Source organism: Cetorhinus maximus, chromosome 7, assembly GCF_964194155.1.
Source record: "Cetorhinus maximus chromosome 7, sCetMax3.hap1.1, whole genome shotgun sequence".
Taxonomy (NCBI): domain Eukaryota; kingdom Metazoa; phylum Chordata; class Chondrichthyes; order Lamniformes; family Cetorhinidae; genus Cetorhinus; species Cetorhinus maximus.
The window spans coordinates 14,560,543-14,632,631 of NC_135885.1; the positions used below are offsets into that span (position 1 = coordinate 14,560,543).

The 72,089-nt window shown below is 45.2% G+C and overlaps 1 protein-coding gene across 1 annotated transcript; it reads left to right on the forward strand.

Annotated features, from left to right (window-relative positions):
• Nucleotides 1-3,102: 3,102 nt before the first annotated feature.
• Nucleotides 3,103-33,107, forward strand: LOC144682603 (P2Y purinoceptor 8-like). The gene is made up of 2 exons (XM_078545091.1): nucleotides 3,103-3,185; nucleotides 30,889-33,107. The coding sequence occupies exon 2, from the start codon at nucleotides 30,940-30,942 to the stop codon at nucleotides 31,924-31,926; it is 987 nt and encodes a 328-aa protein (XP_078401217.1). The 5' UTR covers nucleotides 3,103-3,185; nucleotides 30,889-30,939; the 3' UTR covers nucleotides 31,927-33,107.
• Nucleotides 33,108-72,089: the final 38,982 nt, after the last annotated feature.

The window sequence follows — 72,089 nt, forward strand, 5'->3', positions numbered from 1 at the left end:
CAACATCTACCCTGTCAAGCCCCCTCAGAGTCTTGTACGTTTCAACAAGATCACCCCTCATTCTTCTAAACTCTAATGAATAAAGGCCTAACCTGTTTAGCCATTCTTGATAAGTCAACCCCATCATCCCAGGAATCAGCCTAATGAATCTATTTTGAATAGTGTCCAATGCCAGTATATCCTTTCCTAAATATGAGGACCAAAACTGTACACAGTACTCCAGACGTGTCCTCACCAACACCCTGTACAGTTGTAACAAGACTTCCCTATTTTTAAACTCCAACCCCCTAGCAATACAGGCCAAAGTTCCATTTGCCTTCTTAATTACTTGCTGCACCTGCATGCTAATTTTTTGTGTTTCATGCACAAGAACACCCAGATCCCTCTGTGCTGCACTTTTTTGGAATCTCTCCATTTAAATAAGTCTGCCTTTTGATTTTTCCTGCCAAAGTGCCCTTTCCTACATTAAGCTCCATCTGCCAAGTTTTCGCCCACTCACTCAACCTATCTATATCCCCTTGCAGATTCCTTATGTCCTCATCATAACATGCCATTCCACCTATTTTTGTATCATCAGCAAATTTGGATACATTACACTCTGCCCCCTCCTCCAGGTCATTAATATGGATAGTAAATAATTGAGGCCCTAGGTCTTTGATCCTTGTGGCACTCCACTAGATAGATCTTTCGAACCTGAAAAAGACCCATTAATTCCGACACTGTCTTCTGTGTGTTAACCATTCCTCAACCCATGCTAATACATTACCCCCAATACCGTGAGCTCCTATCTTTTACAATAATCTTTTATGTGGCACTTTATCGAATGCCTTCTGGAAATCCAAATACACTGCATCTAATGATTCCCCTTTATCAACACTGCTTGTTATATCCTCAAAGAACTCTAGCAAGTTTTTCAAACATGGTTTCCCTTTCACAACACCACGTTGGCTCTGTTTGTGTTAAGTTTTTCTAAATGTCCTGCTAATTCTTCTTTAATATTGGATTCTAGCATTTTCCCAACAACAGATGTTAGGCTGACTGGCCTATAGTTTTCTGCTTTTTGTCTCCCTCCCTTCTTGAACAGGGGCATCACGTTAACGGTTTTCCAATCTGCTGTGACCCTCCCAGAATCCAGTGAGTTCTGGAATATTTCGACCAACATCTCCAGTATCTCTGCAGCCACTTCCTTTAAAACCCTTGAATGCAGGCCATCAGGTCCTGGCAACTTGCCTGCCTTTAGTCCCATTAGTTTCTCAAATACTTTGTCCCTCGTGATAGAGGCTGTTGCAAGATCTTTCTTCACATTAGCTCCTTTGTTTGGGATGTTTATAGTGTCCTCCACTGTGAAGACCGATGCAAAATGTTGGTTTAAATTATCTGCTATTTCCTCCTTTCCCTTTATCAATTCTCCATTTGCATCATCCAAGGGACCCACACTCACTTTAGCTACTCTCTTTCTTTTTATATATCTGCAGAAGCTCTTGCTGTTTGTTTTCATATTTCTTGCCAATTTACTTTCGTAATCAATTTTCCCCCTCTTTATTAGCTTTTTAGTCATCTGCTGCTGGTTCCTAAAAAAATTCCCAATCCTCTGGCCTGCCACTAGTTTTCGATGCTTTGTATTCCTTAGTTTTTGATTGGATACTCTCCTTGACCATCTTTGTTAACCACGGTGGTTTATCCTTCTCATCAAGTCCTTCTTTTTGACCAGGATAAGTTTTTGCTGAACGTTATGAAATATCTGCTTAAATGTCTGTCATTGCTCATCCACTCAAACCAGGGGACATAGTTACAGAATAAGGGGACACTCATTTAAAACTGAGATGTGAAGGAATTTCTTCTCTCAGAGGGTAGTGAATGCCTGGAATTCTCTACCTTAGAGAGTTGTGGAGGCGAGATCACTGAGAGTATTTAAAGAGGGGGTAGGCAGATTTTTGAAATATCGGGGAGTTGAGGACTACGTGGAGCTGCGCGAAAGAGGAGTTGAGGCCTGGGGCAGATCAACCATGATCTTATTGAATAGTGGGGCAGGCTTGAGGGGTTGAATGGCCTACTCCTGCTCCTATTTCTTATGCCCTTATGTTCCACTGAGGTTCCCTTAGTCTATTTCCCCAGCCCACTTTAGACAACGCTTTCTTCATACCTCTGTAATTGCCCTTATATAAGTTGAGGACGCTGGTTTGAGACCCGAGTTGCTCACCCTCGAACTGAATTTGAAATTCTACCATGTCGTGATCTCTACCCCTTAGAGGGTTCTTAATGACGTGGTCTCTTATTAATCCTACCTCATTACACATGACTAAACCCAAAATAGCCTGTTCCCGGGTAGGTTCTGCAACCTATTGCTCTAAGAAACAATCCCTGGAAGCGTCCTGAAAATTCCTGGAAAGTTGGCAACCCCGGGAGTGCTGCAGCGTCAAACGTGCTGACTTTTGGGTTTGCTGCGGAGAGTGGCACTGAGGGAGGGGGTTGCCTGTGTCTATGGGGGTTCATACCGACACAACAGCCAACATCTGCAGAGGAGAGCAGGGGGAAGTTACTGGCAAATAGAAAGAGGATCCAAAACCCAGTGAGTCAGCTGAAGTGCAAGTTCAATCCTGAACATGGTGATGCAAAATGTCCCTGAATCACTGCAGTGTTGAATTGGTTTTGGGTAAGACGTGGCGAGGGCGGGTCTCAGTCAGGCTGTGGGCACTGTCGGAGCATGCAGCACTAAACGTCTTTTAAGCTTTTCCCTGTAGCCTCACTTTGAGTGGATAAAGAACAAGGAGAGTTTTCTTTTATTAATCAACCATAGCCTGAACCATGGTGTGAATGTATTGGACGATGCACACAACGCCGTAACTCAGAGGATTTCGGCATCGCCCGTGCTAATAGCGATCATTATGCATCTATTGCGATCCACTCACACTGAAACCTACAACCTAAATTGACAGGTCAGCGCTGCGGGTCGAAGACTCCTCCCTGGGCACTGAGTTTTGTCTCATACGCTGACGTATAAACTAGCGGAACCCAACATGTGGATGGAAGCACATTTAACAAGTGTACGGGCAGATCGGTAGATGTCTCTGAGGCAAAGAGGAACTTCAAAGGCTTCCCCCACTTTTAACTGTAAGCAGGTTGTAAAAAAAAAAATTCTCCAATACTGGAAGTTGAAAAGGAGTGGTATTGGAATTCACAAGCGGGTAAGTCATTTTACTTCATCAAGGCAAATCCCTTGTCCTCAGCGTTTCTTTCAGTCGCTCATTTTCATGTGCCAGTTGTGAAGACTCTCGCCACCGATCTGACCATTGCATTGTCAACTATATGTGTGTGCACATGCATGTCTGTGTGTGTGAACATGTGTGTGTGTGTGTGTGTGTAAATATATGTGTGAAAATGTGTTGTGTGCCTGTGTGTAACTGTGTGTAAATATGCGTGTGTGGAAATATGTTAAGGTGTAATTGTGTGTGTGTGTGTGTGTAAATATGTGTGTGAAAATATGTTAAGGTGTAATTGTGTGTGTGTGTGTGTGTAAATATGTGTGTGAAAATATGTTAAGGTGTAATTGTGTGTGTGTGTAAATATGTGTGTTTAAATATGTGCATGTGTTGTGTCTGTCCATGTATGGCCAGGATTTTGCCCTCGTCGGGTGGGAGCTGTTGGGAAGCCGACCGTAATTTCACACTGGCGGGCCAATTAAGTCCCACCCAGCGTCAAACGCACGCTGCAGCGCTGCCTGTGTGCGGGGGTGGAGGCGGGGGAGGGGGGGGTGGGGAGAGGGCGAGTGTGGAACTTTGCGCATGCACACGGGTGCACGCAGGGAAATCTCCCTGAGTCACTGAGCTGTCTCAGGGAGATGAAGATTTTGAAAATTAAAAATAAAGAATTTTGAAATGTAAGAAAAAACATGTCCCTTCATGTGACTCTATCGCATGAGCAGGGACATGTTACGAATGAAACTAAAACATTTTTTAATTTAACTTTTATTTGCTGTTGGAAACCCCTCCCCGCCCGTGGATGAGGTTTCCTAAAAAAATTCCAAAGGCCGCTTGGTCTTTTCGCCAGCCCGCCAACCGTAAGGTTGGACGGGCAGCGAGAAATTGAACTTAAAACAAAAACAAAAATACCTGGAAAAACTCAGCAGGTCTGGCAGCATCTGTGGAGTGAACTTAATTATTACTTTAGTGGCCTTAATAGGCCTTTTAATTGTCGGCAGGTGCGCTGCCGATTCATGCGCATGCCCACTGACCGAAATATCGCACCAGTGCGCGATGATGTTGGGACACTCGCCCGACGTCATTGCGCGTCATTTTATGCTCATTCGGGTCGGGTGCGCACCTGCCTGACGAGTGAAAAATACTGGTCTGTGTATGTGTGTGTGCGCCTGTCTGTATGTGTAAATATGTGTGTGTGAAAATGTGTGTGCATGTAAATATGCCTATATGTTGTGTGTCTGCGTATGTATATGCATGTGTCTGTGTGTGTAATTTTGTGTACTTGTGTGTATGTGTGGGTGTAAATATGTGCTATGCGTCTGTGTGTGTAAATATGTGTGTTTTAAATGTCTGTGTGTGTTGTGTTTTGTATGTATACCCATGTGTTTGTGTGTATGTGTGTTCGTAAATATGTGTTGTCTGCCTGTGTATGTATATGCGTGCGTGTGTAAATATGTGTGCCTCTATATGTATATGCGTGCGTGTGTAAATATGTGTGCCTCTGTATGTATATGCGTGCGTGTGTAAATATGTGTGCCTCTATATGTATATGCGTGCGTGTGTAAATATGTGTGCCTCTATATGTATATGCGTGCGTGTGTAAATATGTGTGCCTCTGTATGTATATGCGTGCATGTGTAAATATGTGTGCCTCTATATGTATATGCGTGCGTGTGTAAATATGTGTGCCTCTGTATGTATATGTGTGCGTGTGTAAATATGTGTGCCTCTATATGTATATGCGTGCGTGTGTAAATATGTGTGCCTCTGTATGTATATGCGTGCATGTGTAAATATGTGTGCCTCTATATGTATATGCGTGCGTGTGTAAATATGTGTGCCTCTGTATGTATATGTGTGCGTGTGTAAATATGTGTGCCTCTATATGTATATGCGTGCGTGTGTAAATATGTGTGCCTGTATGTGTGTGTGTGTAAATATGTGTGCCTGTATGTGTGTGTAAATATATGTGCCTGTATGTGTGTGTGTGTAAATACATGTGCCTGTATGTGTGTGTGTGTAAATATGTGTGCCTGTATGTGTGTGTGTAAATATATGTGCCTGCATGTGTGTGTGTGTGTAAATATGTGTGCCTGTATGTGTGTGTAAATATGTGTGCCTGTATGTGTGTGTGTGTAAATATGTGTGCCTGTATGTGTGTGTGTAAATATGTGTGCCTGTATGTATGTGTGTGTAAATATTTGTGCCTGTATGTGTGTGTGTGTGTAGATATGTGTGTGTGTAAATGTGTGTGTCTGTATGTGTGTGTGTAAATATGTGTGCCTGTGTTTGTGTGTATGTGTAAATATATGTGTCTGTATGTGTGTGTGTGTAAATATGTGTGCCTGTGTTTGTGTATGTGTGTGTGTATGTGTGCCTGTGTGTGTGTGCATGTGTAAGTATGTGTGCCTGTGTGTGTGTAAATATGTGTGCCTGTGTGTGTAAATATGTGTGTATGTGTGTGTAAATATATGTGCCTGTGTGTGTGTGTGTAAATATGTGTGCCTGTATGTGTGTGTGTAAATATGTGTGCCTGTACGTGTGTGTGTGTGTAAATATGTGCGCCTGTATGTAAGTATGTGTGCCTGTGTGTGTGTAAGTATGTGTGCCTGTGTGTGTGTAAATATGTGTACCTGTGTGTGTGTGTAAATATGTGTGCCTGTGTGTGTGTAAATATGTGTACCTGTGTGTGTGTAAATATGTGTGCCTGTGTATGTGTGTGCGTGTAAATGTGTGTGCATGCATGTGTGTGTAAATGTGTGTGCGTGTGTAAATATGTGTGCCTGTGTGTGTGTGTGTGTAAATATGTGTGCCTGTGTGTGTGTGTAAATATGTGTGCCTGTATGTGTGTGTGTGTAAATATGTGTGCCTGTATGTGTGTGTGTGTAAATATGTGTGCCTGTGTGTGTAAATATGTGTGCTTGTGTATGTGTGTGTGTGTGTAAATATGTGTGCCTGTGTTTATGTATGTATATGTGTATATTTGTGTATGTTGTGTGTGTCTGTTTGTGTATATCTGTGCTGTGTGTGTGTTGTGTCTGTGTGCATGTATATGTGTATATGTGTGTATCTGTGTGCATCTCTGTGTGCATATGTGTGTGTATTATGTGCCTGTAGGTGTATATACATTAATTAATATGCATGTGTGTTGTGTGTATATTGTGTACGTCTCTGTGTGAATTTACAGTTGCTTAGTGATATCAGGATTAATTGAAACTGATCACTTAATTGCAGACTTCAGATTCTACCTCACCCCAGTTTGCCTGACTCTGACTGCCTTAATGTTTCTGTAAAGGCATATTTCCCATAGGGAATCCTTATAAATCATCCTTGTGAATCTTTTTTGCATTGGCTGCTGAGTTAACAAGGCTGTGAGGTTATTAATAATGGATGGTTAAGGCAAGAATCAGTTCTTAGATTTGAACTTGTGTCCCCTTTGCTTTTATGCTAAGAGTCCTCTTGCGGAATTTTGCTGGGTAGATTCTAAAGAATGAGAAGAAATAATAATCCGAATAAAAATAAAATAATAAAGATTGATGTAAATAGCAGCTAAGAGAGAGAGGAATAGGTTGAGGTTTTGGGGAGGTGTAGCCCTTGGTCAGAACATTAACTTGTATTTCCAACACTTTTTAGGTTTAGTTCCCATTTTCAGCATTCTGACCCAGAGTGATGCCCAGAAAGGTTAACTTACTTATTCCACGTTGCAGATGTTGAATTACAGTGCCATTGGTTTAAAGTGACTGAATAGCTTCTCCTTCAGTACAACTATCCCGTTTATCTTAAACTGTCATTGGGAATAGTAGGATCGTGGTTATGATCATCCGGAGACCAGGACTGCTTTCTAGGCGTAAGTTCAAATCCCACCCTATCAGCTGGCGAAATTTAAATTCAATCAACTTAATTAAAAACCTGGAATAATGCAGTCTTGGTACCAGACTCCTACATCACCATCCCTGGGTATGTCCTGTCCTAGGGCCTAGTACCATTTGCAACTCCCCAGATGTTAAAGCAGTCCAGGCGTGCAAGCTAAAGGGAAGTTATGCAAGGACTATGGCGAAAGGACAAGGGAGCGGGGCTAATTGGATTAATGTTTCAAACAGCCAGCACAGAAACAATGGGCAGAATGGCCTCCTGTTCTGTATTATTCAACGATTCCTCCCTATCCCACTTTATTTATTTTTGAACTTGACCTAATATTAAAAATTCATGCTGACTGACATCAGTTCAACCTTTTGGTGGTGGAAGAGTTCTCACCTGGCACTTCGGAATGTCTGTAGTGCCCTTCATAACCTCAAGAAGTTCCAAAGCACTCTACAGCCAGTGGGATATAGTCACTGTTGTAATGCAAAGTTCCACAGAAAACAATATGACAATGAGCAGGCTATCTGTTTTGAGTGACATTGTTTGAAGGATAAATATTGGCCTGGACTCCGGGGAAAGCGGCGCAGTTTTCTCTGAATCGTGCCACAGGATCTTTTATATCCACACGAGAGGATAGATGGTGTCGCAGTTTAACGTTTCAACTGAAAGGCGGCACCTGTGACACTGCAGCACTCCTACTGCAATATACTGGAGTGTCAGCCTAGATTTGGTGCTCAAGTCTCGGAAGTGGGACTTGGACTCGCAAACTTTGGATTTAGGCCGTGATTTTCCAGTCCCAAGACCAGAAATTCTCACTCGAAGTCAACAGACCCTTTGCTGGTCGATCAAATTTTCTGTTCCGCCCATGGCGATTACTGTGGTGGGCGGGACCGGAAAATCCCAGCTTTAGAGTGGAGCCACAGATGACACCAGTAAATTACAGAAGGTTAGTCACTATAAGAATATGAATATACCAGAGTGAGCTAAGAAAATAATTGCATCAAATCATATACGGAGGTTGACAGAAAGCGCTAATAAATTATGTAAACACTGTGGGTGGGTATGCATGGAGCAGAAAAAGGTGTAGGTGGATCTAATCTTTGCACGAACTAATTGATAACAGATATGGGTGCCTGCATTATCAAACTGAGATCTAAAACAGGTTTCGACATTTTTCTCTGAACAATTCTTGAATTTTCTTTCATGTTTTATTGAAGGAAGTTATCTCCTTTCCTGGGAATATTAGAAAGGTTGCAGGTTGCCCTCGAGTTTATTGTCGAAATGTCAGCAGACATGACAAATGAGGGGAATTAGAGTCAAACACAGCAACAACACTGTGCATTTGTAAAGCACCTTTAACATAGTAAAATGTTCCAAGATATTTCACAGGAGTATAATTAAACAGAATTTGACACCTAGATACATAAGGAAATATTAGGACAGGTGGTCAAAAGCTTGGCCAAAATGGTAGGCATTCAGGATCATCCTAAAGGGAAGAGAGGCAAAGGAATTTCAAGAAGCAATTCCAGCACTTGGGGCCCAGACAGCTGAAGGTACTGTTGCCAATGATGGAACATTTAAAACCCAGGATGTGCAAAACGGCATAATTAGAGGAGTGCAGGTTAGAGAGTTAGAAGAGGTTACAGAAATAAAAGTGAGGCATTGGCGGATGAGGACCCTATGTAGGCCAACGGGCAGAAAGATGATGGGTGAACAGTGCTTGGTTTGAGAAAGGGTATGGGCTGCAGAAGTTTGGATGATCTCAAGTTTCCAGAGGATGTCAGATAGAAGGTTGACCAGGAGAGCATTGTAATAGTTGAGTCTAGAGATGACAATGGTCATGTGAATGTGCAGCTGCCATCAAACAGATCCAATTTTCATAACTGGGATGTCCAAGAAAAAGACTTGTGGGCTTTACACTTTTTAGGAGGATGTCTAAAGTTGCCAGAGTTCTTTGGAGAAGTGGACTCCCCTTTTGGATAGGTCCAGAACACCTTTGGGAGAAGTCAGGCATCCTTTGCGATTGTTAAAAGTAGACATGAGTGCACCTAAAAAGTGGATAAACTTATTGGAACTGTCAAGGTGAAGGGAAACTGTCAAGCTGTCAAGGCATCTGTCAAGCAGTCAAGGCATTGAAATCTCATTGGAACTGTCAAATTCATTGGAACTGTCTAACTGTCAAGGAACTGTCAAATTCATTGGAATTGCCTAACTGTGAAGGGAACCATCAAATTCATTGGAACTGTCTGTCAAGGGAGATATAAAATTCATTGGAACTGTCTAACCATCAAGGAACTGTCAAATTCATTGGAATTGCCTAGCTGTGAAGGGAACTGTCAAATTCAATGGAACTGACTAACTGTCAAGGCATTTAAATCTCCTGGCCTTTAAATGTTTTTAAAAACCTGGAGATTATAAAAATCAGTGCTTGCTAATTCAGTCTTTCTGTTGACATAAACCTGAGGCTGTCATTATAGGATATGTGTTGCATGACTGATTTCACAACCTATCATTTTCACAGTAGGATGCCTGTCAGTTCACAGTTTGATTGACAGTTCCAAGTGGTTATAAAGTCTTTGTGGGGCTATGAATAAAAATGCTTGTTTTTATAAGGGGTTAACCACTTGAATTAAATGTTCATTTTTATAAGGGATTAAATAGTAAAATAGGTTTTTAATGAATGAGTGAGTGTTTTTTTCACAAAAATTAAGACTGCTATTTCATTTCATCTCAGCATAGGGTCCTGAGGTCTGTCCATAGTAGATACTGAGTGAGTTGGTATGGAAGGTGTAAGGGCAAATGATGGTGACTGGTGGGCTTGAGTTGGCACTAAGTTGGCATAGGGGCTAAAAAGGCCCAAGGTGTGTAGAGGGGCATAGGTTGGCATGGAGGGTATGAGAGGCCATGGAGGTGGGTAGGGGGCATGAGGCAGCATGAGTTGACTTGGATCGGGCAGGGAGTGTGTGTGGATGGGTGAAGGGGCGGGTGGGGTATGAGCGGTGAGGGCTGGAGGAGTGTTTCTCATTTTGTTACAGTTGGGACGAAGTCCCAGATCACTGAGGTGGGCCTTTCACACAGCCTGCCTCCACACCTGGCAGCTCCTGTGGCTGCCTCTGAACTCTTTGAAGGGGCAGTGGGCTCGACTCCCGTTAACATCTACCTGGGACACTTTCTCCTGAGCCGGGTTTACGGAGCTTGGAATTTTCCCAGCTCTGTGCTCCCAACTCGGAAGCAAAAATTCGGACCTGAGTCTCCCAAAAAGATGTTGAAGGTATCGTGTTGTAAATAGTTGTGCTGTAAACTGTCCATTTACTTCTAAGATGAAACAGAGTTGGGGTTAAGGCTAGTGAGTTAGCAGTTATACCTGAACGTAAGGCTAACGTGTTTCACATGCAGTGGAGAAGAGAGCAGAGGCAGCCATTTTTGAGTCAGGTTACAGCCTTCTCTACAAATTAACGAATCTCAAACCGACAGCAGTTCTGTGTGGTCCACAGATGAGAGGCTGTTTGGCTTTGCAAGCTAACACAGGCGCCTGCAGGAAAGGGGTGGCCCCTAGTCAAAGAAATGGATCCAGCAGCCGTCTAAAGATTCCCGGAGGTTCATCCTGGCATGGTAAGGGGGGAAGTAGAATCACCAGAGCAGGTTTTACTGCTGGTGGTGGATTTAAGGAACTCTCCGAAAACTGATAAAAATGCTTGGAGACAGTCACTTAAAGTTAATATGCAGCGTAACAGGGATACAGGAATCCATTGGGTGCTAAGAGCAACTGGTGACTGCTAAAAGGTCTGTATTTCCATGGAAAGTATGAAAGGGGAGCATCACTTTCTGTAGTTTAAAGTATAAGTTGCCTACAAAAAAAAAGTGTTTAGCCAAGAGTGTTTTCTTAGTCATTTATTACAGTAAAAGTTTTAAAATGTGAAATCTTGTCATATCATTTTTTTCAGCAAGTAACTGGAAGTTTGAATTTCTTTTTAAAAGTTACTCTAAGGGGATCATAACTCTGTGGTCATTGAACAACATCAGGAAAGGGGACCCAGGCTGTTTCGATTTCTCCTTTCCAACCCATAGCACTGGGGCCAGTTGTACAGCAGATAACTCAACAGAAGCCAGAGATCAAAGCTGAGATCAAAGCAGTTACCTATTGCCGCGACCTGGTGTGTTGACTCCAGTTGCACTTAGCCCTGAAAGTTCCATCCCATGACCTCGTGCCTCTAACTGACCCCTCGCCCACTCAACTGTCTCTTTCTGCCATCTCCAACATTTTTTTGATATAACACAAACAAAGGTGTTTAAAAATTAAATCCTTTTTTAACGCCCCTATGATTTTTCTCCTAGCTCGCTCACATCAGTGCCCAGGAAACTAGTCTTCCATTCTTGGAAACTTCGGTACAATCCTGAAGGGTTGACAATAATACTCTCATGTATATCCTCATGTATATCTCATGTATATCCTTAGTATATCCTTTTTGCATCTGACATTAAAAATGAATCTGATCCTTAGGGAGGTTGACATAATGGGGCATCATATTGCGATTCAGTTCCAGTGCAGTTGGGCCTGTTGAGTTGTCTGTTATACGACATAAGTTTAGAAAGCTTAAAACGGAAACGTTTTCTCGAAATGATTTGTAGCTCTCTTCCGCACCAATTTTCTCCTCTCTCCTGATGACTTTGATTCATGTTTTCCAATGGTACCAGTCTGGTAAATGCTGTTCATGCATCAATCCACACAGCTGTAGCAGGGGAGTGGTGGGGGTTATCCCAACCTAAACAGAAAATAATAACACAAAAAGTAAGACCTGCACTACAGAATGTCTCACATTGCTTTACAAGTTAATTATCTGCTTTTGAAGTGTCATTACTTTTGGGAAACCCAGCATCCAATTTGCGCAGAAGCAGCAATGGGATAGCGACCAGGTGATCTGTTTTAGTGAGGTTGGTTGAGGGATAAATATTGGGCAGCCTGAATCGCCCTGCTCGTCTTTGAATAGTCCCATGGGATCTTTCATGTTCCCCCAAGAGGGAAGGCGTGGCCTTGGTTTAATGTCTCTTCTGAAAGGCTCAGTGCAGTCCTCCCTCTGTACTGCCTTGGAGTATCAGCCTAGACTTTGTGCTCAGGTTTCATGCGGGTGACACTTGAATGCACAACCTTCTGAGAGTGCTATCCATTGAGCACAGCTGACACCTCAGAAGGAAAGTAACCTTCACTCCTCAATGCAATTTCTTGTATTAAGTGCCTCAGGCTGATGGCGCAACTTAAAATTATTTAGGCTCACAAAAATAAGAGTTGAGTTTTAAAAACTGGGCTGTCCCAGGAGGCAGTAAATTCCCTATTGATGCCAATAGTCCATTTTAATGATACCTTGCCTGCTGACCTGATTGCTTCTCGTGTTGAATACATATAAGAATTCGATGGTGTCAACCAGTTAATCTATTGAAATGGAATAAATATCACAAGAGTGAGCCTTTCATAATCTGAACAAGGATGCTGTACATTTACTATTCCCAATTGTAGAAGTTAAATTTGCAGAAATATTTTTGTTCCTGTGTATTTCGTTGCACAACAGGGTGCCAGGGACAGCTGTGAATTTGAGTCAGCTACTTGCCAGAAGTACAGAAATGTCTGCAAACATTGTACAGCGGGATCAGATGCAATTCTAGAGGTTAAGTAGTCCTGAGGGGAATTAGTTAGTGTAGAATGGACAATCCAGAGAAGACCCTGTAGTCATGGAGTGATTGAAACAGAGAAGGAGGTCATTCGGCCCATCAGGTCTATGCCAGCTCTCTGTAGAGCAATCCAGTCAGTCCCATTTCTCCTCTCTCTTCCCGTGACTCTGTAGATTTAATTTCCTCAAGTGCCCATTCTATTTCCTTTTGAAACCATTGATCGCCTAACGGTCGGACAAGTTCAAGCCAATTAGTTCCTTAACGGACTTAACAGGGCGCTTAATTGTCATTGGGCGCACTGCCGATTCCCACGCACTCCCGCCGACCAAAATATCGTGTGAGTGTGCCATGATGTCGGGATGCTCGCCTGACGTCATCGCGCGTCATTTTACGCTTGTTCATTATACACCTGCCCAACGAGCGCAATATTCTGCCCCATATTTACTGCTGCTCATTTCTTTTTGCCTAAAAAAAACATTTGGTATCAAATAAAATTCTCAAGATTGAGCGATTTCACAATGTGATAAAGGATATCATGTATTTGTTCTTTCCAAACGTAAAAGTGAATTTCAATTTTTTGATCACTTGTGCATTGTATTGCATGGCAGGAGATTAGGGAAATGTATATTTGATTCTTAAATAAACTATTTTTCACTGATTTTTAAAAAAAAAAAAATTGCTCCATTGAAGAGTCAAGGCGAATTAAGGCAAAGGCCCACAGTGTAGAACACCACCAAGATTAAAAAGAGTAGGACACCAAAAAAGGCCAATCTAGAATTAGTGACCAGGTCACATCCAGCTTGGATTTTAAAAGGTCGGTAAACAGTGGAAGGAAGTTAAGGCTTAGTGAGGTATGGAGATGTGCAGTTTTGAAAGGCTGGGAAACATCAGAGTAGGAGGTGTTGTAATAGGTCTTGCACTCAGCATCGGAGATGCAAGGGGCAGGACCAAGCTTAAGCTTCCTCAGCTGCTTCAAGTAGACATTCCCCCTGGCATAAGGTTGGGAATGGATCTGCTTGCCAGCAATTACAGTGTGTTCAGCTCCATTCACAACTCCTACAATGACAAAGTCACTGGGCTCACTAACATTTTTATGCTGCTTATTGTTAAAAGTGCAGAGATTAATGCTAGTATATAGTGGACTCTTATAGGCAGGAAACCTATGTGCCGCATAATGCTAAAACTTGGCCACCTCCAATTTAAACAAAAATGGACAACCACTTTCCGCTGACCTTCAGCAAACTCCTCCATCACTGTCAAAATCTTGCAGAGTCACCGTTAGCCAGAAGCATAACTGGACCAGTCAAATCATCATGGCTACAAGAGCAGAGCCCTCTGTGATAACTGTCTTCATTTGAATCCTGAAAACATCTTTACAAGGATCAAGTCAGGAGTGTGATGAAGTATTCACCATTCATATGGATATGGGGCAGTCGTAAAATCAGTCAAAAGAGCTTAGCGCTATGCAGGATACAGCAGGTCGCTTGTGCTGGGCCTCAGCCTCCATCACTACTGCTTTGCGGTTGAAACACTTACTCCCTATCATAAGCACTGCAACAACTCACCATGGTTACCTGCCAACTCTGCGACCTCTACCACCAAGAAGGACAAAAGCAGCAACATTCCCCTCCAAGTCCGATACCATTCTCAATTGGACATGTCACCACTGACTCAAAATTTTAGGAGTGTCTCAACCTAACACTGTTGTGGGAGCACTATTAGGACAAGGACAGCAGCAGTTGAAGGGGAAAGCCCACTGTCACCTTCTCAGGGCAATTAGAGACTGAATGTAGCCTTACCAATGTTACCCATGTTCTGGGAACAAACTATATAAAAGGTAGAGCAGCATATTTGGACCTTAGGGAGAACAAAAAGTGGATGTTCAGAGCAGCATAAATCGTATTAGTGTTTTTTTTTATTTATTCACAGGATGTGGGCTTCGTTGGCTGGGCCAGCATTTATTGCCCATCCTTAGTTGCCCTTGAGAAGGTGGTGGTGAGCTGCCCTCTTGAACCACTGCAGTCCACGTGGTGTAGGTACACTCACAGTGCTGTTAGGGAGGGAGTTCCAGGATTTTGACCCAGCGATTGATCAGGGAAAAACAACAAGTACCTTCAGAAAGAGTTGGGAGTCTGGATTTGGAAGAATGATTGACTATTAAAGTGACAAGCTTTTCTAGTAATCGCTAACAGCCCAACCAAAGTATTGAGTTGTTGGCTGCAATACGACAGAAGAACCAATAAATCATAGCCTGAAAACTGGGGACGTTATGCTCCTGAGATAGAGATACTTCAACAGTTAAATGGTTTTGAAGGTAGAGTGAGGGCAGACCATACAGAAGAGTCCCTAGAGTACAAATTTGTACATGAAATGGATAAATGGATAAAATACTTTCTCTTTTATAAATGTGGTGTTGAATTTATTCTGCAGAGGCAAGATGAGATGATGAATAAGATTACTTTTTATTTGAGGGTGGAGTGGAATTTTCCAGGGTATTTTTCCCCTTATTGGCCCTGGGTTTTTCTTCTCTATCATTTGCCTCTTTAAGAAGTTTATTACATACTGGTGGGTGGGGGAGTGACAGGGGTGTGGTTGTATGGTTGGTGGCGAAGATGTCAGGCTTGATGGACCAACTGGTCTTTCCCTAGCTGTCAATTTTGCATATTCAGGTACTTGTGTTATTTCAAGGAATCATTGAATGCTCATTGAAGCAGGCCATTCAGCCCATCGTCATTGTGCCAGTCCCTGTAAAAGCAATTCAGCTATTTCCACTCCCCTGCTTTTTCCCCCGTAGCCCTGCACATTTTTTTTCTCTAGCCTCCACCAGACTCTCAGACACGTGATCCTGACCACCCGCTGTGCAAAAAGCTTTGTCTCTTGGTCTTCTCTTGTTGAAGGAGAATAGCCCCAGTGTCGCCAATTTATCTACATGACTAAGGAGCCTCTGATCTGCAGAACCAGTCTCAAGAATCCCAGACCCAATAATGACACTGGGAAGCAGTTGGAGAGAGAGACATGTGTTGCTTTCTGTTTGTCACAGTTTCTTGCTGAATGTTTTCTATTTTTAGTAACCCTGTGGACTGTTTCAGTAGCTACAGCTGCAAATGCCGTGATTGCGGCAACAAAGATGATGATCACTACCACGAGTTGCGTCAAAGCTCTCTCACTTCATAAATTAAATTCAATCCATTGGTCTGAGCGACATCTTAACTGATCCTGGACTTGAGTTTCAGTAATTGTTTATTTTTGAATCCTTGTCTCTAGAGGGAAACAGTTGACGCAAGGAAATTCTCCCCTTTCCCCAACACACCACCACTCACCCCTTGCCACACGCTTCCCCAAGCCATGATACATAAGAAGCTTTGATTATGAGGATATGTTGTGTTTCCACCAATACTAAACCAGTTCCAGTAAAACCACTTGTCAGTTCAGCTGAACCACTGCTCTGCGTTGTCACAGTAAAGTGAGAGTCTTTTCTTACTTTGGTCTCAATTTCTATTGTACCTCCAGCCTGCTCCTGCTGTGCTCTGTGGTGAGCGCAAATGGTTTAAAGGAAGGGGATACATTTCAAAGATTGGACTAGATTTCAACTTGCAACCATGGCACAACATGAGCATTGTGCATTGGCTTCCTGTTGGCGAACCTGCCCTGCTGAATTAGTGACTGATCTGTAACGCCAGTTACAACACCAGGATGTCAACTGAAAATCTATCTGAATGTCTTTCAAATGCGGTATGGCAATTTTTTTTTATAATTCAAGGTGATTCATTTGTGAAAGATGTTAAAAAAAAAAGGAAATACTCGAGCTTATAAAGTACCTTTCACGGGCTCAGGATGTGCAAAAGTGCTTTTCAGCAGATGGAAGTGTAGTCACTGTTGTAATGTAGGAAATGTGGCAGTCAATTTGCACACAGCAAGGTCCAATGAACAGCAATAGGCCCAACCATGGCAAGTTATTGAAGAGTGAGAACCATGATTATTAAGATATACCCAAGCATATCAAACACCACGATGTGGTAAATCACCAAGCTTATAAAAAGTAGGAGACAAAGACTTTGGGCAGAATCGTCCCAGATTTGCACCAAGTGCGATAGTGCAAAAGACGTTTTACCCGCCGGCCGCAATGGCGGCTTTTCACACCGTATCGTCCCAAACTCGCCGCATTCATGATGCATTCCTGGGAAACACATCATTTCCATGGCGGGCGGGCTCTCATTCGCCTGCCTCGCCACCACCTCGCTGCTGCATCATGCTGGGCGCCATATTTAAAGTCCAGCCACGGGTACACCTCTGAATGCTCCCAGCCCACGACTGCTGCGCGGAAGACGGGATGGCCCCCGAAAGGCAAAAAGACTGGAGCCCCCAGGTTCAATGACACGTCCCTCATGCGCCTTTTGGATGCAGTGGAGGCTCGAAGTGATGTCCTCTACCCCCTGCTCTGGCCGTAGGATGGGCAGCAACTTCACTAATCTGGCTTGGGAGGTGGTGGCAGCGGCGGTCAGTGCCAGAGCTCTGCAAAAGAGGACAGCCACCCAGTGCTGCAAGAGGATGAATGATGTTCTCCGTTGCAGCAGGGTAAGTCACCCATCTCATCACTCTCAACTCGCACACTCGCAAACCCATCACACGTCCACTCACTGCCGGTTCAAGGAACATTACCATTCAGTCTCTCACACACACACCTTCATTGTCCTCATCCCGTCCAGAGGACCACTCGCCACCCACACGTACCAGCTAAACTTATCACCTGGCCTGTCAGACATCCTGCTTACACTCTCTCCATCTCTATTTATGCAGGACAGGCTGGAACACAACAAGAGGGAGAGGTCGCTTACCGCTGGAGGAATGTCTGAAATCAAATTCCTCATGGTTGGCCGGCAAGGATCTGGACAGTTCCTGTGCTGATGATGAGGTCGGCAGTGCTCTACCAAGTGAGGATCCAGCAGCGCGACATCATGGTTGTCCATCAGACAACCATGTCGTAAGTGATATGTCCTCTTTCACAGGCCACTGCCATGCACTAATTATCTCCCCTTGCTTTCTCGGGCATATCTGCCAAACAGCCGACGGAGTCCATGACCCAGGGCCTCCAATCAAGCCCCGAAGAAACCTCTGAGGAGGATTCTGAAGGCACCCACTCTGATGTCCCGTCACAGCGCTCACCCACACCCTCTACCAATGGAGAGACACACACCTCAATCAAATAGCTTTAGAGTAGCCTCAGGATCACAATCTGGTGAGCACATCGCACTTTCTGATCCCCAGCAGGCGGAGGCAGGGACTTCCCATGTCCCTGGGGACTGCTGGAGGCCAGAATGTTGCTAAGTCTGAGTCAGATGAGGAGCCTCTGGACTTGGTCATGTCACAGTTGCTGGAGCTGCAAAGGCAAGCTCGGGAACATCAGGATGGGATGTCCGCTGCAATCCTTAGATTGTAAGGCACGATGGAGGAGTCTGATGGCTTCAGGCTTAGGTGATAGTGCTGGCATGCCAACGCACCGAGGTCAGCACTGGTAGCATGGCGGCTGCCATGGAAACCTTGGTCCAGGACATCGCTCCTGCACTGCTGCGCTGGTGAACTCCATCGCTGACGCCATATTTGGCCTCCAACAGTGTATACGTGAGAGGGGTACAGGGCAGCTCGATCTCACTCCAGCTTCCCCTTCTCCTCAAGGAGTCAGCCAGGGGCCCTCGAGCAACCATAGGGAGGAGGATCAGCAGGTGCATACCCCAGGGCCATCCACCCAGGTGACTCCGGGAGTGTCTAGCCCATTTTGAATCCCTTTAACCTATGACCCCAGCAGCCCGAGCTCCACGGTTTGAGGAGGGTGCCACTGCCACAAAACAGGACCCCGAAAGCAGGCTCCAGGTCTCAGCCCTCCAGAGGACCCCCACCAAGGCCATCACAGACAGGGCGTAGCAGTGAGCAGGCGGGCTCCACCACTACTATGAATGTCTGGGGAGCACCAAGATGTAGCGTCAGGGTTAGGAAGATTAAAATGAAGTAGTTGCATAGCCTGGGCATGAGTGTTAATCATTTGTACATAATGTTCACTATTGTCAATAAACTCCCAAGAATGTTTCCCTGCCTATAGCTCCTTGATCTGATGAGCAGTGTTCGTGTCACCGAGATATGAAACCTTTCTGCACAAGATAAAGGCAGATATCTCAGTCCAGGGCCTCTTCCCTGAGCTCTGTGCAGCCTTCAGACCAAAGTGATGGTCCGGCCTCACATTCCCTGGACACATTACTGATACCTGCACCTCGATGGTGCTTGTTATTGCTGCCAGAATGTCGTGGGCAGACGTCACAGAGTTCCATCATTCTCTCTGTGTGCTCTCAGCACCTTTAAGGTGGGGCTGGTCCCCATCTCTTCAGCATCTGTGACCAGTGACGCTGTGTTCCTGAAGGGCTCAGGTGCTGAAGGCGGACAAAGGATCAGATGCTTCTAAAGTTTCATGGCTGTGTCTCTGAGATGGCCCTGATCATGGAGCACAAACGAGCTGCCCTCAGCCAGACAGGAGTCAGACATTCTCAGGGGTTATGTGAAGATCTATGGAGTGACCTCACTGCATGTTGTCATCATCCTCCTGCAATTGAGTGACTATTAGGGCCTCCACTGTGTCTCCATGACAGGAGCCTTATCACAGAGGGTATGTGCACTGTCATAAGCCAGACTCGAGCCAAACATTCATATGTACAATGTGAGGATCTTATGGTGTCTCCTCACTGTACGTCGCCATCATCCTCCACAAATCTAGCAGCTACGAGGGCCTCCCGAGCACGCCTGCCTCACCTGGCCAGTGTGAAGGCCTCAACTCTGTCATCATCGCCTTCAAGGACCTCCTCACCTTCATCACCATTGATGTCCTCCTCATCGGAGGAGACCTCCAGCTCCTCTATCTCCTCCTCAGCCAGCTCATATACCCGTTGCAGCGCCAGGTTGTAAAGGACGCAGCAGGTAATGACGATGCGTGACACCCTCTGTGGACTGTATTGCAGGGCTCCACCACATTGGTCCCAGGCACCGAAACCTCATTTTCAACATCCCAATGGTTTGTTCCACCAAGTTGCGAACTGCAGCATGAGCCTGGTTATACCTTCGCTCTGCTGCAGCCTGAGGCTGCCACTCAGGTGTCATCAGTCAAGGCCTCTGCGGGTAGCCTTTGTCCCTGAGAAGCCATCTCTGTAGCCTCTCTGGACCCTGGAAGACATCAGGGATCTGTGACTGACTGAGAATGTAGGAGTCGTGCACACTCCTTGGAAATCATGCGCACACCTGCAGGATGCGTTTGTGGTGGTCGCATACCAGCTGCACATTCAGCGATTGGACGCCCTTGCGGTTGACATAGTTGACTGCTTGTCACCATGGAGACCTGAGCGCCGCATGAGTGCTGTCGATGGCACCCTGCACCTGTGGGAAACCCGAGACCTGGGCAAAACCAATCGCTCGTGCATCCTGGCTCTCCTGGTCCCGGGCGAAATGCACAAAGTTGTGTGCCCTCGAGAGGATGGCATCTGTGATCTCATGGATGCATTTGTGGGTGGAGGTGTGTGATATCTCACAGGGGTCACCTGTGGAGCCCTGAAAGGAGGAAAAGGCATAGAAATTGAGCATCCCGGTCACTTTCACAGCCACTGACAGTGGATGCCCTCCATGTCCATTTGGTGTCAAATCCTGCAGCAGGTGGCAGATGTGACCGACCAGTTCCATAGACATGTGCAGTCTCTGATGACACTGGTTCTTGGTCATCTGCAGGAATGAAAGGTGGCGTCTATAGACCCTGGGTCTAGCCAGGTGCTGACCAATGATGGCTCACCTTGGCTCTTCGGCAGTATGTGTGGGAGCCCCAGCCACCCCTTCTCCCAGAGGGTGCTGCTCCACCCTCTGCGCAGCCAGGCACCTCCGTCACTCTCTCCTCCGTCGTCTTCACTCTCTGTAAGTCATGAGGCATACAGCTAGTTGACCAGGCTCCATGATCCTGAAGTACTCCTCCTGCAGGATGAAAGAGAGAGACGCATGGGTGAGCTTGGGTGCACTAAGAGCCTTCCTTGGTTAAGTCTGAATGTCCATTAGCGCTTCCTGGAGAGTGCTGGCCACCACTTGGATGGCCAGAGATTAGTGCTCTGCATGGCTGCCCGAAACCCCACCATCCACCCCACTCCACCTGACCGATTGATGGCAGCTTTGCCCACTGGATTGCACGCTGTGCTCTCAGCTCAGGCACAGGCATTCTCCTAACCCACACTGCAAGGCTGCACTGTTAGCTTAAACTATGGGGGAGACTGGTCCAAACCGGGATGCTGACATTGCAAGGGGCTGTGAGCACCTCCACCAGTGACTGCTCCATGACCAGCTTTAGCAAGGAGATTGTACAATGTGCCCAGTCATCCAACTGTTCTGCAGTCCACTAAAGCACTCATTAGTTTGCAGTGTGTGCCTGAGGGGTGAAAAGCTCTGGAGCTCTTGGTGGCACTTTGATGCTTCTGCGTTGCTGGAGTGGGCAGATAAGCTAGAGACCCGACTTCAATCATATCAATGTGGCTGTGCCTGAACTGCCTCAGCTGCAGAGGAATGGTCACTTTATCCCCGGTGTCCCGAATGTGTGGCCGCTTCCCTCACCCACTCCCACCCCCCAACACCCCGCACATGCTTGTGCTCTACCTTCAACCGCAGGGCAGCCTTTGCCTACCCCCCAGAAAGTCGCCTCAATGGCAGGGCAGCCTTTTGCCCTCGCTCCCCAACACGTCTCGACCTTGAAATCCAACAGGTGCCCCTCGTGAGAGCTCCACAACGTTACTGCGCAATCACCTCCGAGTTCCCCTTGAAGTGCAGCCCGCCAAGTGCACGCCTTTTATCTGCTGTTGTGAAACACGTGGACAATGCGGGCGGATGACCCTGTGTGGGGTGGAGGGAGGTGGGGGGGTGGATGACCCCGGTGGGCTGCCTTTATAATGATATGCTGATGTATCACAATGAGGTTCCTGACATCTGATGGCGGGAAACGCAGCCCAATATCGACGGGCTGGGCGGACAATCGCAAACTGGCTTCACAACGTCATGAAACTGACCTTTGGCGACCTCGCCACCTTGTCTGCTGACGCCACCGAACACGCCCGACTCTAGCGGGCATGGATGATTGCGCCCATTCCGTCAAACAGGAAACATTGATCAAGTGACGCAAAGGTGGAGTTTTGAAAGTTGGTGGTTTGTATCAGTCAGGCCTGGGAAAGAATGAATTCATGTGGGAACGTGCACTTAATCCTTGACTGTGACATGGGGCAGAATTTCCCAGCTCCCCTCCACGGCGGCTTTCATGGTGGGCGGGGAGGGGCGATGGGGACAATGTGGCGGAAGCTCAAAAATCGGTTTCCTGCTGGCGCAGAACGCTGGTGGGATCCTCCGCTCCCCTCCACCAGGAGCGGGTCACAATTTTCGCCAGAGTCCGACATGAAAACAATTTGCATCCCGCTAACTGGATGCAGATGAAGGCCTGACCAGAACCACCACTCCCACCACCCCCCCACCCACCGCCGCGCCCCATCGTCTGTGACGCCAGCAGGAAATCGCACCATTCCACAACACGTCCGTACAAACATGGCGTGTAAAATCCTGCACTTCCCTGAAGAAGGCCTGGGGCAGCTCGCGGAGGTGAGGAGAACATGGAGGCCTCTAAAGGCCGGACCCTGGAACACCGCGTGTGGCAGTGGGCGGGTGGAGCATCAACCACGCGGACCTTCCCTGCTCAGCAGCATCCAGGAGATGGTTGTTCCTCCCGCGGCAACTTAGCCCAGGCCTCGGATCTTCATCCAGCATCTTCTCCCATCCATCGTGCACCCGTGCAACCACTTGTGAATTCAGAAGCTCTTAATTTTTCTATTCCTACCACTTCTTCTAAGTGCTCCACTAACGTTCGCAGCAGGGGTGGAGGCAGCCTGCTGACCTGTTTACCCGGTGGCCTTGGATGACTTTGACGGCCGTCCTCTGGAGACCCGAGGCCTGGAGGGCCCCGGCTCACTTTGCCTGTCCTACTGTGGGGCAGCTGCTTCCTCCATGGTGACAGAGGTTGAAGGGTTGTAAGGTAAAGGGGCCTTGGAAATGCCAGACAACCTCAGAGAGTCTTGGAGTGGATGTCCCAGAGGTTGGCCAGAAGGGTTCTGGGCCAGCACTCTCCAGAGCGGGGAACCCATGCAGATATAAGGATAAGGCTCAGGGGGCATGTCATTTGCGACGCTTCCTGGTGCCTTCAAGCCTGAGTCCCTTCCCCACCCCCACTTTCCCCCTCCCTCCGCCTGCAGAGTGGATAAACTGAAGTGGGACTATGAGGCATTATCTAATTACAGTGCTACTGAGGCCTATGCCCTCTGTACCATTCATTAAGGTGAGTGTGAGCAATCCCACAGTTTTGTGTTTAATTGGTATAGGCCAGGTTTAGATTGGTCAATTCCTGGCGGTGGACCAGGTTTCTGGAGGTGATCTTGTGTGACTGGTGTGTTAGAGTGGTCAGCATATGGTTGCAGTGAAGAGTGCATCGCAATCAGAGACCAGGTTTTGGGAATTTGCTGCAGGTATGACTCTCTGATAAATAATGGGTGATGACTGTCCAACTGGATGAGGTCTGTGGTGTAGTGGGTAGTGTCCCTACCTCTGAGCCAGAAGCTCTGGGTTCAAGTCCTACCCCAGGCTTGCTGGCAAGGAAGATGCATTCATAACAGGACCAAACAAGATGAGTATTAGCCTGCAAATCCTTCCAAAACACACCAATGGCCAGGCAGTAAGAGTGGGAGAGATTCCTGGTTAGCCATATTGTATCATCACTGTCTATAGTTCCAGACTCAAATATGCACGTAAAAGTGCATGTTGCCACAGCAACCTGGACTCATGAGTCAAGTGTCGGTCTAACTGACATATAGTTTAGCTTTCGGTTTTAGGTTTAACTTCTTGAATTTAACCCAGAACATTAAAAACTGTAAAAGAAACTAGAAGTTAGTCAACACGTAACATTGACAGGCAGTTTCTGTCAATCTGTAAGTGATTGCCTGAATAGGTGCTAATTACTATGAACAAGAAGCTGAACCATCTGTTGAAAATTTGTCCACAAAGAGCAGAACAAATCCAAACTGGCCAATTACCACCCATCAGTCTACTTTCGATCATCAACAAAGTGATGGAAGGGGTCGTCAACAGTGCCAACAAGCAGCATTTAATCATCAATAACCTGCTCACTGGGGCTCAGCTGGGTTATGCCAGGACCAATCAGCTCCTGATCTCAGTCCAAACATGGACAGAAGAGCTGAATTCAAGAGGTGAAGTGACAGTGATTGCCCTTGACATCAAGGCAGTTTTTGACTGAGTTGGGCACCAAGGAACCCTAGCAAAACTGGAGTCATTGGGAATCAGGGGGGAAACTCTCCACTGGTCGGAGTCATACCTAGCACAAAGGAAAATGGTTGTGGTTGTTGGAGGTCAGTCATCTCAGTCCCAGGACATCGCAGCAGGAGTTCCTCAGGGTAGTGTCCTAGGCCCAACTATCTTCAGCTGTTTCATCAATTACTTTCCCTCCATCATAAAGTCAGAAGTGGTGATGTTTGTAGATGACTGCACAATGTTCAGCATCATTCATGACTCCTCAGATACTGAAGCAGTCCCTGTCCATATGCAAATGGAACTGGATAACATTCAGGCTTGGGCTGATAGGTGGCAAGTAACATTCATGCCACACAAGTGCCAGGTAATGACCATCCCCAACAAGAGAGAATCTAACCATCTCTCCTTGACATTCAATGGCATTACCATCGCTGAATCCCCCACTATCAACATCCTGGGGTTGTCATTGACCAGAAACTGAACCAGCCATATATAAATATTGTGGCTACAGGAGCAGGTCAGAGGCTGCGAAAGCTGCAGTGAATAACTCAGCTCCTGACACCCCAAAGCCTATCCACCATCTATAAGGCTAAAGTCAGGGCAGTGATAGAATACTCTCCACTTGCCTGGATGAGTGCAGCTCCAACATCATGCAAAAAAGCTCGACACCAACTAGGACAAAGCAGCCCACTCGATTGGCACCCCATCCACCACCTTAAACATTCTCTCCCTCCACAACCGACGCACAGTGGCAGCAGTGTGTACCATCTACAAAATGCACTGCAACAACTCATCAAGGCTCCTTTGACAGCACCTTCCAAATCCATCACCTTGTAGGACAAGGGCCAGCAGATTCAGGGGGATCACCTGCAAGTTCCCCTCCAAGCCACATGCTATCCTAAGCAACTATATCTCGGCCCTTTCACTGTTGCTGGGTCAAAGTCCTGGGACCCCCTTATCCGAACAGCACTGTGGGTGTATCTACACCACATGGACTGCAGCAGTTAAAGAAGGTGGCTCATCACCACCTTCTCAACAACAATTGGCGAGGGACAATAAATGTTAGCCTAGCCAGCGACACACCCCATGAAAGAATAAAAAGAAACTTGGGAGTGGTTTGGACAGGTCAATAAAAGTAAACAGCATCTGTTGATGCTGTAGAGTGGCTGTAAACAGAGTGGTTGCAAACAGACTGCAAAAGGTGAGAATTTTGTGCAAGTCAGAGTTTGGTGCAGAGGCTGATGGAGGGGCTGCTTTTTGCCTCCAGTACTTGTAATGATTCATGGTACAGCAAAATGTTTAACTTAATCTAGCTATAACTTAAATTAGATCAAGTAATTAGTTAAAAGACGAAAACTATAAGTTAAGCTGATTGAAAACACTGACTGATTAATTAAATAAATGCAACAAAGTTAGGTAGGGATGCAGCTAGTGTAGCAGGTGTACCACAACTGCAGCATGTGGGTGTTTGTGGAGAGCATTGTGATCAGAAGCAACCACATCTGCAGTAAATGTCTGCATCTCAATGAACTTCAGCTCAGAGTTGCTGAGCTGAAGTTTGAGATGTGTCGACATTGCAGGATTTCAACGATTGGGAGAGTTACATGGATACTTTGATCCAGGGGGCAAATCACACCCTTAGGTTAGGTGCTGTACAGATCTGATTAGTGGTTAGGGACAGGAGGGTGTGACTGCGAATCAGGTAAGAGGACCCCAGGCGCAATGCTCGAGGAGCCTTGGCCTCTGCCCGCATTCGACAGGTACAAGGTTCTTGTTGGCCTGAGCACAAGGATTGAAGGGTGGATGAGCAAACAGACCACTGTGGTATAGGAAGCTATTCAAGGAAAAGGAATGTGGCAGCGATAAGGGACATTATAGTCAGGACGGGAGGGGGTGGGTGGGTGGGAGTTAGATACTCTTCCCTGCAGACATGCCCGGAAGTCCCAAAGATGATGTTGCCTGCCCTGTGCTGGGGTTGAAGACATCTCCTCATGGCTGGAGGATAGTTTGGAATGGGAGGGCTTTGGTCTACACCAGGAGTACTGTGTACAATCTTTGCTCTCATTACCTGTATGTGTCTACCTGCCTTAGAGGGGGTGCAACTAAATTTCATTTTGATTAGAGGATTGTCCTTTAAGAAGAGAATGGCCCTATATTCTCTGGAATTCAGAAGAATGAGAGGTGATCTCATTGAAATATAAAAGATTCTGAGAGGGCTTGATACAGTAGATACTGAAAGGATGTTTCCTTCTCTGGAAAGTCTAGAATTAGGGGTCATAGATTCAGGATAAGGGGACAGCCATTTAGGATTGCGGTGAGGAGAGATTTCTATACTCAGAAGATTGTGAATCTTTGGAGTTCTGTAACCCAGAGGGTTGTGGGTGCTCAGTCATTGAGTATGTTTAAGGTTGAGATCGACCAATTTTTCAGTTCTAAGGAAATTAAGGAATATGGGATCTGGCAGGAAAGTGGAGTTGACGTTAAGGATAAGCCGTGATCTTAACAATGGCAGAACAGGTTTAAGGGGGCCATATAGCCTACTCCTGCTCCTATTTCTTAGGTGCCCAATTTCTGAGCATACTATGGATCAGACATGTGTGACGTGATCTTGTGGGACTAGTGTGTTCAAAATGTTTGGTTCCTAGGCACCTTGTCTGTATTAACCTTCATGCCAGAATGTCATTTAAAAAAATCTAGTTCACGAACGTTATTTAGGGAAGGAAATCTGCTGTCCTTATTTGGACTGACCTTTCTGTGACTCCAGAACCACAGCCCTCTTAACTGCCTTGCAAATCACTCCGCTGCATTCATTTAAGAAGGTGGCTCAAGACCACTTCTCAAAGACAATTAGGGATGGACAACAAAAGCTGGCCTTTCTAGTGACGCTCACATCCCATGAATGAATGAAAATAAACTAAAGTAGGCTATCTGAGTGTATAAGGCGTTCATATTTAGTCATTAAGCAATGATCTGTGGTTAATGTCAATAGTAATCTCTGGGTTTATGGTTTTATGGTATTGTGAGATAATACAACAGAGTTGCTCTCTTTTGAAACTGCACCTCTGAAAGGTTGGACAGACTGGGCTTGTTTCCACTGGAGTTTAGAAGAGTGAGGGGTGCTTTGATTGAAGTATACAAGATCCTGAATAGTCTTGACAAGATGGTCGTGGAAAGGATGCTTCCTTTTGAGGGTGAGTCCAGAACTAGAGGGCACTGTTTTAAAATTAGGGGTCGCCCTTTTAGGACAGAGATGAGAGGAATTTTTTTTTCTCAGAGGGTTGTGCGACTTTGGAACCCTCTGCCTCAGGAGGTGGTGGAGGTGGGGTCATTGAATATTTTTAAGGCGGAGGTAGATAGATTCTAGTTAGGCAAGGGAATCAAAGGTGGAAATCGAAAGATCAACCATGATCTTATTGAATGGCAGAGCAGGCTCGAGGGGCTGAATTGTACCTAATGCATAATTTTTATTATTTCATTTACTTGCTAATTTAGTGATTGATCAGTATTGTAATAGATCTGCATGTCACTCCCCCAGGGGCTGAATATGACAATAGCAGTATGGCATTTTGAGATGTCTTGAGAAGCTTGAGTACATAAATGTAATATTGTTCTTTTCTTTCTATCAAGTGTCACCCATGGCTCAGTACCTCTGAGTTACAAGGGTCCAGGCTCAAATCCCACTCCAAGGCCTGAGCACAAAGATCCAGGCTGACACTCGAGCAGAGTACTGAAGGAGTGCTGCTCTGTCGGAGGTGTTGTCTTTCAGATGTGACATTAAACTAAGGCCCCATCTGCCTGCTTGTTTGATGTAAAGCATCCCATAGAACTACTTGGGAGAAGGGGAGTGAAGTTCTCCCTAGTGTCCTGGTCAATCAGCATTACAAAAGTAGACCATCTGGTTATTATCACATTGTTGTTTGTGGGAGCTTGCTGTGTGCAAATTGACTGTTGTGTTTCCTACATTGTAACAATGACAACACTTCAAAAATACTTCATTGGCTGTAAAGCACTATGGGGTGACATAGTGGTCATTAAAGGTGCTTAATAGGTGCAGAGCAGGCTTTCACACTTAATCATAATGAAAGAAATAGATATTTATGCAGCGCTTTTCACATCCTCAGGATACAAGCTTCACAGCCAACAAAGCACTTTTGGAGTGTGGCCGCCTGGCAACCATCGTCCCAAAAACCCCATGAGGTAAGTGCCCTTGTTTTGGTAGTGCTGGCTACATAAAATTACATACGTAGGATATACGGCGCAGAAACATGGGCCAGGATTTTAAGGCCCCTCCCCTCCGGCGGGATATTACTGTCCCGCCGAACTGAATGGAGATTTAAATGGCTCGCCACATCCTCCGTGGCGGGTCTCCTCACGCTTAGGCCGTAAAATCCTGGCCATGGGCTCAACCAGCCAATCTTCATTGGTGCACTTGAGCCTCCTCCGTCTTTTCCCATCTAAATCAGTCACCGTAACCATCAAATGCTTCTCCTTGAATGCCATTTGCGTCAGCCACTCCTTGTGGTAGTGAGTCCTGCATTCTCACCACTCTTTGGGTAAAGAGGTATCTTCTGAACTTACTATTCAATTTCTTGGTGGCTATCTTATATTGATGATCCCCTACAAGAAGAAACATCTTCTCTGTACCCACTCTCTCAAAACCCTTCATAATTTTAAAGACCTCTCTGAGCTCATCCCTCAGCCTTCTATTTGCAATGAAAAGAGATCCAGCTTGTCGGTCGACCCTTTCCTAATATACCCACACATTTCTGGTATCGTCGCTGTAATTCTTCTCTGCAGCATCTACATCCTCTTCAGTGCTTCTATATCCTTTTTATAATTTGGCGACCAGAATTGCATGCAATACTCCATAAGTGTCCTCTAACCGAAGTTCGATACAGGTTTAACATAACATCGCTGCTTTTCGATTCTTCGGGTTGAGCATTGTCTTCACAGTTTATAAAGCTCACTGGGTAAAATGATCACGAGGGAGCCTCATGGTATTGCTTGAGATGCCCCTGGAGATATTTATTAGAACTCAGGGCTGTGACAGGAATGCCTATCCACTAATTTGGTTGTAATAGTTTTTGGACACACTGCCATGCATCCTGGGTGATGGTAATTTGGATGGTTTTAAGCACGTGTACTAAAGCTATACTAGCGAGAAAAAAAAATCTAGGTCTTGAAATCGTGTTGCGTAAATATTAATGTTGTCGGCATCTGCGTGCAAATCCGTTGTTTTATCAGAGGAGTTAACCTCAAGGTGTTAATCCTCTAATACAGGGCAGGGTTCGTGTTAGAATTGTGGTTGCAGTAACCTCATTGAATGAGTTGTTAGTAACCAATGAGCAAGAAGTTTATAAGAAGTCCCTGCCCTCAATTTTTGCAGAATCTCCACACTGATTTCAAACCTGTCAATATCAAATGTTTGCTCTCATGGGAAGTATATAAGTACAGATATTCAGCTAATGATAGATTTCCTATTGCTCGCAATTGGAGATTGCATCATCGAAAGATTGTTGTTGTTGCTAGCAAACTCAGTCTTCTGCACAAACTAAAGTCACTGTTTCAAATAAAGCATGAAGAATTAGCAATTGTCTAATACAATTTTTCATACCTGATTATTTTTCATAAGGTAATTAATCTATAAGACAAAATACAGAGTGCCACACATCAGTTTATACATATGAAATGTGAACTCTCACAGCAAGGGCAGTGAAGTACTGGAATTAACCTTTTTTTCCAATATGGTCCCCTCATAAGTGGTTGATCTATGGAGAAGTTAATGTAAACACTGAAGTTGAACCATTCGTGAGAAGAAAAGTCCCAGAAAACATTTGGTCCCTTTGAAACCCAGACCTTTAACTTTCCGATAATACCACATTTTTTATCATAATGCAATTCCAATACCTATGTCGCCACTGTTTTCTCTGGAATGTCTGATCTGAAATCATTCTAAACATTTTATACAATACCCTAATATTCATGGAAACTGAGTGAGCCGCGTGGGAGACTTGCCCGTCAACAACCCACACCCTTCCTCTGATCTTCCATTTTAACTTGCCCTTCTGTCGGGCAGAGAATTCTAGATCCTAACCACTCGTTGCATAAAAATGTTTTTCCTCATGTTGCCCCTGATTCTTTTGCCAATCACCTCCAATCTGTGCCGTCTGTTTCCCAATCCTTCAGCCACTGGAAACAATTTCTCTTTATTCATTCTACCTAAATCCTTCTATCAAATCTCCATGTAACCTTCTAAGGAACATAGGAACATAGGACTTGGAAGCAGCAGTAGGCCATTCAGCCCTTCGGGCCTGCTCTGCCATCTAATAAGATAATGGCTGATCTGGTTGTGGTCTCAGCTCCGCTTTGCCATCTCCGCCCCCCCCCACCCCTCCCCCCCCCACCCCCCGCAGTAACCCTTGACTCCCTTGTCTATCAAAATCTGTCTGACTCTGCCTTGAATAAATTCAGTGACCCAGCCTCCACTACTTTCTGGGTAAGAGAATTCCACATACTAACTTATCCTTCAAGAGAAAAATATTTTCCTCATCTCTTAAACGATAGACCTCTTATTCTTAAACTGGATCCCCTGGTTCCACTCTCTCCAACAACTGGAAATATCGTCCCAGTGTCCACCTTATCAAAGCCCCTCAGGATCTTAAAGAACAACCCTAGTTTCTCCAGTCTACCTACATAAGTGTAGTCCCTCATCCCCAGGATCATTCTATTATCATCACTTTCACTACTTTGTACATGATGCGTGAAAACTGAACTCTTTTTTTTCTGTTTATTTTCTCAGGATTTGGGCTCTTAACCCTCGTGGACAACCTTCCTGAGGTCCGGCTGAACAATGAACGGTACGATAGAGAGCTCCACAATACAGATGCTGAACAACACTTTGCTGCATAACACCTTGCCTGCCATCTATCTGGCCATCTTTATTATCAGCACTCCTCTCAACGCCATCTCCCTCTGGCTCCTCTGCTGCCACATGCAGCCCAAGACCCCGACCGTGATCTTTTCCATCAACCTGGCCGTCTCCGATCTCCTGTACAGCTTGGCACTGCCGTTCCAGTTCATTTACCATTGGAACAGGAATGACTGGAAGTTCGGTGACCCACTCTGCCGAATGGTGACAGTTCTTTTTTACGGCAACACCCACTGCTCCATTCTGACGGTCATGTGGATAAGTGTGGACCGTTACCTCGCGATCGTGCACCCCTTGCACACCTCTCACCTTCGAACGCTTAAAACCGCCATCTTACTGTGCCTGGTCAACTGGCTCTTTGTCTTATTGGTCCATTTGCCCCTGATGTACACTGAACAGACCTATTACGTGCAAGCTCTGAAAATTACCACCTGCTTTGACATTGTACGTCGTGATATGTTTCCCGGTCTTCAGTATTTTCACCTGTACTACTCTGCGCAGATATTTCTGTTTTTCGTTGTTCCTTTCATTGTCATGATGTTGTGCTATTCCAGAATCATCAGGGCTCTGCTGAAGACCCCAGAAACTCAAATGAGAGAGTCAAGGAAGCAGATTGTTTATTTGACAATTGTTGTGTTGCTTGTCTTCACAATCTGCTACCTCCCCACTCAGATAATTATGATTATACATTTTGTCCAGTCAATGCAGAAGAAGCCGATCTACGTCCTCTATAAATTCTCCCTGACTCTGAACAGTTTAAATGGCTGCTTTGATCCATTGTTGTACTACTTTGCCTCAAAGGAATTTAGACGGAAGGTCCAGAAGTTTTGCACCTGCATCGCTGTGGACAGTAGCGACAAGACCTTAAGTAACATCGCTGTACCTCTAGCTGCTCAGGGCAGTCAGTAGTGTAGGTGCGGGATAGGTCTGCTGATTGAGCCAGCAAAGGAACTCTCCACCTTTATCAAAATCATTGTGTCCCTCATGGGTGGGGTTGGTAGGGGCTACTGTCAGTCCAGCTTTATAAAAGGCAGTGAGTGGGCACATGGCATGTTTTGTACCATGTGAGTGTAGCCATGCAAAAGCTGTGTCTCATGATGTGCAAACATGATGAATGCTCCCCAGCACCAAAGCAAACTTCAAGACTTTGAGCCAGAATTGTGTTCCTTGTCCTGGCACACTTACTTGCCTGGACCTGTTGAAAAGTGACGACCCATTCCTCCTCCTCCAGGTACCATGCCCTAAGAGGGCATGAGCAACCATGGACTTCCATTGGATTGGTCCATGGTTATGCTTGGCAAAGTACTGCAGTGGTTTGTCATTGCCTTCTGCAGTATGGCTGACCAGGAAAACTCTCCCACTCTTACCGTCTGCTATTAGGTGTGTTGGAAGGATTTACAGACCGAGAATCAACTGTTTGGCCACATCATGGCCATCAAATCCTGAAGTAGAACTTCAAACCTGGAGCTTCTGGCTGAGAGGTGGGGACACTACCTCTGCGCCATAACCTTGGTAAATATTTCACCCGCAATAGCCTTTCTTTCCAGTGAAAGGTGAAGCTGGTATCCAGACATCGTTTCTCCTGAAAGCTCGAATTATTTTTATTTATTCACTGGCTTGGATTCCAACGTTCTTTCTGGACCAAAAGCTATGCTGGCAAGGCGAAAGCGAGCAAGCATATGAGGGAGAAGGGAATAGAGGATTACAATGTTAGATTTAGATGAGGAGAGTTGGGAGGAGGTTAGAATGGAACATAAACGCCGACATGAACTGGTAGGGCCGAATGGCCGGTTTCTGTGCTGGATATTCCATGCCATCCTATGAAAGGGGTAGCAAGTAATGGCGGCATCTCCAATCAGCAGAGCACCATTCACAAATGGGAATCTGCAATAAGTAATGAAGGAATGGAAGCTGCTGTCTGCACCCATGTGCTTGGGCTGCACTGCACCATTTGAAGAGCTGTATTTTAATTTGCAAGCGTGTAATTAATCTAAAAGCAGGGATATCGAGAGCAATAAGATTGGCATCACAGCAATGTGAAACACAATGTTAGTAAGTGCATGACGTGTGCAGTCTCTTGCCGTCGAGGGTTGTTCAACGGGGGGTAGGCCGGGGGGTTTGTGGGGGGTTAGTGGGGGGTGGGACACTGCAGTGAGATGATGCTCACAGCACTTGCCTGCATAACAACAGCAACTTCAACTTCAAGAGGCAATAATGAAGCATTATGGGGTGCTCTAAGGATGCAGAACAAAAAAAAAAAAGAACTGGCATTTATATAGCAACTTTCATGACCTCAGGATGTCCCAAATGCTTTACAGGGCAATCACGTACTCTTGAAATGTAGCTCCTGCTGTAAGGTAGGGAATTTTTGCACAGCGAGGCCCCGCAGATTGCCATGAAATAAATAACCAGATCACCTGTTTTTGGTGATGGTGGAGGCAGGACGACATCTCTCAGTCAGAGGATGATGAGTTCTCAATCCCAATTCAGAATTTGAACACAAAGAGCTGGGTTTCCATCTTTAGTTTAAGGTGGTGGGGGGGAGGGGGGGGGGGGGGGCGGGGGGGGATATTCCGGCCCTGCCTGCCGCCAGGATCGTCCGGTCGTGGCGAAGGCCAGTAGACTTTTGGCTGGGCCGTCGAATCTCCCGCGGTGAGTCCCGCCATGACAGGGCCTGGAAAATCCCGGCCAAGGTATGAAGTTTCCAAATCTGCAATAACCCCAACCCATTTTCCTGGTTCATAGCTAATGAGCCGTATACCTCGCATTCCTGGAAAGAACCTTACATTCAAGAGATTGGGTCAAAATGTGAGGAGGCCTAAAGAGGAGCTTGGGGTCAGGAGGCTGCATAGGGCCTTGTCCCACTATTTTGCCCTGTTTTCCACCACTCCCCCCCTCATAAATACAGGTGAGATCATGGAGACACATTTATTCTACAACCTAGACTGACTTTGGTGCACAGTAAGTGCTTCATTGTTAGAGGTGCTATCTTTCCGGATCTGTCATTAAACCAAGGGTCCACCTTGGTGCAGATGAACAATCCCATGGCAGTATTTGAGGAAGAATCGGAGGCTCGTTTTGGGACGCTGAGCAGAATCTATTCCTCATCCAACACAACCTAAATAGAATAATTGCACTTTGATCTGAGAGGCAGCCTGTGGGATTCTGCTGTGTGCAAGTTGGTGCAAATATTGCCTACAAAACGATAGGAACTCATTGATTGTGAAGTCCTTTGGGATATCCTCAGAATGTTAAGGGAGCGATATAAAAAGTTATTTTTATCCATCGCTTTGGAAATAGATCATGTAGGGGAAAAAGAAGAGACTCTGAGGAAGATTGGATTCAGCATCTGCTAGATGGTAAAATTCAGGCCTAAGGTGGTTTATCGGTAATTCAACGGTCTACTTGTAGTATTTTGTCAAGAAAAGAATTTCTTAGGAGAGTAGCACACGGTGAATTGTGTAATGTAAATAATAAATAATCTGCTACAAAAACAAAGTGCTGGAAAAACTCAGCGGGTCTGACAGCATCTGTGGAGAGAAACCAGAGTTAACGTTTCGAGTCCGTGTGACTCTTCTTCAGAGCTGATGTGTTAATTACACTTCGTGTTAATTATGCTAATAAACTGCTTTTGAACCGACAACTGCGTCCTCGTATGCACGGGAAACCATTCAAAATGATAAAAAAGTGCCTTGGGCCCACCTGAAGCTAACGCCTTGATCCATTAATGAAAAACGCACCAGTTAGTAATAAATCAATAGTGTAAGTGGCTGGGTGCAGGCGTGAATTTACCAGAATCAACACTGTATTTTCAGCTTCCAATGCAATCCAGATTGATTGAATAGAATCCTCTGCTGTCTATTATCATGAAGAGTGCTGAATTAAATTGATTGGGGCTGTTTTAACCCAGTTCCCAACAGTGGTGAAATCACCGCATACCATGGCACTCAGGCCATGGGAAAGCTGATGCGTACAGTGGCAGTGCAACACTGCTTCGGCAGTGAGTCTTGTTCTGGCATTGCCACTAAGCATGATTGCAGGGCTAGGTAGAGGGATCTCCGCTCCTAGTCAACATACGAATTAGGAACATTAGTAGGTCACTTGGCCCTTCAAGCCTGCTCTGCCATTCAATAAGGTAAACTCATAGACTCTTAGTCATTTACAGCACAGAAGGAGGGCATTCAGCCGGTCAACAAAGATCTGACTACACTAGTCCCATTTTCCAGCGCTTGGCCCATCGCCCTGGAGGCTGTGGCAACACAAGTGAATATCTAAATACTTCTTAAATGTTACCAGAGTTTCTGACTCAACCACCCTTTCAGGCAGTGAGTTCCAGACTCCCACCACCCTCTGCGTGAAAAAATTTCTCCTCAACTCCCCTCTTAGCCTTCTACCTCTTACCTTAAATCTATGCCCCCTGGCTATTGACCCCTGCACTAATGGAAAAAGTGCCTTCCCATCTACCCAATCTATGCCACTAATAATATTATACACCTCTATCAGGTCCCCTCTCAATTCTCGTTGCTCCAAGGAAAACAACACCAGCCTATCCAATTTTTCCTCATAGCTCAGACCCTCCAGCCCAGACAGCGTCCTGCTAAATCTCCTCTGCACCCTCTCCAGTGCAATCACATCGTTTGTATAATGTGGTGACCAGAACTGCATGCAGTACTCCAGCTGTAGACTAACCAGCATTTTATACAGTTCCAGCATAACCTCCCTGCTCTTGTATTTTATGCCTTGGCTAATAAAGGCAAGTATCCCTTATGCCTTCTTAACCAAAACCAGATCATGGCTGATCTGAATGTAGCCTCAACTCCACATTCCCGCCTACCCCCGCTAACTTTTCACCCCCTTGCTTATCAAGAATCTTAAAAATATTTAAAGACTCTGCTTCCATCACCTTTTGACGAAGAGAGTTTCAAAGACTCACTACCCTCTAAGAGAAAAAATATCTCCTCATCTCTGTCTTAATTCTTAAACAGCGACCCCTAGTTCTAGATTCTCCCAGAAGAGTAAACATCCTTTCCACATCCATCCTCTCAAGACTCTTCATGCTATATCCGAATGGATAATAATAATAATGCTGTTTGTTAAAAAGGGTAAGAATCCTTAATTTTGCAACATCCATCACCGTATTAAAATTCACTGAGCTCAAAGTGAGGGAGCTTGTTTTGGCAATCTGCTTACTCCAAGGATTATGCATGCATGTCACAAAGTTGCAATCAATGTATAGAATGGCAACTAATTCCTAGCCATGATGATAATTAACCCCATCTACTGGCTACGTGCAGCGTATATGGTGTGAAACAAGAAGATGTTAGATACGAACATGCGAACATTAACTCCTCAGCCTGTGAACTTGACTTTAGCCAGGGTTTTACAATTAGCCTTGCCAGCCCAGGCCCCAAGAACTTCATTCGTACAGGGGTGGGTGGCTGGGAGAGAGGCCGAGGAAGATGTGGAGGCTTTGCTGATCTTAGCGGTGGATCCATTTAAAATAAAACTGCCTGAACTTGAAACCTGGCCGACTTGGCTGCATGGCTGGTGGAAATACAGGTCAATTTAACGACAGGAGGCTACATCCAAGGACCGCGGGATAATGGTTTCCTGACAGTCAGTGGCTGGAGCAAATTGTTGTATGAGAGTTGGGGATCCCTTTGCATTGTGGGATCCTGGATGATAGGCTGGGGAGGTCCAAGGATTCCTTATGGGGCCTGAGACCAGCCTGGTGGAGAACTCTCATGCTGCTCCCAAACCCATAACGACTTGAAACAGAAAGAAGTCAAAACTCTGATGAAAAGACAGATTCTGCCTGACTTTTTTATTATCTTCAATGAGCGAGGCTGACAAGGCCAGCATTTATTGCCCATCCCTCATTGCCCTTGAGCAGGTGGTGGTGAGCTGCCTTCTTGAACATTGCAATCCATGTGGTATAGGTACACCCACAATGCTGTAGGGAAGGGAGTTATGGGGTTTTGACCCAGTGACAGTGAAGGAATGGCGATATAGTTTCAAGCCAGGATGGTGAGTGACTTGGAGGGCAATTTACAGCTGATGGTGTTCCCATGCATCTGCTGCCTTTGCCCTTCTAGCTGGTAGAGGTTGTGGGTTTGGAAGGTGCTGTTGAAGACACCTTGTTGAGTTGCTGCATTACATCTTGCAGATGGTATACACTGCTGCCACTGTGCTTCGGTGGTGGAGGGAGTGAATGTTTAAGGTGGTTGGATGGGATGCTAATCAAGTGGGTTGCTTTGTTCTGGATGGTGTCAAGCATCTTCAGTGTTGTTGGAGCTGCACTCATTCAAGCAAGTGGGGAGTATTCCATCACACTCCAGACTTGTGCTTTCTAGATGATGGACAGGCTTTGGGGAGTCAAAGGGTGAGTTACTCGCCTTGGAATTCCCAGCCTCTGACCTGCTCTTGTAGCCACAGAATTTATATGGCTGTTACAGTCTTGGTCCAAACATGAGTTTCAGAGGTGAGGTGAGAGTGACTGCCTTGATATCAAGGCAGCATTTGACAGAGTACGTCATCAAGGAGCCCGAGCAAAACTGACGTCAATGGGAATCAGGGGGAAAACCTTCTGCTGGTTGGAGTCATACCGAACACAAAGGAAGATGGTTGAGGTTGTTGGAGGTCAATCATTTCATTCCCAGGGCATCACTACAGGAGTTTCTCAGGGTAGTGTCCTCGGCCCAGTCATCTTCAGCTGTTTCATCAATGACCTTCCATCATAAGGTCAGAAGTGGGGATGTTCGCTGATGATTGCACAATGTTCAGCACCATTCACGACTCTCAGATCCTGAAGTAGTCCAGGTCCAAATGCAGCGGTGATCCCACCACCATTGGGAATTGGGTTGAAATAGTTCCAATGGGTTTAATATAGGGCTCTTACTGCCAAAGACAGGAGGCTTGTACCCTATCAACCTGGGTTGGAAGGTGAAAACGCAGTGTCGAAGCCATGCCTGTGCCCTGCCACTCACACTATTTATTTATTCCTAAATTATTCTCTGAATAAAGCCAAAGAAAAGCAAAAAAGCTCATCAATTCACAATGCAAATCTCAAACTGGTAAATGCTAATAAATCTCGATGCCAGTCAAACACAGCTCACTTTGATGAATATCATTTGAAGTATTTTACAGAACTGAATTAGTCCATAATCCTTTAATGCTGTAACAACAACATGCCTTTTTACAGCGCTTTTAAAATACTAAAATATCCCAAGGTGCTTCATCAGAGCACCACCAAACACCGAGCCAAATAAGCAGATATTAGGACAGCTAATCAAAAGCTTGGTGAAAGAGGTAGATTTTAAGGGAAGTCTTAAAGGAGGAGGGAGGGATAGAGGGGAGGAGAGTTTAGAGAGGGAATTCAAGAGCTTGACACAGGCAAATGAAGTCGCTGGTGTAGCAAGGAAAATTGGGATTGTGCAAGTGGCTAAAATTGGGGGGGATGCTCAGTTTTCTGAGGGTTGCAGGGGCTGGAGGAGTTAAAGTCCTGATTGAGTTATGTCAGGGGATTTTGTCAGGGGAATGTGGGCTGAGTTGTGTTTGAATGGTGCTCTTATGTTGCATGTCTGGACAGAGAATGTCATTGTGTATAAGGGGACTTCTGCCTTCACCACAGCCTCACACTTCTCCCCCAGCCCCTGGGTTAAAACCTTGCAAAGTTTCTGCAGATAATGAGCAAACATGAAAGTGAGAATTTCAAATAAACCATGAAGAACATGAACCATATAGAGAGCCTCAGAATTGGAGGAGAGAAGTAATATCGGGGGGAGTTGGGGAGTTCACAGGGTTGGAATGTTTCAAGGCTGCAAAAGGAGTTGGCCTGACCTATGAAATACATTTAACATTATGAGCAGAAAATGGGGTTTCCTGTTTTATACCCACATTACCCCTAAGACTAGTAAACATTTTTGCATGGACACTTAACTAACTCATATCTGCTATTTCAATGGAGGTCTTGTTAATTTTTAGATCACCCATTAAATTATCAAATCAAGCAAATGTGTTAGGTCCTCCATGCTAACTTCACTGGGAGATCACCCAGGGTAACAGAAGGGACAGGCCCTACTCCTTTGTTCTTTTATCAAACCTTTCTAGTCCCAAAGGATATTAAGCTAAATTACTTTTATTAATTGAGAAACCTAGGTGTAAGGTACAATTGCCTCTAGTACAGGAGTTTCTCATGGTTGAAAGGAATAGGAGAGAAAACACGTATTTTGCAAATCAAGGTTGAATTTTGGGGGGAGGGGTTTAAAAGCCTCTCTGATTCTAACCTCTCTCACTCCTGGGGCCTGTTACCAGCAATGATATTCGTCCCTCCACCAATCTCACAACTTCTTGCTCTGAAGCTTAACACTTTCTCTCCCTCCAATGTTGGATAGTCTTTCACAGCACCAGTCCCCTTGGTAAAATACCAGCCTGTGTGTTTGGGCGTGGGTGTGGAGGTGGGGAGGGGAGACTGCATGGTGCCTGGCTGTGATGTCTGCATGGCCAAAGTCTGTGAACACATTCTGTTTAGGCTCAGACATGAAGGAAGGTCCTGGAGGGGTCAGAATCCATCTTCCCAGTGGGGATCACAACATTCAGGACAGAGGAGACAAGGAAAAAGATGCATTATGCCAGCCCTCCACCGAGGAATTGGACCAAGACTAATGAGTGAAGTTGATTCCAATTCAAATATCAGGTTATACTTCATCCAGCTAACTAAATAAAATGTTAAGTGAGTTTTTCAAAGCAATATATTCCAATAAATTAAGTTACTACTGGAATTTAAAGACTTCTGCATTGCACAGTAGACAATATGATGTGAGAGAGAATGTTATGTCAAAATACTGGTGAGGCTAATGGTGCTTGCTGTTATTAGTGCACAAACGATGCAGCAACTTGAAGCAAGAGGCAGATGTGCATTTAAATTTGTTGCTGTTTGAGTCTCCCTAATCACCATTAGCTTTGTGAAAATACCATCTCACAGTCTCCCTCACCAGTGGCATGCATTGGGTGGCTGGACATTGCTGCTTTTGCATGGCACATACAAACTAAACCCACCACAGATGTTTAGGCTGATAATTAGAAATGTAAGCACCCTCTTAACAATGTGATGATTGTTAATAACTGCCTATCAACCTCTCTGACATGGAAAATTAACTATTTTAAATGTCATCCTTTGTCCATCACACACCTATAAGCAGTTCCTGGCACTCAGGGCTCATATCTAACATCCAAATACTCCACATCGCTCTCATATACCTACCAATGATGCTAGCCTCAAATCTACCCCTCACATTCTTCCAGCTATTTGGCTATGGCAGGAACATCACCAAAATACAATGGACTACAACTGTTGACATTATGCTCTCTCCCTTGCAGGTTGCAGGACAAGGTGGCACACAACAGACTTCATCTGACACTGGCCATTCATCAGCTCAACCACTGGCACCACACATACCTTAGAGGAAGGTATAAAGTTGGGATCTGGATCAGGCACAAGTGGGCTGCAACCAGACCAGGGTGAGAGGATGGTTTGTTTGCCAGCTCAACCGAGGGTGAGGTGACAGATTAGTACTGCTGCAAAGGACTCTGATTAGGACCTCGAAGGGGTAGCGTCCAGGATATCACAGAAGGGACATTCATGCTGAGATGTTGGGTGACTGCCCGTCTCAAGGAACATGGAGGGGTCTGGTTCCAAGTTGGCAGAGGGCATGGCGTAGAATTTTCCCTCACCACTGCCTCTGCTCCACCTCCTAGTCATGCTGCAGACCTGGAGTCTTTGCCACTGCTGCCCGCATACCTGTTCCAGCCTTTGTGTAGACAGGTCACCTACTCCTCTGCCCTCACCCTGAGGATGTAGTAACGCACTCTGATTATTGCAGGAAGCCTCCAAACCACCTATTAAAGCACTCATGGCCTTTATGGCCCATTGAGCCTATTCCACCATTTAACACGGTCATGGCTGATCTTGGGCTTCAGCTCCACTTTCCTTCCCGCTCCCTATATCCCTGATTCCCTGAGAACCCAAATATCTGTCTATCCCAGCCTCAAATAAAAGTCAACGATGGAGCATCAATCCACTGGGGTAGAGAATTCCAAAGATTCAGGACATTTGAGCAAATAAATTCTCCTCACCTCAGTCCTAAATGATTTGACCCCCTTACCCTGAGACTGTACACCTGTGTTCTAGATCCCCCAGCCAGCAGAAACAACTTCTCTGTGTCTTCTCTGTCAAGCCCCTTAGGGATCTTCTACGTTTCAATTAGGTCACTTCTCATTCTTCTAAACTTCAGAGAATATAGGCCCAATTCACTCAGCCTCTCAACATAGGACAACTCTCCCATCCTAGGGACAAATCTAGTGAACCTTCACTGTACCACCTCCAATGCAAGTATGTCCTTCCTTAAATATGGAGTCCAAAACTGCACAGAGTGTTCCAGGCGTGGTCTCACCAAAGCAAGACTTCTTTATTCTCCAATCTGCTTGCAATAAACACCAACATGCCATTTACTTTCCAAATTGCTTGCTGTCCCTACTTGTTAACTTTCTGTGTCCCTTGTACGAGCATACCCAAGGCTCTCTGAACATCAACGTGTACAAGTTTCACACCTTTTAAAAAATATTCTGCTTTTCTAAGTAAATAACCTCACGCTTCTGCACATTGTACTCTAAGTGCTAAGTACGCTACGCACTTAACCTATCTATATCTCTCTGCAGCCTTTCCGTGTCCTCCCCTCAACTTACATTTCCACTTAGCTTTGTATCATCAATAAAGTTAAATACATTAGTCTCTGTCCCTTTATCTAGTCATTGATACAGATTGTAAATAGCTGAGGCTCCACCATTGATTCCTGCATCAGCCCACTAGTCATAATCTGCCAATTTGAAAATGCCCTATTTATGCCTACTCTTTGCTTCCCGTCCATTAACCAATTTTCTATCTATGCTAATATATTACCCCCAAATCCATTAGCCCTTATTTTGCCTATTAACCTTTTGTGTGGCACCTTATCGAGTCCCTTTTGGAAATCCAGGTATGCTACATTTACTGATGAGCTTTATCTACGCTACTAGTTAACATCCTCAAAAAGCTCTAATGAATTTGTCAAACACACTTTCCCTTAAAAACCGTGTTGAATTTGTCTGATCATCCTAAGATTTTCCAAGTGCATTGATAAGATTTCCTTCATCATAGATTCCACCGGTGTCCCGATGACTGATGCCAGGTTAACTGGCCTGTAGTTCCTTGTTTTCTCCCACCCTACCCTCTTGAATAGCAACATTATATTTGCTAAGTTCGAATCTGCTGGGACCATTCCAGAATCCAGGGAATTTTGGAAAATCATAGCCAGAGCATCCACTTTCTCTGTAGCTATCTCTTTTAGAACTCGGGGATGTAGGAATTTGTTGTTTTTAATCCTTTGAGCTTCTCCAGTATTTCTTCTCTGCTGACATTAATTTCCTTCACTTCTTCACTCTTATTAGCCCCCAGGTTACCGTTTATTCCTGGTCTGTAACTTGTGTCTTCTACTGTGAAGACAGACACAAAATATTTCTTCAATGTTTCTGCCATTTCCTCATTCTCCCTGATAATTTCTCCTGTCTCTGCTTCTAAGGAACCAACATTTCTTTCAGCTACTCTCTTCTTTTTTAAATACTTGTAAAAGCCCTTACAATTTGCTTTTATATTTCTGGCTAGTTTGCTCTCAGGTTCTATTTTTTACCCTTTTTATCAACCTTTTGGTGGGCCTTTGCTGATTTCCAAAACACTCCCAATTCTTTGACTTGCTACTATTCTTTGCAATCTTATAAGCCTCTTAATTTAAATTAATACTGTCTTTGAGTTTCTGAGTCGCCCACAGATGGATCTTGCTTGCTGAGTTTTTGCTTTTCAGTGGAGTGTATTTTTGCTGAACATTTTAAATTGTTTCTTTATGTGTTTCCCACTGATTATTTATGCTCATAACTTTTAGTCTATTTAGCTGATCACCCCTGATTAGCCGAGGTGTTGCCTTGGAGAAGGCTATGGGAAAATGTAGGCTCTCTAAACTCACTGGTAATTCAAAAAAGGAGGAACACTTGGACATATTCCTTTTGTTTGCAGAGAACAGGTCCCTAACTATGAATATGTCGCTTCTAACAAGCGTAAGTAAGCCATGTTGCAAGCTCAACTGATTATCTTAAGTCAGATGTTAGTGTAGCTATTAGCACACTCAGGATTATTCAGCAAGTGCTGTCCAATTGCAGAATCACATCTAAAAGTAGACATTTTGATCTGGGTTTTACAAGTGCGGACTGGTTGATTTCTGTACTCTGCCTATTATGATACATCAAAGGAACATGTTTGTGCCAGCTCTTTGATGAATAATCCTATTGTACTATACCTACCCCCAACAATTCTACAATTATTTACCCTTTTTAAGTACATATCCAATTTCACCTTGAAAGTTATTATCGAAACTGCTTCCACTCCCTTCAGGAAGTGTATTACAGATCATAACAACTTGCTGCGTAAAAAGATTTCTCATCCTCATCCCTGACGTTTTTGTCAATTGTACGTACTCTGGTTAACAACCGGGTAAAATCCTTTCCAAAAAATGTGGTGCCCAGAATTGGAAACAATACTCTTGTTAAGGCCTAAACAGTGATTTATAAAGGTTTAGCAAAACCTCCTTGCTTATATAATCTATGCCTCTATTTATAAAGCGTAGAATCCCGCATACTTTATTCATAGCCTTATCAAGTTATCCAGCCACCTTCATAGCTTTGAGTATGTGAATCTCCAGGTGTCTGTTCCTACAGCCCTCCCTTTAACATTGTACCATTTAATTTCAAATAAAAACAGAAAGTGCTGGAAAAGCTCAGCAAGTCTGGCAGCATCCGTGGAAAGAGAAACAGAGTTAACGTTTCAATTCCAATGTGACTCTTCCTCAGAATCGTTTCATTTATCTTGCCTCTCCAGTCATGTCTCTGATTTAAAGTTTATCTGTTCTGTGTCTTTCCATTGCACCAGTTTATCTATATCTTCCTGCAGTCTTCTGCTCTCCTCTTCGCTATTTACTACGGCCGGAATTTTCTGTCCTGGTTGGGGCTGCTGTCATAGTGGGCGTGAGTGGACAATATTGGCGTGAAGGTCAAAAATCTGTTTCAGAGTGGAAGAGAGGAAAGTCTAAAAGAGATCTTGTAGTCAAATGAAGGACAGGAACCTGGAAAAAGGCCCTGTTAAGTAAAGTTAAGAGTGAGGGGCAGAGGGAAAGGCTCTAAGCTTCAGCTTTAAAGTGAGAACAGCTTTCAAGAGGCCAGAAGGTCCAAAGAGACAGCTGAAGATCTGTAACTCTTTGCTATGGGTATGGGAAGCAGTGGTGTACTGTTAACAGCTGAATCAATGAGAGAGACTACGCGAAAGACAGCTTGAGTGCATGTGGTGACCCAGGGAAGAGGAACATTGGAAGGAACATTCGAAACCCTGGAGGTGAACCCTTGCGGAAGGCACCTGAGAGAAAGCGTCAGTTTGGGAGAAGATTCCAAGATGAGGTCTTGGAGAGTGGAGATTGGAAACCCTCGTGTGAAGGACGGAATTCAGTGAGACTGGTTTAGCTCATAGTGTGACGAGCGTCTGTGGCGAGTTGAGGAGAGATCCACGGCATCCGTTTGATGTGGCTTCTGTCACTTGGTTTCAGAGTGTGGTGTGTCTGACACACGGCTGCACTTTAAATGTGGCGCTTGGCGTGATGAAGCGGTGAGGTAATTGTGTGGCGGGCGAATGAGAGACCGACTGCCATGGAAACAGCGTGTTTCCCAGGAATGCATAACTGATGCAGTGGGTTTGGAACGATGTGTGAAAAGCCGCCATTGCGGCCCGTGGGTAAAATGTTGTTTTATGTCATGCCCGCTCCCACACTTAGTGAAAATCTGGGACGATTCCGCCCTTTGTGTCAGCTGCAAACGTTGAAATGATGCCCCCTATACCCAAGTCATGAATATATATCAAAACAAGTAGGAGTCTTCATACTGACTGTTGGGGGACTCCACTGCACAATTGGCCCCATTCTGATAAAGAACTAGCCCATTCAACTTCTTAACCTATTTTGTCTCTATATTGCTAATGCTCCTGTAATTACATGGACTTCAATTCGGCAAATTCAGCAATAGTGCTGAAGACTTGTGCTCCAGAACTTGCCACGCCCCTAGCCAAGCTGTTCCAGTACAGCTACAACACTGGCATCTACCCGGCTATGTGGAAAATTGTCCAGGTGTGCCCTGTCCACAAAAAGGAGGACAAATCCAACCCGGTCAATTACCGACCCATCAGTCTACTCTTGATCATCAGTAAAGTGATGGAAGGGGTCATCAGCAGTGCTATCAAGTGGCACTTGCTTAGCAATAACCTGCTCACTGGTGCTCAGTTTGAGTTCCGCCAGGGCCACTCAGCTCCTGTCCTCATTACAGCCTTGGTTCAAACATTGACAAAAGAGCTGAACTCCTGAGGTGAAGTGACAGTGACTGCCCTTGACATCAAGGCAACATTTGACCGAGTGTGACATCAAGGAGCCCTAGCAAAACTGGTGTCAATAGGAATCAGGGGGGAAACTCTCTGCTGGTTGGAGTCATACCTAGCACAAAGGAAGATGGCTGTGGTTGTTGGAGGTCAGTCATCTCAGCTCCAGGGCATCACTGCAGGAGTTCCTCAGGGTAGTGTCCTTGGCCCAACCATCTTCAGCTGCTTTATAAATTACCTTCCTTCCATCATAAGGTCAGAAGTGGGGATGTTCGCTGATGATTGCACAATGTTCAGCACAATTTGTGACTCCTCAGATACTGAAGCAGTCCTTGTCCACATGCAGCAAGACCTGGGCAATATCCAGGCTTTGGCTGACAAGTGGCAAGAAACATTTACATCATATAGGTGCCAGACAATGACCATCACCAATAAGAGAAAATCTATCCATCGCCCCTTGACATTCAATGGCATTACCATCACTGAATCCCCCACTGTCAACATCCTGAAGGTTACCATTGACCAGAAACTGAGCTGGATCAGCCATATAAATACAAGAGCAGGTCAGAGGCTATGAATCCTACAATGAGTAACTCACCTCCTCATTCCCAAAGCCTGTCCACCATCTACAAGGCACAAGTCAGGAGTGTGATGGAATACTCTCCACTTGCCTGGATGAGTGCAGCTCCCACAACAGTCAAGAAGCTTGACACCATCCAGGACAAAGAAACCCACTTGATTGGCACCACATCCACAAACATTCACTCCCTCCATCACCGGCACACAGTGGCAGCAGTGCGTACCATCTCCAAGATGCACTGGAGGAACTCACCAAGGCTCCTTTGACAGCATCTTCCAAACCCACGACCACTACCATCTAGAAGGACAAGAGCAACAGATACATGGGAACACCACCACCTGAAAATTCCCCTCCAAGTCACTCACCATACTGACTTGGAAATATATTGCCGTTCCTTCACTGTCGCTAGGTCAAAATCATGGAAATCCCTCCCTAATAGCACTGAGGGTGTACCTACATCACATGGACCGCGGTTCAAGGCGGCAGCTCACCACCACCTTCTCAAGGGCAACTAGAAGGTTGCTGGCTTACCCAGTGGCGCACACATCCCATGAATGAATAGATAAAAGAAAACAAACCTGTTGTATGGTACTTGATATTGCAGCAAAAGTCAAATTATTGTTTCACTCCATTCCCAATTTTGGTTAGAATCCTTACTTTCATGTTCTACCATCCACTCTGCAGTCCTTTTGATTCCGAGTTCCTTGCCATACTAATCACCATACCAACCAGCAGCTCACACCAGGGAGGAGCAGGTTTGCCGGTCCTGTAGTAAATTATGCCTCTGTGCTGCAAGGCTCTGAGCTTCTGCTGCTCCCCCTTTCCCACAGTTAACAAACCTGGAACATAACAATGAATATTTAAGTGGCCAAACCTCACTTAAAATCGCTGCATGAATACAGAATGAGAAATATGTTTGCATAGTAGTGTATATGGGACAGTTCTTCGGAACCCAACACTCTGGCCTGCTCCCTTGATCTCCCAAAAGGTCTCTCTGCCCTGCCATTGCAAAACCTTGCTTTATCCACATCTTGGGGTGAGTCGCCATTGACCAGGAGCCAACCTGGATCATATCATCACAGTGGTTACAAGAGCAGGGTAGAGTCTGGGAATTCTGCAACAAGTCACTCACCGCCCCCCCATCCCCACAAGTCGCCCCACCATCTCTATAAAGCACAAGTTGGGAGTGTGATGGAATATTCTCCAAATGTCAGGGTCAGGGGCGGGGGAAGCTGCAACAGTATTCAAGGAGCTTGACAACATCTGGGATAAAGCAGCCACTTTTCTGTGCCCCCTTGACCCTAGACTCAACACCCACCCTCTCTATCACCAGCACCCCGTGGCTGCAGCATGTCCGAGTTATAGCATAAGTTGCAAAGGCTAAAGCGTCCTCACTTTAACAGCATCTCACTCTACTGCGGCATCTGCGTTCCAGAAGGCCAAAATTAACAATGCCATGAGCCTTCGATAATCCTGGAACTCCCTCCCAGCGCCACCGTGGGATCGCCTTCACCACACGGTCTGAAATGGTTCAAGAAGGAGGCCCACTCCCACCTTCCCAAGAGATGGGCTACAAATACACGGCTTACCAGAACTGCAAGGACAAAGAGGGAGATATTGCCGTTGTTTCTCCACAGTGATAAACCCACGGAAGCTGCTCACTGAAATTATGCAGATCTCACAGTAGATTGTGCGTTGCAAAGTGATAGTGCATCTTGAGGTTTAAGGTAATTCACATCTGATAAGCCGGAGTGATTATCAGAAGGTCTTAGAGGTCTACAGCACAGAACAAGGCCCTTCGGCCCATCGAGTCTGCACCGGTGGTAAGAGTTATTGCTTTCACTCACACTACTCACCTGTGATATTTGTTTGTTGCCATAGAGGTTGTCCAAACCTTTATTGCCTCCCGATGTCATGTTAGCATAAACTAAAATATAGTTTCACTACCTTATCTGTTCTGTGATCTTACCCTCAGTCTATTGTTCTGGTGATTAGTGCATATCATCTAACTGAAAACGTTTTTGAAGCAATATTGTGTTGAGTCTTGCCATGAGCTGACTCTATAGCTCTTAATAATCTTCATGTCTGTTATGGTGTGATTATTGTGATATTAAAGAGAGACTTCGTATCGTAAAGTGATACAGCACAGGAGGCCATTTGGCCCATTGTGCCTGTGCTGGCTGTTTGAAAGGGCTATCCAATTAATCCTGCTGCCCTCCCTGTTCTTTCCCCGTACCCCTGTAAATGGTTCCCCTTCAACTGTGGCTCAGTTCATAGCACCCTCGCCTTTGAATCAGAGGGTTGTGGGTTCATGTCCCTCGCCTTTGAATCAGAGGGTTGTGGGTTCATGTCCCACTCCTGGAAAACCAAGAACTATGATTGTACTCGAAAGAGTTGCAATCTGTGACTGTTGATAACTCGAAAGAGTTTCAAGTACTTATCCAATTCTCCTTCTGAAAGTTCCTATTGAATGTGTTTCCACCACCCTTTCAGGCAGCACATTCCAGATCACAACAACAGCTCCCCTTTCATTGCCTCCTGGGTGACAGACCAGAGGAGCATAATAACCAAGGGAGGTGTAACACGTGCACCGTTACAAAGATTCAGACTTGGATAGAATAAATAATGACACTGGCAAAGGCACAGGATTATAAAATTCTCAAACTAATTTTACTGAACTCTGCTGCAACATCAGAAGAATATGGAACAGCAAACTGAGAGCTGATGAACAGACGACTAACGTCTTGCAGGGCCTGCCAATGAAAAACTAAACTTACAAACTGACCCCTTTTCAAATCAACTGTGCCCTCATTTTTATGAGTGCCCCCCAGAAGCTGAATCCTGTAAAACTGCAGGACGACCCGGAATAAAAACCAGAAAACACTGGAAAAAACTCAGTAGGTCTGACGGCGTCTGCGGAGAGAGAAACGCAGTGAACGTTTTGAGTTCAGAGTCACACGGATTCGGAATGTTAATTGCTCCTCTTTCCACAGGTGCTGTCGGGCCTGCTGAGTTTTCCGGCACTTTCTGTTTTTCTTTCAGGTTTCCAGCAATTTTCCTTTTTCTACACGAGACCTGTCCCCTTTCATCCAGCTCCCTGGCTTTACTTCAAACTATGAGATCAAAGGTTTACACGTCCAGCTGTCTGGATGATGCCCACAAAGTTGAATCTTCCACCACTGCCGCCCAATCTCTTTACTTTAACCCACAGAAAAAAACTGGTCTCTTTCACTCGGACATTCTGTCCTTAACTCAACCCCAGAAAGACTGGTGCTTCCCCTCCAGCTTGCTGCTTTAACTCAACCAGGGGACTAAAGGGTTACACGTTCCCTGAACACTACCAAGATTTTCTCTTACCCAGTGCAGCTGGTCCCTTCTCGTCTCTGTTCGCACCTGGAAAGCTGGTCAGGTGCCCAGGGGGAGAAGATGCAACTTCTGACATGTTGTCCAACGTCCAAGGGAACAAAGGAAGGTGAGCCTTTCTTATACCCGATTGTACGTGTGTTCAGAACCCGTGGCGATCAAGAATTGGTTGCTCTCTGCATGGTCAGTTCTATGTGAGTGGTCAAGGGTGATGTCACCCTTCATGGGAAGAGTCCTTTTGAACTGTTTCAAAACGCCCGTTTTGACTATTACAAAACTCCCAGAGAGGCCGGACGTTCCACATGCTTGATAAGCATCACCCAGGCGTACCGCTCTCACTGTTTCAAGGTTCCTCGCTCCCCCTGATCAGAATGATGGCCCTGGAAACCAGAAGAAGTTCTAAGATTCCTTTAATGAGATTCACCCTGCCAGTGTTTTGATAACCATAGGTATTTATACCATTGGAATGTTTGCAATAAGAATAGACCACATACCTGATTTCTTATAATTACAGGCTTTTGGTCATTTTACTGCTTATGTACCGTCTTAGGAACATAGCACCCACAGGAGATAAGACATTCCATACTAAAGCTTGCTTGCAAGGGTGAGTTGGCCATTATTGTTACCATTGCGATCTTTCACTCCCTTAACCCTTGTGTTCCCACTAAAATCAAGCGAGCAAATTCAACAGTGGTCAACTCGACTTAATGCATCGTGCCTTATGTACATTCTCACAAAATCACAGAATTGTTACAGTGCAGAGGGAGGCCATTTGGCCCATCGTGCTTGCACCAGCTCTCCGAACGAGCATTATGACTCAGTGCCATTCTCCTGCCTTTTCCTCGTAGCCCTGCACATCATTTCTATTTAAATAATCATCTCTTGAATGCCTCGGTTGAACCTGCCTCCACCACACTTCCAGGCAGTGCAATCCAGACTCAAGCCACTCGCTGTGTGAAAAAAGTTTTTTCTCACATCGCATTTGCTTCTTTTGCAAATCACTTTAAATCTGTGCCCTCTCGTTCTCGATCATTGTACGAGCAGGAACAGTTTCTCCCAACTACTCTGTCCAGCCCCCCTCATGATTTTGAACATCTCTATCAAATCTCCTCTTAGCCTCCTCCAAGGAGAACAGTCCCAACCTCTCCAATCTATCTTCATAACTGAAGTTTCTCATCCCTGGAACCATTCTTGTAAACCTTTTGTGCACTCTCTCCAGTGCGTTCACATCCTTCCTAAAGTGCGGCGTCCAGAACTGTACACAATACTCCAACTGAGGTCTAACTAACGTCCTGTACAAGTTCAGCATAACCCTCCTTGCTCTTGTACTCTATGCCCCTATTAGTAAAACCTAGGATACTGTACGCTTTATTAACTGCTCTCTCCACCTGTCCTGCCACCTTTAATGACTCATGCACATGTACACTCAGGTCCCTCTGCTCCTGCACATCTTTTACAGTTGTAACTTTTATCTTATATTGTCTGTCCATGTTCTTCCTACCAAAATGAATCACCTCACACTTCTCCGCACTGAACTTCATCAGCCACCTATCTGTCCACTCCGCCAACTTGTCTATGTCCTTTTGAAGTTCTACACCGTCCTCCTCAAGGTTTACAATGCTTTCAAGTTCTGTATCATCTGCAAACTTTGAAATAGTTATTTCAAAGGCATAACTGTAGTCACAGTGTGCAGCTGAAAATTGATCAGTTATATCGTCATTTTAATCATCTCAGTCCATATTTACAGAGGGCTGATAAACCCACAGCCCGGTTCCTGTATTATTGCAGCTGGTCCCAGAGACTAGTTCAACCAGCTAACTGGTGGTGACAGTGTGGTACTGATAATATCATTGAGCAAGTAATGCTGAAGCTCAAACTAACACAGTACCAGCTGTAGCAGTGAGTAGAATTTAAATTCGAGGAGTTAATTAAAATAATTCAATTTATTAATAAACCTGGAGTTGAAAGTTAGCCTTGGCAATGGTGACCAGTAAACTATCATGAATTCCCAGAAAAACCCATCTGGTTCACTAATGTCCTTTAGTCGAAGGCAATCTGCCATCCTTACCTGGTCTGTCCTACATGTGATCCCAGGCCCACAGCAATGTGGTTGACTCCTAAATGCTCTCAAAGACAATTGGGGACAGACAATGTCCACATCTCATGGGAAAACAAGGTGAAGCCAAGGGACTGGTTCCTTTATTCCAGGGTTTCAGCTGCTGTCCTGCTAAACTGACCAATAGAAACTGAGCAATGGCACCACCAGGTGACCAAAGACTGGTACTGCAGGCTTTGCTTGGAGAAGCTTTAGAAAGGCTTACATAAAAACTGTTTCAAATGAGGATTTGCGGAATTGTTTCCTGAGAATGAGGGGTTTAGAAATCTGGAACACCGTGCTGTTTTTTTTAGGTGTTGTTCCATTTTGATGTGTGAATAGTTATTCCCATGTTTCTGTATATTTTTCGCAAACTGGGGAAGATTTTCCAACTCTGAAGACCCTCGTGAATCAGTTCACTGTGCTCATTCATACCCATGGCCTGCTCTGCGGCTGTTGCCCTTTCCCCCCTGGCACCCCTTCCTCAAACACTGGCTGGTTCTTCTACCCCATAGCCCAGGGACATACAGTGACCACATTTTTTTATTCATTCATGGGATGTGGGCGTCACCGGCCGGGCCAGCGTTAATTGCCCGTCCCTAATTGCCCTTGTTCAGGGGACATTTAAGAGTCAACCACGTTGCTGCGGGTCTGGAGTCACATGTAGGCCCGACCAGGTAAGGACTCCAGATTTCCTTCCCTAAAGGACATTAGTGAACCAGATGGGTTTTTTTACAACAATCGGCAATGGTTTCGTGGTCATCATCAGACGTTTAATTCCAGATTTTTATTGAATTCAAATTCCACCATCTGCCGTGGTGGGATTCGAACCCAGGTCCCCAGAGCATTACCCTGGTCTGCTGCTGTCATTGCCAATTCCATCACCGCCTCCGCCATTGACTAGTGCTTCCACCCCATTAGCCCAGGGACACGAGTTCCCTGGTGGGGGAGTGGAAATCCCTCACATCAGAGAAAAATCACAGTGACCAAGACAACAGTGTTACTGTTCCCCAATTTGTGAACGAGGGCTTTTGTTATTGACTGTCAGTTAACATTCCTAAGCATTAGTTGAATGAACGGTTCGTTTGTGGGCCTCACCCACCACCTTGGTTCCGGACTATGTGCTAAAGAAGGCTATGTTCAGAGACAAAATCTCACACGGCGCTCTGTTTATTCAAGGTTGGAGTAATGAGTTACATCATCAAACTTCTCGTTCATCCCCTCTGACCCAGGATTAAATCAACCTGAAGAGTGAGCTGTGTTCAGTTTTGGGCACGTTGCCTCAGGAAGGACATATTGGCCTCGGAGGGGGTTTACTGCGGAGATTCACCCGAATGATGCAGGAGTGTGGATGGCTTGAAAATGGAAGGAAGCTATTGGCAAATGAACAGACTGGCACAGAACACAGGAACGTGGAATGAGCCCACGGGCCTGCCCTTGAGCAGAGCACACATCGCGATGATGATAGTTTTTGAATCTTCATGTCAGTTGAAAACTTACCTTGGAGTAGCTCAAGCTGAATGACTGAGCATTCATAAAGAAACAATGAAGTGCATTTGGTCACTGGCAATTCCCACCTAGTTCCCCTGTTCTTTTATTTAACATTTGCTGTTTCCCCTATTTTAACAAAACTGTTTTTTGCGCTGTTAATAACAATTTCTAAAGGAGTAATTGGTGTGTATCTTCTCCCTTGATGGACTCCAAAGACTGAATGCATGAACCTTGAAACATTTGACAGTATTCTTTAGACATGCAATGCCCTATTGACGATCTCTCCGCCCGCACTCCCTCCGCCTCATTCACCAAAGGAGCTTCTCAACTCTCAAAATTAACTTCATAATAGACCTGCTTTAACACAAAAATAACCACGAAATGTACTTCCGAAAGAAACTTCTAGATGTTTCAATATGCTTTTCCTTCTTCCTTCTCCAGCAGGGGCGCAAGTGCACCGAGATGAGTGTCATCCTTGCCTTCATTGCGATGTTGCTTTTCTTCAAGATTTTCTTCAGAAGCACATCAAAAGACATTATGAATCCTGTAGGCAAAGTCAGCAGGATAATCCTCTCCTTCCAGCAAAATAAATCTTTTGCAGCACCACTGTGATCAGGGGGCTGTTCGTAGAGGAGGGAGTTTATCAAATCGTACAGTCCTCACCTGCATTGGTGCATCCACACAGGAGAGAGGCTGTGTAAATGTGCTGATTGTGGAAAGGGCTTCACAGAGTCAGGGAGCCTCCTTAAACACCAACAGATCCACACAGGCAGGAAAGGGGCCGTGTAAAGGTGCTGAACATGGAAAGAGTGTCACACAAGCAGAAAGCCTCCAGAGCCATGAACAGATCCACACAGCAGAGAGACCATTTTTTTGTACATTTGTTCATGATATGTGAGCGTCACTGGCTAGGCCAGCATTTATTCCCCATCCCTAATTGCCCTTGCTCAGAGGGCATTTAAGAGCCAACCACATTGCTGTGGGTCTGGAGTCACATGTAGGCCAGACCAGATAAGGGCAGCAGATTTCCTCCCCTAAGGGGCATTAGTGAACCAGATGGTTTTTTTTCTTTTTACAACAATTGGCAATGGTTTCATGGGTATCATCAGACCTTTAATTCCAGGTTTTTTTTTATTGGATTCAAATTTCACCATCTGTCACAGTGGGATTTGAACCAGAGTCCCCAGAGCATGAAACATTAGCCTAGAATGCTAGTCCCATGACAATACCAGTGTGCCACCATCTCCCCCTTAAATGGGCTGAACGTGGTGAAATCTTTGCTTATGTGCATCAGCTCACACTTGTTTTGAAAGCAGCCATCATTGTGGAAAAATTTCCAAGGATTCAGGAGCTTTCAAAGTTCACATGAGAGCATGTTTTGAAACCCAATGAAGAAAACGGTAACTCATTTATAATTCACTGGAGGAGGAGGCTCCACAAATATCCCCATCCTCAATGATGGAGGAGCCCAGCACATCAGTGCAAAAGATAAGGCTGAAGCATTTGCTAAAATCTTCAGCCACAAGATCCATCTCAGCCTCCTCCGGAGGTCCCCAGCACCATAGATGCCAGTCTTCAGCCAATTTGATTCACTCCATGTGATATCAGGAAACGGCTGAAGGCACTGGATACTGCAAAGGCAGTATTAGGATACTGTAAAGGCAGACAATATTCTGATGAGTGACTTGGAGGGGAACTTCCAGGTGGTGGTGTTCCCATGTGTCTGCTGCCCTTGTCCTTCTAGATGGTAGTGGTCATGGGTTTGGAAGGTGCTGCCGAAGGAGCCTTAGTGAATTCCTGCAGTGCACCTTGTAGATGGTACACACTGCTGCTACTGTGCGTCGGTGGTGGAGGGAGTGAATGTTTGTGGATGGGGTGCCAATCAAGCGGGCTGCTTTGGCCTGGATGGCATCAAGCTTCTTGAGTGTTGTGGGAGCTGCACTCATCCAGGCAAGTGGATAGTATTCTATCAGACTCCTGACTTGTGCCTTGTAGATGGTGGACAGGCTTTGGGGAGTCAGGAGGTGAGTTACTCACCGCAGGATTCCTAGCCTCTGACCTGCTCCTGTAGCCACAGTATTTATATGGCTGATCCAGTTCAGTTTCTGGTCAATGGTAACCCCCAGGATGTTGACAGTGGGGGGATTCAGCAATGGTAATGCCATTGAATGTCAAGGGGCGATGGTTAGATTCTCTCTTTTTGGAGGTGGACATTTTCTGGCACTTGTGTGGCACGAATGTTACTTGCCACTTGTCAGCTCAAGTCTACATATTGTCCAGATCTTGCTGCATTTGGACATGGACTGCTTCAGCATCCAAGGAATTGCAAATGGTGCTGAACATTGTGCAATCATCAGCGAATATCCCCTCTTCTGACCTGGTGATGGAAGGAAGGTCATTGATGAAGCAGCTTGAGATGGCTGGGCCTAGGACACTACCCTGAGGAATTCCTGCAGTGATGCCCAGAGACTGAGATGATTGACCTCCAACAACCACAACCATCTTCCTTTGTGCTACGTATGACTCCAACCAGCAAAGGGTTTTCCCTCAATTCTCATCACTCCAGTTTTGCTGGGGCTACTTCATGCCACACTCGATCAAACGCTGCCTTGATGTCAAGGGCAGTCACTATCACCTCACCTCTGGAGTGCAGAATGTTTGCCCATGATTGAACCAAGGCTTTAATGAGGTTAGGAGCTGAGTGGCCCTGTCAGAACCCAAACTGAGCATCAGTGAGCAGGTTATTGCTAAGCAAGTGCCGCTTGATAGCACTGTTGATGACTCCTTTCATCACTTTACTGATGATGGAGAGAAGACTGATGGGGCGATATTTGGCCAGGTTGGATATGTCCTGCTTTTTCTGCGCAGGACATACCTGGGCAATTTTCCACATAGCTGGGTTGATGCCAGTGTTGTAGCTGTACTGGAACAGCTTGGCTAGGGACACGGCAAGTTCTGGAGCAGTACTATTGCTGGAATATTGTCAGGGCCCATAGCCTTTGCATTATCCAGTGCCTTCAGCCATTTCTTGATATCATGTGGAGTGAATTGAATTGTCTGATGACTGGCATCTGTGATGCTGAGGACCTCCGGAGGAGGCCGAGATGGATCATCCAGCTTCTGGCTGAAGATTGTTCTTTTTTGATTCATTTACGGGGTGCGGGCATTGCTGGCTGCCCATCCTTAACTGCCCTTGAGAAGGTGGAAGTGAGCTGCCTTCTTGAACCACTGCAGTCCATGTGGTGTGGGTACACCCAGGGGGCTATTAGAGAGGGAGTTCCAGGATTTTGACCCAGCGACAGTCAAAGAAACAACGATATATTTCCAAGTCAGGGTGGTGAGGGGCTTGGAGGGGAAATTCCTGGTGGCGGTGTTCCCATGTTGAAAAAAGTTTGTAAGGATAAGCCCAGAAATTACAGAGCAGTCAGTTTAACTTCAGTGGTGGGCAAGATTCTAGAGACAATTTTTCGGGATAGAATTAGTAGTCACATGGAAAAATATGAGTTGATAAGGAAGAGCCAGCATGGATTTCTAAAGGGGAAATCGTGCTTAACTAACTGGCTGGAGTTTTTTGAAGAGGTAACAGAAAAGGTTGATGCGGGTAATGCTGTGGATGTGGTGGACATGGACTTTCAAAAGGCTTTCAACACAGTGCCACACAACAGACTTGTGAGAAAAGTTGAAAAAAAACCCAGAAAATGCTGGAAAAACTCAGCAGGTCTAGCAGCATCTGTGGAGAGAGAAACAGAGTTAGCGTTTCGAGTCCGTATGACCCTCCTTCAGAGCTGGGTCATGCGGACTCGAAACGTCAACTCTGTTTTTCTCTCTCTGCAGATGCTGCTAGACCTGCTGAGTTTTTCCTGCATTTTCTGTTTTTGTTTCAGATTTACAACATCCACAGTATTTTGCTTTTAAATTTGTGAGAAAAGTTATTGCTCATGGAATAAAAAGGACAGTAGCAACATGGATACAAAATTGGTTGAAAAATAAGAAGCAGAGAATAATGGTCAATGGATGGATATGTTTTGGGCTGGAGGAAAGTTTGTAGTAGAGTTCTCCAGGGGCCGGCATTGGGACCATTGCTTTTCCTGATATACGTTAATGATCTGGACCTTGGTGTGCAGGGGACATTTTTAAAGTTTGTAGATAATATGAAACTTGGAGTATTTTGAACTGTGAGGAGGATGGTGTAGAACTTCAAGAGGACATAGACAAATTGGTGGAGTGGGCAGATAGGTAGCAGATGAAGTTCAATGTGGAGAAGTGTGAGATGATGCACTTTGGTAGGACGAACATGGACAGACAATATAAGATAAAGGGTGAAATTTTGAAGGGGGTGCAGGAGCAGAAAGACCTGGGTGTATATGTGCATAGATCATTGAAGGTGGCAGGGCAGGTGGAGAGAGCAGTTAATAAATCATATAGTATCCTGGGCTTTATTAATAGGGGTATAGAGTACAAGAGCAAGGAGGTTATGCTGAATTTATACAAGGTACTCATTAGAGCTCATGCTGGAGTATTGTGTACAGCCCTGGGCGCCACATTATAGGAAGGATGTGAACACATTGGACAGATTGCAGAAGAGGTTTACAAGAATGGTTCTAAGGGTGAGAAACTTCAGTTGCAAAGATAGATTGGAGAGTTTGGAACTGTTCTCCTAGGAGAGAAGAAGGCTAAGAGGAGATTTGATAGAAATGTTCAAAATCATGAGGAGGCTGGACAGAGTTGATAGGGAGAAGCTATTCCCTCTTGTAAAAGGATCAAGAACAAGAGGGCACAGATTTAAAGTGATTTGCAAAAGAGGCAAATGTGACATGAGAAAAATCTTTTTCAAATGAGTGGTTTGGGTCTAGGATGCACTGCCTGGAAGTGTAGTGGGGGTAGATTCAATCAAGGCATTCAATAGAGCTTTAGATGATTATTTGAATAGAAAAAATGTGCAAGGGGTACGGGGAAAAGGCAGAGCAATGGCACTGAGTCATATTGCTCATTTGGAGAGCCAGTGAAGATATGATGGGCCAAATGGCCTCCTCCTGTGCCATTAAAATTCTGTGATTCCATGAATCCTGTGAATCTGCTGCCCTTGTCCTTCTAGATGGTAGCTGGAAGGTGCAGCGTAAGAAGCCTTGGTGAGTTTCTGCAGTGCATCTTGTAGATGGTACACACTGTTGCTACTATTCGTCGGTGTTTGAGGGAGTGAATGTTTGTGGAGGGGGTCCAAAGCAAGCGGGCTGCTTTTCCCAGATGGTGTCAAACTTCTTGAGTGTTGTTGGAGCTGCACTCGTCCAGGAGACTAATCAATCAAAGTCGTGACTTGTGCCTTGTAGGTGGTGGACAGGGTCCACCTGCGTCCAACATGGAGGAACACATGAGCCTTAGGTTTCTGTGTGACTGCATTATGCATGGATTCTTACTGGACGGAGGCCCACCTGCCAACCTCTCCAACTGCACAGGTTCATCTAGTTTCTCCGCCACGACTTTGGCTGCCAACCCCTTGAACTCTGTAAGATTCCTCAGTTCAGGCGGGCCCCATCCTGTCTTTTTTCTCTCTCTCTCTCTCTCTCTCCTGTTGTGCCGCACCTTTTCCTGCGCAAAGAGAGAAGATGGGGTTGAGAGAAATTCGGTTTCATGGTTGGGGTTAGGGTTCTCATGCTTCCAGTCTTACAAAAGACCCAATGGATTGTGTGCCATCTGGTTGATGCCCTGCAGGTTGTCCACAAGGGTTCTGGGGCAGCAGCCCCCAGACCGGCGAGCCCATGCAGATAGAAGGATAAGGCTCACAGAGGCATGTCATTAGCGGTGCTTGCTGGTGCCCTCAATGCCTGACCCCCTTCCACCCCATCCCCCCCTCCCCCCTCCCCTCCCCCCAGGCAGCATCTGAACTCTCTGTGCGGAAGGGTCAGGGACCCACAGTGGCTTCTCCACCCGCAGACTAGATGGGCTGCAGTGGGGCCATGAGGCATCACCTTATCACGTTGAGTAACACTTTTATGCATGGGCTGTGTAGATAGTGCCCTTGTCACTGAGGCCCATGTCCCACCTACCATTCAGTGAGGTGAGTGTGAGCAACTGAGGGTTCACTTACCCGGCCAGTGCAGATATGAGGTCTTTCATCAGTTTCTGGAACTACGTAACATAACTTTTGAGTTTTTTTTTTGAATGGCCTTGAATAATTACTAGTTATCTCAGGCATTACTATTAGTTACATTTTTAACCTTTCAACTCTTTATATTTCAATGACGACAATGATGGAGTATAGTGGAAATTTTATGATTCCTCACTCCCAGTGAGGATTGGAGATTTGTGACTATGTTGTCTAATATCTGACTCTCTCGCTCTGAAATGGTATATTGAGACCGGGCTTTCAAAATGTTCCCTCTGATTATAAACTGCAGCAACTGAAGAATGCGTTTAAATCTCCATGATCCTTTGTCCCACCAGCCTGTCACAACCTCTTTCTTCTGATGGCGAAAGATTGCTGGGATCGATACCGCCTTGATGCAGCCTGGTTGCATCTGCTTTTCACAAAATATAAAGTGTTCATAAATATAGTGACTGACAACGTAACCACTTTTATTGTTGCTGCAAGTGCGGAAAACTATCCTCGGAAGTGGACTCACGATTCCACTCTTCTCTCAGTTGCTCCTCGTTACTTCTCTCACACACAACTGCTCCACTGTTTAAAAATATAAAAGCAAAGAACTGCGGATGCTGGAAATCCAAAACAAAAACAGAAACAGAAATACCTGGAAAAACTCAGCAGGTCTGGCAGCATCGGCGGAGAAGAGCACAGTTGACGTTTCGAGTCCTCATGACCCTTCAACAGAACTAAGATCTGTGAAGGGTCATGAGGACTCGAAATGTCAACTGTGCTCTTCTCCGCCGATGCTGCCAGACCTGCTGAGTTTTTACAGGTATTTCTGTTTCTGTTTTTGCTCCACTGTTTAACTGGGAGATTTCTTCAACAGATGATCAGTAAAATGCTTTTGTAGCTTTCAAAGTTTAAGAAAATGTCAATAAAGGTTTAAGCAGAAGCTGGATTTGAAAATTGTAAAGTTGAATGTGTTGACACGGGTAATTTATGTGACCCAGGCTAGATTGGCTGAAATGTGCTTCAATTTGTTTTATTCTGTATTGTATTTAAAATATCTTCATGCAAACTGATTGATCAGTGTCCACATTGTCCAAGTCCATGACTGCTAAGGACAAGGACAAGGGCAGCAGATACATGGGAACAGCACCACCAGGAAGTTCCCCTCCCAAGCCACTTACCATTCTGACTTGGATATATGTCGCCGTTCCTTCACTGTCGCTGGGTCAAGATCCTGGAACTCCCTTCCCAGCAGCACTATGGGTCTACCTACACCACAGGGACTGCAGCGGTTCAAGAAGGCAGCTCACCACCACCTTCTCAAGGGCAATTAGGAATGGGCAATAAATGCTGGCCCAGCCAGAAATGCCCACCTTGTAAATGGATTTTAAAAAGTAAAATCTATGTTGATGCGCAACATTATTGAAATGTTATTAAACAAGAAAATTAGGATCTGATTAATTGTCACTGAGTAGTTGATTTAACACTAATATAATTTCAGCATCCAGTCAGAACAATGTGTATATTCTTCAAATTAGAGTTAAGGGAGCACTTCATCACACAAAGAGTAATGGGAAACAGGAACCCTCTCCCCCGAAAAACTGTTTTTAGGCTACGTTAATTGCTAGCTTTCAAAATTAAAGTGTTAGATTTTTGTTAGGTTAACTGTGAGATATGAATGCAAGATTAGATTGAGCTAAGATACAGATCAGCCATGATGTAACTGTATAGCAAAACAGGCTCAAGGAGCTGAATGAACTACTCCTGTTTCCATGTCCTAGATTTGCCAATGGATATTGATCAAAGATGGGGTAATATATTTGAGGTACAGATCAGTGATCTAAATGGACATGGAAATATGCTTTTGGGGTGCAATGTTCTACTCCTGTAGTGTTAAATGTGCACAGGACTTTCCAAACCCACAACCTCTGCCACCTAGAAGGACCAGGGCATCAGATGCAGGGGAACACCACCACCTTCAAGTTCCTCTTCAAGCCAAACACCATCCAGACTTGGAACTATACCACCGTTCCTCACTGTCACTGTGTCAAAATCCTAACAGCACTGTGGGTGTTCCAACAACACATGGGCTGTAACGTTTCAAGAAGGCAGCTCACCACTGCCTTCTCAAGGGCAAATAATGCTGGCCTAGCCAGCGATGCCCACACCCCATGAACGAATAAGAAAAAAATCGTTGGGAGGCAAATAATCCCATCGCTGTCCACCGTCCATGCTCCTTGTTCTCTGGAATGTGAACACATAGAAACCTGTTCCATTTTCTAGTGCAGAAGGTCATTGTACCCAAAATGAAGTCAACCAAGGGTTTGTCAATCACAGTTTCATCATGGGTGTGGCCAGCCATATTATCTGAAGGATCAGACCAGATATCACAGACAAAGTCTCAACCTGATAATGCATATCTCAGTGAGATCAGACATCACATTAGGTTTGTAATCTGTAAATTTGAATCAGGAGGCTGCACAATTAGTTTAAGTGAAGGAAATGAAGGCGTACTGACTGTTAAAAGTGGCTGACTACCTATGAGTGAGTGTGATCGGTTGGAAGACTAAATAGGTTTACTTTGCAAAGTGAGTGTGAACAATGTTAGCGTTATCAACTGATAGCTTTAATGGAAGTTGCAGACATTGAATAGTTTGTTTCAACCTTGTTAGCTTGTATTGTAATTTGTGAAAGGCATAACAAACTCTGTAATACTGCTGCACAATAGAATGGAATAGTTATATTTGTTGTCACAAATAAATCCACCATGTCATCGTTCGTAGGCAGTCGGGTGCCTGGAGCCTGATCGCTGATGGCTAATCAGCCCTACTCTCAGCTCCCTCCTTGGATTCCCGATAACCATCTCACTGCCACTCTGAGTTTGGTGCTCATGCCCTGTTCTGCCACTATATTCAGCCACTTAACATCATGGTAGATCTCCCATGGAATGGCTCATAGGTAGGCAAATTTAAGTCAGCACTACATTGTGCAGGGGTGATCACATCTGACTCACTTAGTAAAAGGAATTTGAGGTGGTTGCAAACATAGTGGTGAGGGAGCGTCTCAAGATATTGTCCATTTGAACATCGAGAGTCATTTTATAATGTTCCACTTGGGAGATTATAGTAAAAACGGGCTTGGAGGTAATCTTGTGACACGGTTTGGTAATTGGTTGGGAGGTAGAACACAGGGCGTTGGGATAGGGAGAATTTTCTCTGACTGACAGAATGTGACGAGTGGTCTCCTCAGGAATCTGTACTGGGGCCTCAGCTTTTCACCATGGGCAGAATTTTCCTCTCGTGGGGCGGGCGCGCGCCCAACCCGATCGAGCAGAAAATGACGTGCGACGACATCGGGCGAGCGTCCCAACATCATCTCGCACTTGCGCGGTATTTCAGTCGGCGTGTGCGCGCGGGAGTCAGCAACAGTGCCCGCTGGCAATTAAGCGGCCTATTAAGGCCCTTAATCAATTCATTGACTAGAACTTTTCGCTGTCCATCCAACCGTTTGGTTGGCGGGCAGGCAAAAAAGGCCAAGCAGCCTTTGCACTTTTGGCGAAACCTCAACCACGGGCAGGATGAGGTTTCGAACAGTGATTTAAAAAAAATAAAACCTTTTAACACTCGTACTTAACGTGTCCCAGTTCATGTGACAGAGTCACCCGGGAGGACATGTTTTCATTATTTTTAATACCTTTATTTTTTTATGTTAATAATCTTCAGCTTTTAGTGCGTGCACCTGCGCGCATGCGTAAACTCCTGGGCTCGCCTTCCTTCCCACCCCCACCCCGGCAACGCTGAGCGCTGCAGCGCCCGATTCACGCTGGCTTGCCGTTGATTGGCCAGCTAGCGTGAAATCGCAGTCGGGGCCCGATAACGGGCGGTGGTCGGCTTCCCGACCGCTTCCGGGCCTGCCTGCTGAGTCCGCCCGATGACCAGGACAGCCTGGCCCATCGTTTTCAATGGTGGAGGAATAGAGAGCTATATATCCAGGTAGGCTGTCAGCAATAAGATAAGTGGTGACGTAAGCAGTGTAGGGGCAAGTGGAAAGTTGTGAAGGAACGTTGATGTGCCGAATGGCAAAACTGCAGCAGATTGTGTTCAAGGTGGGGAGATGTAAAGTCACCCACTGTGGGCCTTCGGAACATCAAACTGAATATTTTCTAAGCAGAGAGAAGCTGGAAACCGCTGGACAAGTCGAAATATAATTTAAAAAGCTAGTGAAATGTTAGTTTTCATCTACAAGGGACTGGAATACAGACGGTTGGAGCTAGACTACAGTTGTGCAATGCCCCGGTTTAGGCCACATCTGGAGGATTAGAATCAGTTCTGGGCATCACATTGTTAGGACGGATTTACAGTATAAGTTGAATCCCAGGGGATTTGCCCCCAAATTGGTGTAAAGCAGGGCTTCGCAAAAGCTGAGGAGGCCCCATTCCCACATGAATGTGTGTCTATGTAACCCGATGTGCCTACAAATGTGGTCTGCATCAAAAGCATCGGATTCAAATGGCAAATGAGAACACGGTAAAGCAGTAAACGTGTGAAAAAGTCTTTACTCAACTTGTTCACACCTTACAATGGCCTGACCTTGCCAGGGCTTTGATTGAAAAATGTTGGAAATTGACCACGGGTAAACTTAGCGTGCTGTTTGTAGACCTGCACAATTCAGTCCACCATGTCATCAATGCAGCCAAAAATGTTTTAGATGTTTTTGTGCTGGAGAATCTACACAGCGTTTGCGGAATTGGCTAAGGAAACAGGCGGGTGAGTGGGAGGGCGAGCAGACAGGTGAACGGGAGGGCGAGCAGACAGGAGAGCGGGAGGGCGAGCAGACAGGTGAACGGGAGGGCGAGCAGACAGGTGAGCGGGAGGGCGAGCAGACAGGTGAGCGGGAGGGCGAGCAGACAGGTGAGCGGGAGGGCGAGCAGACAGGTGAGCGGGAGGGCGAGCAGACAGGTGAGCGGGAGGGCGAGCAGACAGGTGAGCGGGAGGGCGAGCAGACAGGTGAGCGGGAGGGCGAGCAGACAGGTGAGTGGGAGGGTGAGCAGACAGGTGAGCGGGAGGGCATTCAATGGATTCTTCAGGGTTATTGGGCTACTCGGTTGAAGAACTTCCTGCATCTACAATTGCACCATCTGTTTGAACCCAGCGTGGTGGAAGCAGTTGGTGATTGTGGCTTACATCCCCATCTTCCACACCTTCTTCATCATGAACAGGACCTCTAGAACAGCTGGACTGTATTCCTGCTTCCTATTGATGGTCTTGATAACCTGAGAGATCAGCTGCCATCAGTAGTGGGTTTTCAGGTTCATAATCACCCCCTGATCCATAGTCTGGAACTTGGTCATGGCGCTGGGAGGCAAGGACATCAGCTTGAGGCTCTTGAGGCCAGTGATGCAAGGGTGCATGGGGCAGTTGTCTGTAATGATGTTGATACATTTGTAATTGCTGTTGGTACATTTCTCCATAACAGTAGACATGCTTGATGGCGAAATCACCCGCTTCTTTGCAATGACCTCCTTCCACTTCATGCCATGGTTTTCCACTTGAGGTATCAACTTTACCAAATTCACCTCCTCTCCGATCGACAATACTTTTAACTTTCTCGCAGTTTTAGCCATATTCGCAGGTTTCGCAAGTCCTTTCACAGGAGATCTCCATGTCAAATGATGGCTTGCTCAACACTCCATGATTTCACGCTCTTTGGTGGCATAACTCTGCTCTGATTTGTTGACACAGTCATATGACAAGTTCGGCAAATCCGGCATTACTGGTACAAAATATCTGCTTATTGCAGACATCGTTCTATGGGATTTGCTATTCTGCCAGCGGGAATCATTGATGACTTTGACATAACTGGGATTTCGTATCACCTGGGTTTGACTGAATGCGATTTCACTCACTTGCTCCTGGAGCGGGTGTAGTGTAAATTCACTAGAATGATACTAGGGATTAGAGAAGTAAATTATGAAGATATGTTGGCAGACCAAGATTGTATTGCCATAAGTATAGAAGCTTAAGGGTTGATCTAGTTGAGGTGTCTAAAATTTAATCATGATATGATATGTTAGATTAGATATGGTGAAATTACTTACTCCACTGAGGGAGCCCAGAATATTGGGCATATTCTTAAAATTAGGATCAGACTGTTCAGCGATGATGTCAGGAAGCACTTCATCGCACAAAGGGAAGTGGAACTCAGGAATGCTTTCCCCCCCCCGCCAAAAAAGTTGTTTTTTGGTTAGATTAATTGAAAACGTGAAAAATGAGAATGCTAGATTCATGTTAATTAGGGTAATTGCAAGATATGAAAGCAAGGTGTGTCGACTGAGTTACGATACAGATCAGCCATGATCTAATTGTTTCCAATTGTTTGGTTGATAGTCCTTGTAGTAGTTATGGTTTTATTTAAGAATAACACTTGTTAGGAAAGATCATATGATCTATATTAGCCAATAGAAGAGTAGTGCGGGCTACCTCAGCGGTCAGTATAGAGATAGAATTGGTGTTCAAAGCACGTGCATGGCTGCTGCTGAGTATATTATAAAGAAAATTAAAGTTTCCACCCAAGGAGCATCTGCAGATCAACTCTATCATTAATTATACAACTCTGCCACCCTCCAACAAACTGGCAATGAGAATAAAACAGGAATGAACATAAGAAATCAAGTTAAAAAGAAATCAGCACTGTACCTTGCCCAGTGATTGTAAGCAGCAAGCTCTGTTAGAATTGAAGAAGTTATCCTGCCTCAAAATGCCGCAATTTGGGAGAATTGATCCTTTTCAACCAGCGACAGGCAATTGGTCTCAAAGCATAGAGCGCCTCACGCTCTTTTTTCAAGCAAATGAGATTACGGGGGAAGAGAAGAGGCGAGCGATCCTCCTGAATACTTGTGGGAGGAAAACCTACAGTTTAATTTGAAATTTGACAGCACTCATGGCCCCTAATTCGAAGAATTTCAATGAATTGGTGAACCTCGTGAAGGGTCATTCCCAACCCAAGCCCTCAATCACAATGAGAGGTTCAGGTTTAATTTGCGAAATAGAGCCCTGGATGAGACAATTGCATGCTACATGTCAACTTTGAAGAAGCTAATGGGATTTTGTGAGCTCGGTACGGCTTTGAATGACATGCTCAGAGATCAATTAGTGTGAAAGAGGTCTCTATTCAGGAAAGATTATTGTCCAAAGTGAATCTGGATTCAAGAAAGCACTAGAGATAGCCCTGGCCACGAAAAGCGCAGTAAGATATTAAACAGCAACACAGGGTGCACAAAATAGCACCATCCTCCACATCGGGCAGGAAACCTCAGCTGAAAGAGATGCGATAAAGCGAGACTCCACCAAGAAGTGGGAAACAGTCCCCACTAGCCGAAGAATAAAAAAATTAACTTAGCAGCAAATTTGAAGAATAGTTTTAATAGAGGTGTAAACAAGCAATCTATTAGAGATTGGCAGTTTAAAAAATCTATCGTCACATAAATGGACATATGGGGCAGTGCAAGGAAAGATTCCAGCAAGTTTGCAAATGATGAAGCACAATGAAATCTACATTTACTCATCAGACATTTACTCATTGTTTAATCTGATAGTTGGAAAGACATTATCAATATTTGTCACATTGAAAGTAGACGGCAAACCTGTTAGAATGGAAATGGACAAAGGAGTCTCCATTAGAGTAACTGGGGAAAATACCTTCAGAGATTTGATGACTGGTGAACATCAATTAAGTTTAGAAGAAACAGCCACCAAGCTAAAGACATATATGGGTGAAGACATTCAATTAAAAGGCATGAGCAGAGTAACTGTCCATTATGGAAGCCAATCATCAAAGCTACCAGTGCTAGTATTGAGAGGCAGAGGGCTAAGCCTCCTTGGGTGAAATTGGTTCAGGAGAATCAACCTGGATTGGCCACTGAGATTCAAAAAGGAAACTGGAAGTGTTCCTGTTTTGAAAAAGGAGTGTGTAAGGACTCAACAGCCTGAAGAAATGCAGGCTGTCTTAAGCCAAACCAAGGAGAAGAAACTCGAAGAGACGTTGCTGGATGACAGAGTTCGAGACGAGGTGAGCAACCCTCAAAGGGAAAAAGGAAACCTGTTGAAAGACCTTGACATACTACAAGATGCCCTCAGGTCAACGTTTTTACCTCTGGAAAAGTATGAAGACAAGCAGAAAGAATTCAGCACTTCTCTGAACAAACTATAGCATGAGTTGGCAGGGAAGCAGGACAATTCTCCATTTTCCAGGAGGCAGCAAACAAACACAAAAAAGAGACGGAAAAGCTGAAGAATCAGTCAAATAAAACCAAACAGTCTTTGGAAGCAAAGGTGGCAGAATTTTCCAAGAAGCAGACAGATAATGAAATTTTGGGAGACTCAGCCACCAAGCCTTGACAAGTTGAGCTTGTATCCGAGAGCAGTCTGGCCAACAGTGAAGTCAAAAAGAAGGCTGCGATTAAAGTCTGGACTACGAGGAAAAGTGCACATTCCAAGCAAGGGAGGTAATTTATTTGGATCACCGGGTAGATTCACAGGGCCTCCACCCAGTTGAGGAGAGAGTGAGCGCCACAAGAGAGGCACCTGCACCAAAGAGTGCCTCAGAGTTCAAATCATTCCTCGGAATGATCAGCCATTATGTGCGGTTCTCACCCACAGTGCTGGTCCTGCCACATTCTTGACTCAAAAAGAACTGACGTTGGCCTTTGGAGAAAGAAGCTTTCATAAAGGTGAGACAATTGTTGCACTCATCCAATCCATTAGTGCATTATGACCAGACGAAAGAATTGGTGCTGACATGTGATGCATCTCCCTATGGACTGGGAGCAATGCTCTCTTATGGGATGGACGGCGCCATGGAACGGCCAATAGTTTATGTATCAAGAATGCTCACCACAGCAGAAAAGGGATACTGGCAGATAGAAAAAGAAAGACTGTCCATCATTTTTGGTGTCAAGAAATTTCACCAGTACGTACACGGCTGCCATTTTACAATTGTTTCAGACCACAAACCATTGCTAGAATTGTTTACTGAGGCCAAGGCGATACCAACCATAGTCTCAGCAAGAATATAATGATGGGCTTTAATTCCGGCACCATACAAATACATATTCGTGCATAGGCCTGGCAATCAAATCGCAAAAGCCGATGCCCTTAGTCGTTTGCCTTTACAAGAAAATGATGAGTACGTCCCAGTTCCACAGGAACTTGTTTTACTGTTCAATTTCTTAGATTCCTCGCTGGTGTGTGCTCGACAGATCAGAGGCTGGACAAGTCAGGACCCAGCCCTATCTCAGGTACGAGAACAAGTGCTACATGATTGGTCACTGGAGACTGTATCTGATGAAATGAAACTGCACTTTAACAGAAGACATGAAATAACCAGCCAGGATGGCATCTTATTGTGGGGAGCATGAGTGATATTTTCTCCAAAGGGAAGGAAACCACTTTTAATTAAACTACACAGTGCTCACCCAGGAATTTCCCCAATGAAGACCATAGCACGCAGCTATTTATGGCGGCCTGGAATGGATGGAGAAATAGAGAGTTTAGTAAAGCACTCTGTGCAATGTCAGCAACTGCAAAAATTGGCAGTGATAGTTCCATTACACCCATGGGAGTAGCCAGGTAGGCCCTGTGTGAGGTTACACGTTGACTACGTCGGGCCTTTCCTGGGAATAATGTTTCTGCTCATTGTCGATGCCCATTCGAAATGTTTGGACATGTTTGAGACAAAGTCACAAATGTCAGCTGCTACAATTGTGAAACTACGTCAGAATTTTGCCATTCACAGACTACCAGAAGTATTTGTTTCCACTCAATAAGCGTCTGCAGATCAACTCTATCATTAATTATACAACTCTGCCACCCTACAACAAACTGGCAATGAGGATAAAAGAGGAGTAAACATAAGAAATCAAGTTAAAAAGAAATCAGCACTGTACCTTGCCCAATGATTGTAAGCAGCAAGCTCTATTAGAATTGAAGAAGGTATCCCTGTCTCAAAATGCTGCAATTTGGGAGAATCGATCCTTTCGAAACAGCCACAGGCAATTGGTCTCAATACATAGAACACCTCACGCTCTTTTTTCAAGCAAACGACATTACGGGGAGAGAGAAGAGGCTAGTGATCCTCCTGAATACCTGTGGGAGAAAAACCTACAATTTAATTCAAAATTTGACAGCACTCAGTGCCCTAGATCTGAAGAATTTCGATGAATTGGTGAACCTCGTGAAGGGTCATTTCCAAACCAAGCCCTCAGTCACAATACGGAGGGTCGAGTTTAATTTGCGAAATAGAGCCCCGGATGAGACAATTGCATGCTACATGGCAAATTTGAAGAAGCTAATGGAACTTTGTGAGTTCAGTACGGCTCTGAATGACATGCTCAGAGATTGTTTAGTGTGAAAGAGGACTCTATTCAGAAAATATTATTGTCCGAAGTGAATCTGGATCAAGAAAGCGCTAGAGGTAGCTCTGGCCATGGAAAGTGCAGGAAGAGATTCAACAGCAACACAGGGTGCCCAAAGCTGCACCGTCCTCCAAATCGGGCGGGAAATCTAAGCTGAAAGAGATGCGATAAAGCGAGACTTCACCAAGAAGCGGGAAACAGTCCCCACTAGCCGAAGAATAAAAAAATTAACTTAGCAGTGAATTTGAAGAATAGTTTTAATAGAGGTGGAAACAAGCAATCTTTTAGCGATTGGCAGTTTAAAAAATCTATTGTCACATGAATGGACATATGGGGCAGTGCAAGGAAAGATTTCTGCTGGCTTTTAAACAAAAGAAGAAGCGCAATGAAATCTACAATGTAGAAGATCCTGAAACAACAAATTCAGACATTTACTCACTGTTTAAGCTGAAAGTTGGAAAGACACTAACAATATTTGTCACATTGAAAGTAGACGGCAAACCTGTTAGAATGGAAATGGACAAAGGAGTTTCTATTAGAGTAATTGGGGAAAATACCTTCAGAGATTTGATGACTGGTGAAAATCAATTAAGTTTAGAAGAAACAGCTGCCAAGCTAAAAACATATATGGGTGAAGACGTTCAAGTAAAAGGCATGAGCAGAGTAACTGTCCATTACGGAAGCCCATCGGCAAAGCTACCAGTGCTAGTATTGAGAGGCAGAGGGCTAAGCCTCCTCGGGTGAAATTGGCTAAGTGGAATCAACCTTGTTTGGCCACTGAGATTCCAAAAGGAAGCTGGAAGTGTTCCTGTTTTGAAAAGGGAGTATGTAAGGACTCAACAACCAGAAGAAATGCAGGCTGTCTTAAGCCAAACTCTGGAAGAACAGGAGAAGAAACTCGAAGAGACCCTGCTTGATGACAGAGTTTGAGATGAGGTGAGCAACCCTCAAAGGGAAAAAGGAAACCTGTTGAAAGACCTTGACACACTACAAGATGCCCTCAGGTCAAAGTTTGTACCTCTGGAAAAGTATGAAGACAAGCAGAAAGAATTCAGCACCTCTCTGAACAAACTAAAGCATGAGTTGGCAGAGAAGCAGGACAATTCTCAATTTTCCAGGAGGCAGCAAACAAATAGAAAAAAGAGACAGAGAAGCTGAAGAATCAGCCAAATGAAGCTAAAGAGGCTTTAAAAATAAAAGTCGCAGAATTTTCCAAGAAGCAGACAGATAATGAAATTTTGGGAGACTCAGCCACCAAGCTCAGACAAGTTGAGCTTGTATCTGAGAGAAGTCCGGTCAACAGTGAAATCAAAAAGAAGGCCGCAATTAAAGTCTGGACTAGAAGGAAAAGTGCGTGTTCCAAGCAAAGGAGGTAATTTATTCGGGTTCACAGGGCCTCCACCCAGTTAAGGAGAAAGTGAGAGCCACAAGAGAGGCACCTGCGCCAAAAAATGCCTCTGAGTTCAAATCATTCCTCGGAATGATCAGCCATTATGCGCGGTTCTCATCCACAGTGCTGGCCCTGCCACATTCTCTACTCAATAAGAACCAACATTGGTCTTTGGGGAAAGAGACTTTCATATAGGTGAAACAATTTTTGTACTCGTCCAATCTATTTGTCGATTTGTCAAGGGAAGAGTGTGTAGATAGCCTGGATCATGTTGAGAACAAAAAAGAGGTGTTAGGCGTCTTCAAGAATATTAAGGTGGATAAGTCCCCAGGGCCAGATGGGATCTACCCCAGAGTACTGAGGGAGGCAAGGGAGGAGATTGTTGGGGCCTTGACAGAAATCTTCGTATTCTCACTGGCTACGGGTGAGGTTCCAGAGGACTAGAGAATGGCCAATGTTGTTCCATTGTTTAAGAAGGGTAGCAGGGATAAACCAGGAAATTACAGGCCGGTGAGCCTTACGTCAGTGGTAGGGAAACTAGTGGAGTTCCGCAGGCATCAGTGCTGGGACCTTTGCTGTTTGTAGAATACATAAATGATTTGGAGGAAAATGTAACTGGACTAATTAGTAAGTTTTCAGACGACACTTATGTGGGAGGAGTTGCAGATAGTGAAGAGGATTGTCAAAGGATACAACGGGATATAGATCAGTTGGAGACTTGAGCGGAGAAATGGCAGATGGAGTTTAATCCGGACAAATGCGAGGTAATACATTTTGTAAGGTCTAATACAGGCAGGAATTATACAGTAAATGGCAGAACCCTTAAGTGCATTGATAGGCAGAGGGATCTGGATGTACAGGTCCACAGGTCACTGAAAGTGGCAACGCAGGTGGATAAGGCAGTCAGGAAGGCATATGGCATGCTTGCCTTCATTGGCAGGGGTATTGAATATAAAAGCTGGGAAGTCATGCTGCAGCTTTATAGAACCTTGGTAAGGCCACACTTGGAATATAGCGTGCAATTCTGGTCGCCACATTACCAGAAGGATATGGAGGCATTGGAGAGGGTGCAGAGGAGGTTTACCAGGATGCTGCCTGATCTGGAGGTTATTAGCTATGAAGAGAGGTTGGAGAAACTCGGATTGTTCTCACTA

What these genes read in the sequence shown, in the direction of transcription:
- LOC144682603 (XM_078545091.1), top strand. Translation starts at nt 30,940, where the DNA reads ATGAACGGTACGATAGAGAGCTCCACAATACAGATGCTGAACAACACT.